Genomic DNA, 65,769 nt, shown 5'->3' on the forward strand with positions numbered 1-65,769 from the left:
AAAGCTCCTCTGTCTTCTCTTCGTGCGCTGGGAGGCCGGGACCCACACAGGCCAATGGTCCGGGGCTTGTCCCACCCCACATACCTCGCAGCTGCCACCCTCAGGAGACCCCTGATACTGCTGAATCCCTAAAAGAAGCTCCACCCCAGCTCTTAGCAGACAGGGCAGGATCCACAGGGACCCAATGACACAGAACAAAACCAGCCCCCTCCGCAGGAGCCTCTGTAGTTTTCTGAGCAGCGGAGGGATCTAAGCCCAACCTGGAGCGGGCGGAGGCATAGGAATCCCCTTCCAAGGACCCCTTGAGGCTAAGTGAGCTCCGCCCCAGGGCGCCTGTACCACTTGCTACCTTTGAGGCCAGGGCCAGGACAAGAGGAGCTCAACAGCTGCCCAGGGAGATGGGGAGTGAGCAGACTGTTCCGTCGGGGGAGCCTTCCCAGGTCTGCCTGTGGACATCTCTACTGCCTCCCCACAAGCCTGGGCAGGCCAGCTCTGCGCCCCAGCCCTTTCCACTTCCTGGACCTCCCTAAGCTGAGGACCTAGACATCCTCACTGCAGCCCCAGGGGGTTCCACGCCCTAGGACCTGGGCATCTGAAGGGATGCTTCACTTCACCCCAGTTCTGCCCCTCCTGGTCCTCCTACCCAGGGACACTCAATCCAGGGCCACCCTCTGCTCCAGGGCCACACCTGGGCTTCAGCATCCATGCCTGTCCCTCAGTCCAGACTTTGAGGGCTCAAATCCTTCAGGAGAGGCAGTGCCGGCTTTCCTGACTACAGTCCCTGGCACTAACCCTGAGTTCTCAGTTCTGGTAAGGGAGGCAGACATGGAACACACCAGCACACAGAGAAAGTGCTGAGGGCACAGGGCAGTCCTGGGGTCTTCCTGGAGGCAGAGCCACTTAACAAGAATGGCCAGATGGGGGTGCATGTGGGTGCCTACACACACCAGCTGGCACACCTGGCTTTCCTCCCTCACACCTGCTGGAGGTTGGGAATAGCCTGCTGGAAGGCTCAGCCTGGGCTGCCCCACCAGAGGTGGAGTGTGGAAGAAGTTGCCTCGCTGTGGGGTGGGGCATCTGGTGGTAGAAGAAGCAGATGAGCCGGGTGCGGTGGCTCAAGCCTGTAATCCCAGCACTTTGGGAGGCCGAGATGGGTGGATCACGAGATCAGGAGATCGAGACCATCCTGGCTAACACCGTGAAACCCCGTCTCTACTAAAAATACAAAAAACTAGCCGGGCGAGGTGGCGGGCGCCTATAGTCCCAGCTACTCGGGAGGCTGAGGCAGGAGAATGGCGTAAACCCGGGAGGCGGAGCTTGCAGTGAGCTGAGATCCGGCCACTGCACTCCAGCCTGGGCGATAGAGAGAGACTCAGTCTCAAAAAAAAAAAAAAAAAAAAAAAAAAAAAGAAGCAGATGAGAAGGAGAGGTTTGGCTTTAGCAAGAGACACCACAGCCTCCTTGCCCTGCTCTGGCCATGTGGGTCCCTAGCCCAGCTGACCCCAGCAGCAGGCAGAATGGCCTTAGAGACAGCCTGGGCCTGAGACAGGCCTCACGTGCCACCTGCAGATGGTGAGAAGCTGACCAGTGTGACCGACGGCCGGGGGGTCCATGCTGCGCCATCCACACAGAGGGCTGAGGACTCCAGTGAGAGCCGTGAAGAGGAGCAGGCGGTGAGCAGGGCCTTGGGGAGAATGCGTGTGCACGAGATGAGACCCCAAAGCCCCGAAGCCACTTGTGCGTTGGTGTCTTGAGAATCTGTCCCTTCTGGAGGACACAGCAGGGGGGCATGAGACACAGGACATGTGGGTGGGGAGCACGGCATGGCTTGTCAGTGTGAGCTGCAGCACCAGGCATCCTGTCTGGAGCTCTGTGTCTGGGGGCTGCAGCAGGTGCATGTATGCACCAGCTGGTCAGTATGTGGGGTGGCCGGGCATCTGCTTGGGCGAGAGTGACCAGAGGGTCTGAGTGTATGTGCCGGGGCCGTGGGTCAGGGTTTGCATGGCTGTGGGCTCGCAGACATTTAGGGCTGCGTGGCTACATGTTGGAAGGGGTCTTTGTGAAGGTCTGTCTAGGTGTGTGTGACCTCCTCCCTGCCCTTCCAGCCCTGACCCCGCTGCCTTTTCTCCTGCAGCTTGAAGGTCGGGATCTAGATATGCTGTTTCCTGCGGGGGCTGGGAAGCTGCCACTGAACTTCACCCATCAGACACCTCCATGGCGGGAGGAGGTGAGCTGGCTCGGCCTGTAATGGGCTGGGAGGCAGGGCGGGGCTGGGGGGACGGCGGGCCGTGCAGAAGGTAAGACCCCCCCATCCCAGTACAAGGGGCAGGTGAACCTGCACGTGTTTGAGGACTGGTGTGGGGGCGCCGTGGGCCACCTGAGGAGGAACCTGCACTTCCCGCTGTTCCCTCATGTGAGTGCCAGGGTTGGGGGGGGGGCAGGGCAGGGCACGCAGGGGGCTTCGACAGCAACAGTCACTGCCCCTCAGACTCGCACCACCGTGAAGAAGTTGGCCGTGTCCCCCAAGTGGAAGAACTATGGACTCCGTATTTTTGGTTTCATCCACCCAGCGAGGGACGGTACGGGGGTGAGGGTGCCCTGGGGGAGGGGTGTCGTGAGGCTCCACCCCCCTGAGCCTAGTCTTGTGGACTAGGAGACGTCCAGTTTTCTGTGGCCTCAGACGACAACTCGGAGTTCTGGCTGAGTCTGGACGAGAGCCCCGCCGCTGCTCAGCTTGTGGCCTTCGTGGGCAAGGTACCCCCACCCCAGCCCTGGTGTCTTCCCAGGCCTCCTGCAGCTCAGTCACCTGTCCCCACCAGCCTCTTGGGAATGAGGACCCGATGGCTTTGGTGTCCCCAGGGAGAGAGTGAACCCCCCCCCCCACTGCCCCTGCTCTATCACCCCCCAGACTGGCTCCGAGTGGACAGCGCCTGGAGAATTCACTAAGTTCAGCTCCCAGGTGTCCAAGCCCAGGCGGTGAGTGACTGTGGGGTGCATGTGCATGCACTTGTGTATTCGCGGGAGGGGGCTACGTGCTGTTTCCTTACCCTGTGCACACTTGCACACACTCTGCACAAGCACCCGCCCAGCCCAGCTGCCATCCTCCTGAGGGCCAGCCCTGAGGGCTGTGGGCACCACCTGCCCCCTTCCCTGGCTCCACTGTGCATGGCGGGGCCCAACCCTTGCTCCTCGTGTCCCCAGGCTCATGGCCTCCCGGAGGTACTATTTTGAGTTGCTGCACAAGCAGGACGACCGCGGCTCGGACCACGTGGAAGTGGGTGTGAGTGCCCCCCCCCCCGGGGGGTTTCTGGAGACTCCACTTCCACTGCCTCCCTTCAGGACAACTGCAGTGGGGTCCCCGTCCCAAAGCTGACAAAGCAGTCAGGGCCATGGGCCTGAGGTCAGGAGGGTCTGCTCTGCCCTCTTTCGGGGCTCGGTGACGCTTCACTAGGAGTCGCCTTTGAGTAGAGTCTTGAGAGAATGGAGACATTCAGTAGGGAGATGTGGGGGGCAGATAATCTGGGGTGGGGCGTATGGTGGGTGAATTCTAGACCACGACTGCAGCGAAGGAACAGACTCAGCAGAGGAAGCGGGTCTTCGAGACTAGGAAGGGTCTGGTGGCCAGATCAGGCGGAGCCTGAGCACCATTCTGGACAGATAGGGCTTTGTCCTGAGAATGAGGCCATGGGATTTGCATTCCAGGAAAAACCCCTGGCCACAGAGTGGAGAGAGCCTGGGGAAGGGTTTTACTGTGGCCTTTGGTCCTCGAACCTAGGGAGGTGGCTGTGGGGATGGATGGGGGAAGCGGAAAGGGGTTACACAGCAAGGCAGAGGGCCTGGAGCCTGGTGGGTGTTGCGGGCTGCTCCATGGTGCCTGTGTCTGGTGTGTGGAGGGTGCGTTTTACCCCAGCTCAGCTGGGCAGAGGGCCCAGGCTGGAGACAGGGGTTTGAAGTGGTCTGTGGAGGCCCCAGGATGAGGTGGGAACAGAAGGGCCTGAGACAACCCCTGGAACCCCAACTTGGTGGTGGGGGGTAGAGTGGAGGGGCATCCAGCCTGGCCCTTAGGGGGCCAGCAGTGACCTCACTGGGAATGGGCAGGGTTGGAAGTCATAACCTGAGGCGGGCCTCAGGGAGGGAGGGAGGAGGGGAGGGGGGCCTCAGGGAGGGAAGGACGAAAGGAGGGGGGCCTCAGGGAGGGAGGGAGGAAGGGAGGGAGTAGGAAAGGTGAGGAAGGGAGCATGGGGAGGTCTGGCCCTGCTCCCAGGGCCCTCAGCTTTCTGGGCTTCCTTCCCCAGCTTCCCTGCTGCCCCTTCTTGGAACCCCCGGACCCCTCTACCATCTCCCCTCCTGCATCCTTTCAGGGATTGGTCCTCCTAGTCCCCCCGCCCTGAGCCAGGGTAGACCCTTTCTTCCCTGGACCCAGCCACGGCCCTGCCCCTGACACCCACCCTCTCTGCCCTGCAGTGGCGAGCTTTCCTGCCCTGGCCTGAAGTTCGAGGTCATCAGCTCTGCTCACATCTCCCTGTACACAGGTGCGCGGGCGCCTCTGGGGATGTGGGGCTCCTTGGGATGGGCTCTGGGTGTGAGCGGGAAGAATGGAGGAGTCTGAGCACTCCTGGAACCCCTCTTCCCCCAGATGAGTCAGCCCTGAAGATGGACCACGTGGCCCACGTCCCCCCAGTCTCCAGCCAGCCACGTGGGGGGGCGTCTGCCGCAGGAGGACACCAGCGCAGACATGCTGCGGCCAGATCCCAGGGATACCTTTTTCCTCAGTGAGAGGGGGCCCGCGCGGGGGCGAGGGCGGGGGTGCCTGCCCCAGCCGCCCTATGACCGCACCTCCTGCAGCTCCGCGCATGGAATCCTCGAGCCTGGAGAACGTGCTGGAGCCCTGTGCCTACGCCCCCACCTACGTGGTCAAGGACTTCCCCATCGCCAGATACCAGGGACTGCAATTTGTGAGTGCGGCTGTTACCCCGTCTCCCGTCGGGGACTCCGCGGAGCCTTCTCCAGCCCCTTGGGAGGCCACCCCGGGAGGTCCCCGCCCTGAGCCCTGAGGCCCGCCTGCTCCCGCCCCCCAGGTGTACCTGTCCTTCGTTTATCCCAACGACTACACCCGCCTCACCCACATGGAGACGGACAACAAGTGCTTCTACCGCGAGTCTCCGCTGTACCTGGAGAGGTGGGCTCGCAGCCCGGCTGGAAAATGCGGGGCGGGGCGGGCAGGGCGGGACTCGGCTCTGATGCTTCCGCTCCGCCCCAGGTTTGGGTTCTATAAGTACATGAAGATGGACAAGGAGGAGGGGTACGAGGATGAAGAAGAGGAGGTTGCAGCGCCGAGCCTTCCTCTTCCTCAACCCGGACGGTGAGTGTCCGCAGCGCCCCCAGCCCTTACCCACCTGCGCAGGGAGCTTCTGACCCGCGTTTCCCGCAGACTTCCTGGACGACGAGGACGAGGGGGAGCTGCTCGACAGCCTGGAGCCCACAGAGGCGGCCCCGTCCAGGAGCAGCCCCCCGTCCCCCGCCCCAGCGGCCCACGCAGAGCCCGGAGCCACCCCTGCTCCGCCAACCCCTCCCCGCCCCCGGGACGAGGGGACCCCCAGGCACTCCCGGGCCCTGAGCTGGGCCTCCCGGGCCGCCCGCCCCTTGCCGCTCTTCTTGGGCCGAGCTCCGCCCCCGCGCCCTGCAGCGGAGCAGCAGCCCCCAAAGGTGTACGTGACCAGGGTGCGGCCGGGACAGCGGGCATCCCCCGGGCCCCAGCGCCGCGCGCGCCCTGGCCGCCCTTTCCCGGCGTCTTCCTGCACCCCAGGCCTCTGCCCAGAGTGCAGCTGCGGGCGCCCCCACGCCCACCCCGGCCCCAGGGCCGCAGGACCGGCGGCCCCCAGGCCACACAGCCGAGGCCCCCAGCCAGGGCGCAGACCACCCAAGGAGGCCAGGAGGGCCAGGCGCGCACGCTGGGACCTGCGGTGCCCACAGTGGACTCAAACTTGTCCTCCGAAGCGCGGCCCGTGACCTCCTTCCTGAGCTTGTCCCAGGTGTCCGGGCCGCAGCTGCCCGGGGAGGGCGAAGAGGAGGAGGAAGGGGAGGACGATGGGGCCCCGGGCGACGAGGCTGCGTCCGAGGACAGCGAGGAGGCCGCGGGCCCGGCGCTCGGACGCTGGCGTGAGGACGCCATCGACTGGCAGCGCACGTTCAGCGTGGGCGCCGTGGACTTCGAGCTGCTGCGCTCGGACTGGAACGACCTGCGGTGCAACGTTTCGGGGAACCTTCAGCTGCCGGAGGCGGAGGCCGTGGACGTGGCGGCTCAGTACATGGAGCGGCTCAACGCGCGCCACGGCGGGTATGGGGCCGGCTCAACGCGCGCCAGGGCGATTGTGGGACGGGGACAGCCGGGGAGAGGAGGTCCTGGCCTTGGTGGGCCCCTCAGACCTCCCCCAGGGCTCAGTGGTGTACCGGCCTGGGCTGAGGCACCGCCCCCCCACCCAGGGAAACCCCGGCTTCTCCCCTTCCTTCCCCGTGTCCTGACTGCCCAGGGCACTTGTCCAGCCTCAGGACAAGTGAGGAGCCCCACCCAGGCTGGCGCCCCATCCTTGCCCCTGCGAACCCCACTTCTGTCATCCTGGACCTGGGCCCAGGGAGGAGTCCAGGCTACATAGGTCAGCGTCAGTCCCATCCAGTTGCTGGGGAGACAGCCCCATTCAGGAGCCAGGCTGAGACACTTAGGGCAAAGCTCAGGACCCCTGGACCCCTCCTCCTCTCCCCTCGCAGTGCCCCTGGGTGTTTCCAGGTGCTGAGGGCCTGACTGCAGAGGAGGGTGCAGGGCTTCTGCCCCATTGGCCCCTCTGGTCTCCCCGAGGCCCCAGGAATCTAGTGCTGTCTGCCCTCCCTGCAGGCTGGTGGGCGGGAGTGGGGAGTCTAATTTGGCCTCCAGGAGGCCTGTGGAGTCCTAAGAAGAGGCAGCATCTGTTGTGCCCAGCCTTGAAGTCGAGTTAGGAGCTGCGCAGTGATGACAGGCAGGGGCAGGGTCAGAGGATGGAGGCAGAGCTGGGACTGTTTCTCCTGTGCCTGATAGAAGGTTGTGAGCAGGGCAGGAATTCCACCGGTTTGGGTATAGATAGGTGTGCCGCTGCCTGGAAGGGAAGGGATGGTGGTGGTGGTGACTGACAGCCTGGAGCCCTGGGGGCTGGGTGCTGGATTCAAGGTGGCTCAGAGGGCACGCCTGCCCCTGGCTCTAAGCTTCCTGAGAGCAGCTCGTCATGCCATGGGGGTCTCATGGGATGGTCATTGTTGTGGTCCCACCTTTGCCCACTTGGGTGTGGCTCAAGGAGCAACAGTGTAGAGAGACCAAGAGCATTTGGGGCAGGAGGTCCCTGACACTCAGGGCTTTGGGGTGGGGAAGGACAGGAGTTGGAGGGAGGCCTCGGACCCCTCGGCACCCAGGTGGGCGTCCCCCGGTGAAGGGCACAGACTGCCAAGGGAGGATGTGAGGCCGACTGAAGAGAAAGCGTCGTCTAGGGCAGGGTCCTATTTTCTCCAGATGAGGAGAGCAGAGTGGAGGGAAACTGAGGTTCTCGGCTGGGCAGAATGAGGAGGAAGGGGCCGGGAACAGGCTCCCAGCATTGAAGCCTCCTCCACTTGGGGGTCAGGACAGGCCCGGAGCTGCTGCCTGGGGAAAAGGGGTTCTGTGAAGGCACAGGGGGCGGGGTGGGGGCTTCTCAGAAGAGGTGACTGAGGGCCTGGAAGAGGAGTGGCTGGGAGGGCTGGGGCAAACATCCCAGGCAGGGGACTCCTCAGGACAAAGGAGAGGAGATGGTGGCTGTGCCTGAGGAGGAGTCTGCTACCCCAGTAGGAGGGGAAGATTGAAGGCCACAAATTCGAAACTGCTTAACGTCCTAAAATGCCACAGAAGCTGTTTGAACCTTGTCCCATGGGCGGTGGCTAACTCCTGAAGGTTTCTGAGCAAGGGGGTAACAGGACAGCCGGACATGTCATAAATGTCACCTGGGACGTGCGTGGTGGCCAGGAGGCCTGCGAGGGGGTGAGGATGGGCCTGGGCTCGCTGGTGTGCCCCCAGTCCTGCCCCGACCCTGGATGGGGTGGCTGGAAGGTGGACCTGCCTGCTGGGCCTGCCTGGAGGGGCAGGAGCTCTGCCGCGGAGCCCGCAGCCTCCCGCAACTCCAAGTCAGCTGAGTTTCTGTAGCCAGGGCGGCCCAGGGTTGCGGGTGGGGTGCAGGCTGGAAGCCTTCCTACCGGCTGACCACCCAGCTTTGCAGGCGCTTCGCGCTTCTGCGCATCGTGAACGTGGAGAAGCGCCGGGACTCGGCGCGAGGGAGTCGCTTCCTGCTGGAGCTGGAGCTGCAGGAGCGCGGGGGAGGCCGCCTGCGACTCTCCGAGTACGTCTTCCTGCGGCTGCCAGGAGCCCACGTGGGGGATGCAGACAGAGAAAGTCCCGAGCCCGCTCCCGCGGCCTCTGTGCGCCCCGATGGCCGCCCCGAGCTCTGCCGGCCACTGCGCCTGGCCTGGCGCCAGGACGTGATGGTGCACTTCATCGTGCCAGGTGCGCAGGGCGGGCTCGGGGTCTCCGGGAGACCTCGTGGGAGGAACGTGGACCCTAATGACTAGGAAAGGGTGTGGGTGTCCGGGATGAGGTTCTTCGGAGCTGGGAGGCCCCAGCATAGAGTCAGGGTCGGCTCAGCCCCCCATTTCTCCTCCAGTGAAAAACCAGGCGCGGTGGGTGGCGCAGTTCCTGGCGGACATGGCTGCGCTGCACGCGCGCACCGGGGACTCGCGTTTCAGCGTCGTCCTGGTGGATTTCGAGAGCGAGGATATGGACGTGGAGCGAGCCCTGCGCACCGCGCGCCTGCCCCGGTAACGGCCCCTACTTCCACTTGGGCGGACCCAGCGCACCTTTCCTCCCCGGGAGGTGGGTTTTCCTGACCCCACCCCAGAGATCGTGCCTGTGACTCCTCCTCCCCAGGTACCAGTACCTGAGACGAACCGGGAACTTCGAGCGCTCCGCCGGGCTGCAGGCGGGAGTGGACGCGGTGGAGGTCCGAGGGCCAGATGGGGGTCGGGGAGCAAAACGGGGCGTATCCGGGGAGGAGCGGAGGGCGGGGCTCAGACCTCCCGCATCCCCCAGGACGCCAGCAGCATCGTGTTCCTCTGCGACCTGCACATCCACTTCCCACCCAACATCCTGGACGGCATCCGCAAGCACTGCGTGGAGGGCAGGCTGGCCTTCGCGCCCGTGGTCATGCGTCTGAGCTGCGGGAGCTCGCCCCGGGACCCCCACGGTGAGGCCCCAAGCGCCCCACCCTGTGATGGCAAGGTTCCCACTAACCACCACGGTAATGTCCAGGAACCCGGGGCCTCTCAATCCCCAGGGGAGGCCTGGGAGTCCATCAGTGCTCCCCGTAGAGCTCAGAGCCCCAGTCTCCTGGCACCAGCACACCCAGGGCCATGCGGGGCCCCGGGGACCTCCTGCAGTATCCTGCGTTTATGCACCGCAGCTCCAGGGTCATTACCGGGCACCGCCAGAAGCCCCATGGTGATGGGACTCTGCCCCTGAGGCCCTCCCAAGGTCTCCTAGCGGCCCTTTGCAGGGGAGGCCTTGCAAGACCTGGTCTGAAGGGCAACACTCCTCACTCCCGCCCCAGGTTACTGGGAGGTGAACGGCTTTGGCCTTTTTGGGATCTACAAGTCGGACTTTGACCGGGTCGGAGGCATGAACACGGAAGAGTTCCGAGACCAGTGGGGGGGTGAAGACTGGGAGCTCCTGGACAGGTGACCACCTCCCACTCCCCTGACCCCTGCGTCCTCCTCCTCAGAATGAGGAAAATGGCGCCCACATGCTGAGAGAACTCTACCCTTCCCCATCTTCCCAGTATCCTGTAGGCCCAGAGAGACCCCCTCCACCCACATCACTCCTGAGATCCTGTCCCACCCCCAGGGTCCTGCAAGCTCAGGGACATCCCTGAACCAGTTCTGCCCCCTGATCCTGTAGGCCTTGGGTGGCCCTGAGTCCCCAACCTCCCACTAGGGCCCTGGAGGCGCGAGGCAGCCCTGACACCCCCAGTCCCTGGACCAGGGTCCTGATCACCTGTCTCTGCCCCCGGCCCCGGGGTCCCGACCTCCTCTCTCTCTGCCTCCGGTCCCAGGTCCTGATCACCTCTCTGCCCCCAGCCCCGGGGTCCCGACCTCCTCTCTCTCTGCCCCTGGCCCCGGGGGTCCCAACCTCCTCTCTGCCCCCTGCCCCGGGTCCTGACCACCTCTCTCTCTTTCCCCCGCCCCGAGTCCTGATCACGTCTCCTCTCTCTGCCCCCAGGGTCCTGCAGGCAGGGCTGGAGGTGGAGCGACTCCGGCTGCGGAACTTCTACCACCACTACCACTCCAAGAGGGGCATGTGGAGCGTCCGCAGCAGGAAGGGCTCTCACATGGGGGCGTCCTGAGGACGCAGCCCCTCCCAGCCCCGGTGGGAGTCCAGAGGCAGCTGCTGGGGGCTGGGCTTTGAGCTTGGTCCCGAGGGACCCGGCAGGGCTGGTCAGAGGGGCACAGCCACCACCTGTGCCTGTCCCTCTCAGGCCCACTGGGCCCCGGCGTCGTGCCCCTCCCTGGAGAGGCAGCCTTCACAGCGGGTCAGGGCCTGGCCTTGGTCCCCACTCTGCGATGATTTCTGTGAAATTTTGCTGTAGCGATGACATTGTTTTCAGGATTTCCAAGAGTTCTGTCTGTTCTGTTTTTTATTCAGAATGAAATGAAATATTTTTTTTAGTTCTGACTTGTTCTCTGTGCCTGTTCTCTTGAGAGGTGGAGTCCTCACCACTGGGGGACCCTGAGCACGACCTCTTGACTTCCAGCTGCAGCCCTTCCAGACCCCAGCTTCTCCCACCCCCAAGACCACTTCCCCCTTCCTACTTGTGAGGTTCGGTGCCCAGCCCTGTGGGGAGGGGGCTTCCGACTTCTTTCTCCCGCCCTGTGTCTATGGGGTCTGTGCCCGCTGATAACAGACATAGATAGCACAGGGCCCTCCCACACTGGGGCGAGGAATGAGCAGTCACCGTGCCACAGTGCCCCCATTCTGCAAACAGAATCGGGTGTCAGTCCCACCCCAGCCTCCTCTAGGGTGGAGGAGCTGTCTGCACCCAGGTGGGGCATGTCTTGTGCTGGGGCTGGGGGTGATCAGGCAAAACTTGGGGTTGCCAGAAACAAAAACCCAACTCAAGCCAGTGAAGCCATAATCAGGGGGCCTGTATGACTTTGGTACCTCCAAGGTCAGGGTCAGCAGGGCACCAGAGAAGGACTGACTCAGAGGCTGGTCGAAGCCCACTCCTGCCTTGTCTCCTCTCTGCCCGTGGGTCCAGCTCGGTCCTGGCCTGGGCTGGGTCACAGGAGGAAGGCTGTACTCTGCCAGGCACCGAGTGACTGTGTAAGTTCCTTATGGCTGCTGTAGCGAATTGGCACAAGTGTAGTGGCTTAAAAAATTTATAATCTTACAGTTCTGGAGATAAAAAGTCCTAAAATTAAGCCTGGCACAGTGGCTCACGCCTGTAATCCCAGCACTTTGGGAGGCCGAAGCGGCCGGATCCCCAGACACAGTGGTGTGTACCTGTAGTCCCAGGTACTTGGAAAGTTGAGGCAGGAGGATCACCTGAGCCTGGGAGGTCAGGGCTGTGATGAGCTGTGATTGCACCACTGCACTCCAGTCTGGGTAACAGGGCAAGGCCCTGTCTCGGGAAAAAAAAAAAAAAAAAAAAAAAAAAAAAAAAAAAAAAAAGGCCAAAATTAAGGTGTCAGCAGGGCTGGTTCCTTCTGGAGACTTAGGTGTGAGTCTGTGTCCATGCCTTCTCCAGCTTCTCCAGGCCACCTGGATTTCAGCAGCTCGGCCTCTTCCTCTCTCTCACTCTCTCTCATCTCCTCCTGTGACTCTGACCCTGCTGCCTTCTCTTATAAGGCTCCCTGTGACTACACTGGGCCCTCCCAGCAAACCCACAGTAACCATCACATCCCTCACTAGGTCACATCTGCAAAGCCCTTTGCCATGAAGGTAACAGTCACAGGTTCTGGGACTAGGACAGGCACATCTTGAGCGGGCACTCTTCTTTCGACCGCCTCGTTCACACTGGGTGGAATGGCTCATACGCCCAGCAGCCAGAATTGTCCTCTGAAGATGTGTCCTGAGGTCACCGCTCACCATGCACACAGGGCAGCTGGGAGGTGGAGCCGAAGGAGGAACCAGGTGGACCAGCCATTGACCAGAGCGGCATCCAGTCACCTGGTGTGGGTTTCACAGGCCCCGCTGGTCCACAGGGGAGAAGTGCCCGCAGGGCAGGGGACATGGCTGGTCACACACACCCGGAAGCCATGCGATGACCAGCTGTCCTGCCCACTGATCCCTGTGTATCTAGTTCAGATGGAATTGTCCCCACTCACAGATATTTCGCAGCAAGAGAAGAACTAGCCTTGGATTTAATGATCCATGCTACCCCAAGAAAATGAGAAAAGGAGAGAAGAAGCGTAAACCACAGGCGGGAGAAGCCCGCACATCAGAAAGAGAATTAACGTTGGAAAACAAGTCAAAATTCCTTGTAATCTGGACGATTCACACCATTGTTTAATCCATTTGGCAATGATTCATTGCACACTCACTACACGTCACGCACTGAGGAAAAGGCAGGGAACGGAACAGACAAAAACCACTGCCCCCAAGGATCTTACATTCTAACACGGGGGCGGGGCACGACAACACCATCAGCAAAACATCTGGCACACCGGCTGGCAGCAAGGGCAGCGGAGGGAAAGAAAGCCCGGGAAGGCAACAGCCCATGTGCGTGTGACTGCATTTCTGAGCAGGGTGCTCAGAAAGACCAGGTCTGAGAAGGTGAGGGTGGCCGAGGACACAGGCAGGGGAGGGCAGAGTTCAGCGGCGGCCTTTGAAGAAATTTCTTAAAAATCAATGATAAAGCCGGGCATAGTGGCTCAAACCTGTAATCTCAGCACTTTGAAAGGCTGAGGCAGGAATGATGGCAGCAGTGGCCCATCTAGAATGGCCGCTGCCAAGATGCTGGCCGCAGCGGGGAGGCATGGCTGGGCCTCCCATTCCATGGGGCAGGGAGGAGCCCCGCCCTCCCAGGCACTGGGTTCATTTGCGTGCACCTCAACATTCCTGTGCTCTTTGGGGCCCAAGAAGCCCCCCCACAACTCACTGTAGGCTCGGAAGTACCTGCTCCTGCCCCCACTGCGGAGTCTGGTGCTCCCAGTAGCTGGAGCCAGGGCCCACAATCCGCTCCCAGAGGCGTCCCCCTGGCATGGTTGCGAGTCGGGTGAGGGGGGTGCCCCAGGCTGCCCCTGAGTGTCGGAACTTCAGGGAGAACTCGCAGTGACATCGCCTCCCTGTGCCCCGGATGCCGGCCCGGGTACTGTGAGGGCCTAAAGCCTTCACCCTAGGCTGCAAGGAGATGGACAGTGCAGCAGGATGGCTGCAGGAGCACCAGTGGCAGCAGTAGGTCCCCTGTGCCCCATGTCCCCAAGGCTGCCTACTGTGCCATCTCCACCCTCGCATGGCTGGGCAAGACCCACTCCCAGGCCTGGAGCCCCCACAGCCGCCTCAACCTCGCTTCCTGCCGTGTCCTGGGAGCCCATGAGCACCCGGCTGAAGGCACAGCCAGGATTCATGGAACCAGCCCTGGAAGCATTGGGTTTATTTGTGCAGGGTGGGAGCACTGCAGGTGCAGCCACAGCCATCCAGGTTGCAGCTGTGGGCCCAGGCCTCCTGCTGGTCTTGGGGACCAGGGAAGACCCACTAACACCACAGACTTGGGGGTGTTCCTGCTCCTGGCACCCACTCGGATCTTGGAGTGGGGTTGGGACCAAGCCTGGGTGCTGGTGCAGCCCAGCCAGGTGTGCACCCTCAGAGCAGTGCTGACACACCAGTCCCCCGCCATCTCAGCCCCTCCAGACTTTGGGCACCAATGAGTGTGGGAGGGAGGCCAAGATGGGGCTGGGGGCAGCTCAGTGCTGGCCTGTGGGCACCCCTTGGCACAGCGGCCTGGGCACCATGGGCAGCAGTGGGAGGCAGACAGGCTCCTGGGAGGCAAGAGACAAGTCCCTGGTGAGGCTCCACCTTCAAGCCAGGGTGGGCCTGAAGGCTGGGGGCCAGGCTGACTCTCCCGAGGACCAGAATGGGGACTTGTGGTGCCTTTTCCGGGCCCACCCATGGCTGCCCATGAACCAGTAGGCATGAATTTCCTCCCCTCTGAGGCCCATAAAAGCCCCAGGTTCAGCCAGAGTGGAGAAGAGGACAGAGGGATGACAGGATGACCAGCTGCAGAAAGGAGCTACCCTCTCTAGGGCCTCCTCTCTGCTGAGAGCTGCAAGCATTGGGTTGACCAACTGCAGAGAGGAGCTACCCTCTCTGCTGAGAGCTGAACACTCGTTGGGATGACCTGCCCGCAGAGAGGAGCCACTTACTCCCAGCCTCCCCTCTGCTGAGAGCCTCTGAGATGTTCTAATACTCAATAAAGCTCCTTTTTGTCTTGCTCACCCTCCACTTGTCTATGTACCTCATTCTTCCTGGACACAGGACAAGAACTTGGGCAAAGGTGCTCCCAGCCACAGAGGTTTCTGGTCAGAATAGCAACACCCCAAATGTCCCATAGCATTTTGGGGGCTCGTCTGGGATCTGTGGAAGGGTGAGCAAAAGTGGATCTTCTCTTTCTGTCCTTTCTTTGTGGTTCCTAAACTCCACAACAGCTAAAATGAAAGAAAAATACCAGGCCTCTGTCAATCAGTTAAAAGTGACGACTAGTCTCCAAGTGCCAGACTCAACACATGGGGGCCAGGCTTGCTGGGGAGGACACTGTTAAGCTCCCATCACCCTCAGGTGTTGGGAATGTTGGCTGTGTTCCAACCCAGTTTTCCTTCATGGAAATCTAGCTGTCACGTGGGACCAGAAGGAGGTCCTAGAGCAACTGGGGGTATCTGGCTGAGGTTACCCCTTGGTGTTATCCAAAGGCCCCTGGACTGACTCCAGTCCCAAGCCTCCCATGAAGGTGTTGGCACGAGGACCTCCACTCTTTCCTATCGTTCTTTTCTTTCTTTCTTTTGTGACTGTCATGGTTCCTATCTCTTCTTTATGTACGATGTTAAATGTTAAGGATGTTGTTGCAAACCAGAAATATTACTGGGTAGAATGAGCATTTGGCTAAGTCATCAAAACTATAAAGTGGAAGGTTAAGAATAGCACAGATGAAGCCAAGTGTGCCTCGGTATCTGTATATAAATTTGTGGCAAAAATGTTCTTGTCATTTCCTTGGTCGCCAACTTGGTGCCAAACACCTTGAGACCCAGAAGAGAAGCATGGTCTCAGGAAGGAAGCTTTTCTGTAAACGTGAGACCCAGAAGAGAAGCATGGTCTTGGGAGGAAGCTTTTCTGTAAATGTGAGGGCCAGTGGTCTGAGGCCTTGTGTGTGCAGGCTTTCTTTGCTCTGCAGGGTAACTTGGACCTTTACCTCTGTTGTAGGATTGATCCAGCCCTCCTAGTGGCTGTCTCAGGAGAGGCTGCAAGAGGCAATCCCAGGGAAACAGAGAAGCAAACCCCAGAGGCACCTCCAGTGGAGGAATCAAACCCTCCACTCCTCCCTATCCAGGTTCTCTCTCGATCTTTCCCCAGGCTAGAAATCCTCACTTTAGGCAGTTCCCAGTCAAATTAAGGGAGATCTTGGCAAGTTTTTAGATGGCCCTGACAGATAAATAGAGTCTTTCCAGAACTTAACCCAAGTATTTGAGCTCTCCTGGAAGGATGTCATGTTACTTCTGAATCAAACCCTGACCACTTCTGAAAAGCAGACCACCCCGTAACTGGCAGAGCATTTGGGGGATGAGCTGTATATCTTACATAGTGCCAGGGAAGAGGAAACGCTTTATCCAATTGGAAAAATAGCAGTACCATTGGAGGACCCTAAATGAGACTCCACTGATAAAATGGAAAAATGGAGGATGAAACACTTTCAGATGTGATACTGGAGGGCTTGTGAGGGACTGGGGCTGGGCCTCTCAATTGCACTGGGCTGGAGGGCTTGTGAGGGAATGGGACTGGGCCTCTCGACTGCACCGGGCTGTCCGTGGTAGAGTAGGGATTGGCCCCACTGCCTTCCCGGGGGATGGCAGCGGCCTTGGTGAAGGGTGCCTCTCTGTCTCCTGATTCAGTCAATGAACAGCTGGTCCTAGGGGATAAGGGGATGAGTTTATTGCACAGGCAGCCCCTGATGTCAGGGGACATATAATAGGGAAGCAACAGCGGGAATGGGTTATGGGACCAGATGGTACTTTGGGGGCATCCTGGGAGGGGCAACCTCGGTTTTTTGCAGTGGGGACTGGGAGGAAGTCCAGGAAAGAAAGGGAAGACAGAGGCTCTAATAGCCACCCTGTGGGCTCATGGACCCCAGAATCCCTGGATACACCTGTGACGGCTGCAAATGTGTTGGGCCAGGGCCCTTCAGGAGCATTTCCAGATCGTGCAGGGAGGAGGGCCCTTCAGGAGGGTTTCCAGACAGTGCAGGGAGGCCACCTTGGCCCTGTCCAGTTTGCCTTGGGGACCACTGGAGGACAGACTGTCCCTGGAGACGTGGGTTGCCAGACCTAGGGCCGGTCTCCCAAATGGTACAGCAGGACTGATGGGTTCCCAGGCTCCTCTCCCCAGCTCCAGTCGTCCAGACCACTGCTGTCATTCAGGAGCCCCAGGGATTCTGGGGGATTCAGGAGCCCCAGGGATTTTGGAGGAGGATGGACCACCTCCCGGACTCCAGAGCAGGCCTTTCAGTTCTCCTCTCCAATCTGGGCCCCCCTCCCCATCTCTTGGCACAACTGTGAGTGGCATCTCAGGCCTCCTTCCTCCACCATGTCAGGTATCAACATAGTCTTGTGAATACGGGGAGCTTTTCTATGGAGGGTTTAACGTTTTTTCTTTTCAAAAGGCACCTTCTTAGGCCAGGCCCCCAGTTCCTGGGACTTCCTTCCTCCCCCTTGTTTGAGGAGGACCTGGCCCCACAGCTCCACCTGTTTATAACAGAAAAGCAGCAGAGAAGCTGCCGCCACCTGTTAGTAGCTGCAATTTGGTGAGGGACACTTGGGACTAATTTAATGGGTCCCTACACTCTCCTGAGGCCAGACTCCAGGAGAGCCCCCGGGAGATGCCCCACCCGTCTCGGACATATGCGCCCTTTCCCAGAGCGGTGCCGGGGCAAAGGAAGAGCCCGGGACTCATCCGATGAATGAGTGGATGGACGGATGGACAGACTGACCAACAGGGCGGCAGCGGATGGGGTGTGTGCAGATGAAAGGTGTCCCCCCAAGAGCCTACTGGGGCTGTACCCCTCAGCTACCTTCCATGCCAAGGACCAAGGCCAGAGACCTCAGAGCTGCCCACCCACAGGCCCGGGGCAGGGGCAGGGGCCACACTCCGTAGGGTGAGGGGTGGTGCCCATAGGCAGCAGGGTAGGCTCCGTGGAGGGGCTGGGCCCTGGGCTGGACTTGGCTGGAGCCCAGGTCGGAAGGTTTGCAAGCGTGGGCGCCAACAGGAAGCGCCAGGACGCTTGCCTCTGGGTGAGCTGTGCCCCCACACTGGGTCCATCAACCACCAAGGGGCCCCCCTAATGCACTCCCCACCCCACCGCTGCAGGCGGTGGGACCTGAGGCAGCCTCCCAAGCCTCTCTGTGCACCAGCACACTCCTGAATTCGGTTTTGACTATTATTTTGCTTCCAATGTCCTCACACCTTTCTCCCCAGACCCTCCCCCTTCTGCTCCTTAAGACTCCCACCCCATCCAGGCAGGCTCTGCCCTGTAGGTTTGTGCCTGTGCCCTCCCACAACTCCAGGCATGCACTTGGCAGCTCCGCCCCCGACCTGGGCCCAGCCCACCTTCTCTGTGAGTGCCTCCCATGCCCCCCACGCTAAGCCCACTGCACCCCGAAGCCCTCCTGCGCCCTCTCCCACCTCCTCTTGGGAGGTGATTGACAGGCCACCTGCCACCTGGGATCCATCTAAGAGCAGTGCTCACTCACCCTTGGAGGCCCTCATGTTCCGGGTTCTCAACCCGATTGTGCACCCAGAGCGACCTGAGGCTACATGTAGATTCCAGGCCCCACAGACAACCGCCTCCTCCAGGAAGCCCACCACCTCCTCCAGGAAGCCCACCGCCAAGCCCTCGTCCAGTGCTCCTGTGCCAGGAACTGGTTCCAGGGAGAGTGAGACACTCGGGGCTGGTCACAGGGGTCAGATAAGACTCCTCCGAGCCTGGGGCTGGAAGCTGCAGTGGTGGTCTAGCAGGCATCGCCAACCCTCTGGCCTGGCTGCAGTGAGGGAAGGTGCACCCCAGATTCCTGGCTTTGCCAAAACTGTGCCTGGCGGGGACCACGCATCCTCAGGGAGGCGCCGCAGCTCTGGGGGGACACCCGCAGCCCTCTCTGCCAAGGGGAGGAGGGAAGGTCGGCAGAGCTGGCCCTGAGGGCCCTGCAGGCCACCGGGCACCGGCGTTCCCATCACAGCTCCAGCCGCACGGAGCCCTCCACTGAGCCCTTCGGCCTGACCGGGCTGCAGAGGCCCTCCAGGCTGGCTTCCCCTGTCACGCGGCCCCGCCTGGCCTCTGCAGGGCCCCAGGTGGGCCTGGGGTGGACCTGGATGCAGGGCGGGGCCCAGTCCATGCCAGGCACATACCTCCAGGCCCGCTCTGTGCCGCACAAACTTGTCTCCCAGGATTTTTCCACACGAAACCCGTCTCCCAGGGAATCAGCCAGTCTGATGAGCTGGGCGTTCCCACCCCGCCCTCCGGGGCCCCCACAGTCCTGTCCCACCGCAGAGGCTGCCCCGCACGCGCTGGGCCAGGGATGGAGCCCAGGACACCTCAGCTGTCAGCAGTGGCCTCTGGGATGAGCTGGGAGGCTGGCGGGATCCGGACCACGGGCAGGGTAGGTCTCCCACCCCTGCCCCACCACCCCGACCCCACCTGGTGGCCTAGCCCAGGCCTCACCTGTCCTTTCAGTGGGCCCTCCCCTCCCCCTTTAACCCCCAATGCTGATTTCCGACTCCCACCTCTAGCTTCCTCCCCCTCAGCACTGACCTCACCCTTAATGCTGCTTCCTAACCCTGGCTCCACCCTCACTGCGGGGCAAGGGTATGCCCTAGAGAAGAGCCCAGAGCCCGGGTCCAGGGTCCAGGGAGAAGCAGCGGCTGTCAGATGAGCTCGTGAGAACCCAGGAGTTGTCACAGATGTTCAGCTCCCACCCCCAACCCTCCTAGGCTTATCCCCACCCCCCCATCCACCAGGGTCCTGTCCCGGAGGCCAGAGGGTCTCAGAACCTGCCTGCTGGCTCCCCTGGCTGTGGTGCTCGAAGGAGACCTTCTGGGCACAAGCCCTGCTTGGTCTGGGCCTCCCTCGCCACCCCACCCCCACCCTCGCTCCCTCTCCATCCCAGCCACTGCTCTCCCAGACCCCCTGGTTCTTCCCCACACACCGCTCCTGCCCCAGCCTGGCATGCGCTGACAGGAGTGCAGGCCCCTCTGAGTCAACCCCCTGGGGCAGCCCCGCCCCCCTGCATCCTGACTCATGTGCTGGGAACGGCCTCTCACCCCAGGGCCTGGGGGGCAGGAGCAGTGGTGGCCAGGGTCCCAGAAGCCAGAGAGGGTCAAGTCAGCCCTTTGGAGGCCTCTGTGGGGGGTGAGGGGGTCCTGAGGGTGAGTTCCATGGTCTGCAGGCCTCAGGGCAGGGCCGGTCCATCCACATGCTTCCTGGTGGGGAGGGGGCTCTCTGAGTTCCAAGCACCAGGGCCTCCATGGAGTCCGGTTGTACCCTAAAGCTCCGTCCCTCCATCCTGTGTCCTGACCCCTGGCACTGACCCCTGGCCCCCCACAGTGTCTCCTGCCAACCCCTTCCTAGGCCTCACCCCCGCCTCACCAGCAAGGCTGGGCTACGTGGAGGCTGTCTGGTCCTGGGAAGTACCCCGGGCCCTAGACCCCCCAGGGAGTGGGACACCCTCCCCTTCATGCTGGGGGTGGCAGGACATAGCCCCCCTCAGGCCCTCTGCCCTTCCCTGACACTCAGGACACAGAGGGCCCCTCTGTCCCAGCCCCACGACAAAGGGCCCAGTCCGGCCTTTACAGGCTGAGAACAAGAAGCACCCAGGCCCCCGTGGCCCTGTCGTGGGATGGGAGAAAAGGAGGCAGGAGGCCAGGCTGGGACCTGGGGCCATGCAGGGCCTGTTCTTCCGCCCAAATTCCACCTTAAGCAGGCGGCGGCCCCTCCCTCCCACCTGGCCAGGTGTCCCCGCCCCCAGCTGTGCTCAGGGCTGGGCAGGCGTCTGTCTCCAGGCGGCTCTGGGTGAGGCTGGCGGGGCGGGGACTTCAGGGAGAGGGCCTGGAGGGACAGGACGTGAAGATAGTTGAGTTTGGAGGCGGCCGCCAGGCCCAGGCCCGGTGGACCTGCCGCCATGCAGGATGGTAACTTCCTGCTGTCGGCCCTGCAGCCTGAGGCCGGTGTGTGCTCCCTGGCGCTGCCCTCTGACCTGCAGCTGGACCGCCGGGGCGCGGAGGGGCCGGAGGCCGAGCGGCTGCGGGCAGCCCGCGTCCAGGAGCAGGTCCGCGCCCGCCTCTTGCAGCTGGGACAGCAGCCGCGGCACAACGGGGCCGCTGAGCCTGAGCCTGAGGCCGAGACTGCCAGAGGTAGGCCAAGGCACAAGGCAGGTGCCGGGCGGAGGGGACCGCGGCGGGGACGATGGTGGCGGAGAGAGGTGTCTGCGGGCGGAGGTGGTAGGGCGAGGGCAGAGGCCGCAGTGAGGCTGGCTCCTGACTCACCAGGCCTCACACTGAGTCACGCACCCCGCCCCAGCGGGCGTGGGGAGAAGCCATGGGTGGGGCTCCCCATCCAAGCAGGGACCCCCGGGTCCTCCAGAGACAGAGCCTGGCCGGGCCCCACCTGTGTCCTCAGCCTAGAGCCTCCCCTGTGGGGGATGACAGGGAAGGCTGGCACATGGCAGGCGGGCCAGGCACCTCAATCGGCAAACCCGGAACACGCACGCGACTGCCCCAGAAGCACAGGCTAACGCGAGGTCTCAGGGACACACAGACACCCACGCTTCTCCCACACCTCATGGGAATGAGCAGAACAGAAAAGCGGGGAGAGGTGTGGGGGGGGCTGGGAAGTCCTGGAGGAAAGCCAGGCCTGTCTGGACCAGGGGCTCCCTGAGGAATTAGAGGGGAGGGCCCCGCTGGAGTGACCCAGATTTCTCCGTGGGAACAGCAGGTGGAGGAGCACCCCTCGGTGCCAGCCAGACCCACCTGTGGTGGAATCCTGGCCCCACTCATGCGAGTGCATGTGCATGCGTGTGAGTGTGAGTGACAGGAGCACACAGATGCTATGGGTTGAGGGCAGTGGTTCTAGAATGTCATTTCCTCCTTAGCCAGCTACAGCAACAGGGATTAAGGTCAGACAGTAAGAGGAACCTCCCAGAATGCCAGGGACCCAGATGCCAGTTCATCATGGTGTTTAGAGGGGACCCCCAGGAATGGTCTCCAGCTAGTGGCTGGGGGGAAGTGAAGGTCGCCCAGTGGAGGGGCCGGCCCGGCAGCGTGGACTGTGGGGTCCTCCCTCCAGGGGCCTCAGCCTTGCTGGTGACCAAGTCGGGTGCCCAGGGGTCATGGGGTGGAGGACAGTGAGGGAAGGGTTAATTACCACTCTGGCTACCCTGCCAATTAGAGGGGGGTGGATTATAATTGCGGGGTGGGGGTGAGGTCCCCAGGCTGGGGCGTGCCCCCACTCCGGGCTGGGCCTCACGAGCGTCAGAGAGGTAATAGCCCCGGCCCAGAAGCCCCATTAACCAGGGTGAGTCTGGGGCCCCTGCTGTGGGGGTGTCCCCAACAGAGCATCCAGCTCTGGGCAGAGTTGTGGGAGGGCCACGGCCCCCTTCCCTGTATCCCACACTGAGCCCCTCAGCCAGGTCGCTCTGCTGGGCCTTCTCATGCCCCCACCATCAGCCCGTCCTCTCTGCACCCACCCACGAGTCCATCCCTCTCCCCACTCACCATCCACCTGTGGGACCCTCTGTTGTCGCCGGCTCTCCCACCCCTTCGTCCGTCCTTCCAACAGTCACAGCAGCCCTCCCATCCTCCTCCTGCCTGTCTCTCCATCCACCCTCCGCCCTCCACCCGCTGCCCACCCGCCTGTCTGTCCACTCACTGTGGAGTCGGGCTGACGAAGCTGCCCTTGGCGTGTGTGTGGCTGGATGGGGTGGGTGTGGCCCCTGCCTCGGGCTCTGCTGGGTGGGAGAGAGCACTGCAACAGGGCATACTGGTCCAGGGAGACAGTGTCACTCTCCTGTGACTGGGCACAGAGGAGATTTGGGCACAGCAGGGGCTCAAAAGGAGTCAGTGTGAGTCGGGGCAGGCCAGGCTGGCTTCCTGGAGGAGGAGGCTGGGCGCTGTACCATGGCAGGGATTGGAGAACTGATGTCAGAGTCCCTGGCACATTCCTCCAGGCGACCAGGAGGTCAGTGGGTGAGCGCATCTGCCTTCTTGGGCAGAGGAGGCACAGCTGGGGGGTGGGCTGTGGAAGGTGGACCACCAGGGCTGACACGTGAGGAGACCCGGCCATGGCAGGAATGGGGAGGCCCTGGCCCCAAAGCCCCTGGCCTCCCTGCCCTGGATTGAAGGCTGCTCCTGGGGTCGCGAATAGCGTTGGAGTGGTGGGGAGGGGGCAGGAGGCCGGGGCTTTGCTGTGTGGCAGAGCTGGGCTACCACCATCCCTCTCCACAGGCACATCCAGGGGGCAGTACCACACCCTGCAGTCTGGCTTCAGCTCTCGCTCTCAGGGCCTGAGTGGGGACAAGACCTCGGTGAGCAATGGGCCCAGCCCGAGGGGGACGATCGGAGCTCTGCAGTTCGGAGAAGGGGAGGCTCTGCGGCAGGGCTGGACACAGGTGAGCCCAGGCACGTCCTCACCGCCCCCTCTCGACCCACAGGGCTTCCGGCCCATCGCCAAGCCAGCATACAGCCCGGCCTCCTGGTCCTCCCGCTCCGCTGTAGACCTGAGCTGCAGTCGGAGGCTGAGTTCTGCCCACAACGGGGGCAGCGCCTTTGGGGCTGCTGGGTACGGGGGTGCCCAGCCCACCCCTCCCATGCCCGCCAGGCCTGTGTCCTTCCACGAGCGCAGTGGGGTTGGCAGCCGGGCCGACTATGACACGCTGTCCCTGCGCTCGCTGCGGCTGGGGGCCGGGGGCCTGGACGACCGCTACAGCGTGGTGTCTGAGCAGCTGGAGCCTGCGGCCACCTCCACCTACAGGGCCTTTGCCTACGAGCGCCAGGCCAGCTCCAGCTCGAGCCGCGCAGGGGGGCTGGACTGGCCCGAGGCCACTGAGGTTTCCCCGAGCCGGACCATCCGTGCCCCTGCCATGCGGACCCTGCAGCGATTCCAGAGCAGCCACCGGAGCCGTGGGGTAGGTGGGGCAGCGCCGGGAGCCGTCCTGGAGCCTGTGGCCCGAGCGCCATCTGTGCGCAGCCTCAGCCTGGCTGACTCGGGCCACCTGCCGGACGTGCGTGGGTTCAACAGCTACTGTGGCCACCGAACCCTGCAGAGACTCAGCAGCGGGTGAGCGTCTGGGCCTGGCACAGGGAGGGGGCTTCTGCCACGGGCCCAGCCTGAACCCAAAGTTAGCCTGACCCTTGATCCCTGGCTCCACAGTTTTGATGACATTGACCTGCCCTCAGCAGTCAAGTACCTCATGGCTTCAGACCCCAACCTGCAGGTGCTGGGAGCGGCCTACATCCAGCACAAGTGCTACAGCGATGCAGCGGCCAAGAAGCAGGTGATCACCTGACCACCCACTCACTGCCCCTGGTGACCTCCCTCAGGGCCCCACCACCTCCCACTGACCTCTGCTCACTGACCACCCTTCATGGTCCCCAAGCTGACCAGGCAGACCCCACCGTGTCCAGAGCCCCCTCAGCAGAGGAAGAGCAGGAGGGTACAATTTGGATACACGTGCATCACCTGCATACATCTGCATACACCTGCGTTACCTCTGTACGCCCGCAAACACCACCTCCATACACCCACATACACCTGCATCACCTCCGTACACCCAAAACACCTGCGTCACCTCCATACACCCGTATACATCTGCATCACCTCCATACACCCGTATACACCTGCGTCACCTCCGTACACCTGTATACACCTGTGTCACCTCCATACACCTGTATACACCTGCATCACCTCTGTACACCTGTAGACACCTGCATCCCCTGCATATCTACATCAACGCACCTGGACCCATCTGCACACACGTGCATAGTCTGTATCCATCCACATACATCTGTGCACCCCCATATGCCTGTGCCCGCAGGCCCGCAGCCTTCAGGCTGTGCCTAGGCTGGTGAAGCTCTTCAACCACGCCAACCAGGAAGTGCAGCGCCACGCCACAGGTGCCATGCGCAACCTCATCTACGACAATGCCGACAACAAGCTGGCCCTGGTGGAGGAGAACGGCATCTTCGAGCTGCTGCGGACACTGCGGGAGCAGGACGATGAGCTTCGCAAAAACGTCACAGGTGCTGCCTGTCCCCTCCTCCACCTGTCCTTCCTCCACCTACCCCCTCCTCCACCTGCCTCCTTCCACCTGCCGCCCTCTGCCCCCCTCCACCTGTCCCCCCTCTGCCTTCCCCTCTCCCCCTGCCCCCTTTCACTTGCCCCCCATCTGCCCCTCTCCTCCACCTGCCCCCTTCTGCCTATCCCCCCTCTGCCTTCCCCCCTCCACCTGTCCCCCGCTCCCCCCATGTCTTTCCTCCTCCACCTACCCCCCTGCCTGTCCCCTACTTCTCCTGTTCTCCCTCTGTGTCCCCCCATCCTGGTCCCCCTCCTCCACCTGCCCCCTTTTCTGCCTGTCCCCCTCCTCCTGCCCCTCCTCTGCCTGTCCCTCCTCTGCCTGTCCTCTCCTCTGCCTGTCCCCCTCCTCCTGTCCCTCCTCTGCCTGTCCCTCCTCTGCCTGTCCCCCTCCTCCTGTCCCCCTCCTCCTGCCCCTCCTCTGCCTGTCCCCCTTTTCTGCCTGTCCCCCTCCTCCTGTCCCTCCTCTGCCTGTCCCCCTCCTCCTGTCCACCTCCTCCTGCCCCTCCTCTGCCTGTCCCCCTTTTCTGCCTGTCCCCCTCCTCCTGTCCCTCCTCTGCCTGTCCCCCTCCTCCTGTCCCTCCTCTGCCTGCCCCTCCTCTGCCTGTCCCCCTTTTCTGCCTGTCCCCCTCCTCCTGTCCCTCCTCTGCCTGTCCCCCTCCTCCTGTCCCTCCTCTGCCTGTCCCTCCTCTGCCTGTCCCTCCTCTGCCTGTCCCTCCTCTGCCTGTCCCCCTCCTCCTGCCCCTCCTCTGCCTGTCCCCCTCCTCCTGTCCCTCCTCTGCCTGTCCCCCTCCTCCTGCCCCTCCTCTGCCTGTCCCCCTCCTCCTGTCCCTCCTCTGCCTGTCCCCCTCCTCCTGTCCCTCCTCTGCCTGTCCCTCCTCTGCCTGTCCCTCCTCTGCCTGTCCCTCCTCTGCCTGTCCCCCTCCTCCTGTCCCTCCTCTGCCTGTCCCTCCTCTGCCTGTCCCCCTCCTCCTGCCCCTCCTCTGCCTGTCCTCTCTCCTCTGTTCTGATCTCTCCACCCCATTTGGTTCCCTTCTGTCCCTTTGTCCCTTTTGCTGGCCATGTTTCTACTTGGGCCTCCACTGCCCGCCTCTTTCCTGGACCCCTGGCCACTTTATCCTGCGGCTTTGTCTCCTTGGAGCCACCTCCCCCGCCAGGCCTGCTCACCACCCCCCCACATTTTGTCCCCTTTTGCTTGGTCCCAGCTCTATCACCCCAAATGCCACCCCAGGGTCTCCCCAGCAGGGCTCGTGGGTGAGGCACAGAACACCAGGCCAGCCCCTGGGGAGAGGCAGGACCTCCTCACTCCATGCCCAGAAAAGTGGAGGGGGTTGGAGGGCAGACGCTGAGAGCAGCCTCCCCCGTCGTCCAGGGATCCTGTGGAACCTCTCATCCAGTGACCACCTGAAGGACCGCCTGGCCAGAGACACGCTGGAGCAGCTCACTGACCTGGTGTTGAGCCCCCTGTCAGGGGCTGGGGGTCCCCCCCTCATCCAGCAGAACGCCTCCGAGGCGGAGATTTTCTACAACGCCACCGGCTTCCTCAGGTGCGCCAGCCTCGGGCAGTGGGGTGGGGACTGCGGGCAGGTCATTGTGGGGACTCTGCCTGGCCTGGCGTTCACAGCCCCACACACTGCACACCCCGCACTGGGGGATGAGTGTGGGAGGGCCCAGGATGGGATGGGGCAGGGCCTGGGATGGGGGTCCCTGGGGGCCTCTGATCCGCCTCGGTCCCCAGGAACCTCAGCTCAGCCTCTCAGGCCACTCGCCAGAAGATGCGGGAGTGCCACGGGCTGGTGGACGCCCTGGTCACCTACATCAACCACGCTCTGGACGTGGGCAAATGCGAGGACAAGGTGAGGGGCGCGGTGCGGAGGGGGGGCCGTGCACCCCGGGCGGCCGCCCTGACCCGCGCCCCTGCCCGCAGAGCGTGGAGAACGCGGTGTGCGTGCTGCGGAACCTGTCCTACCGCCTGTACGACGAGATGCCGCCGTCCGCGCTGCAGCGGCTGGAGGGTCGCGGCCGCAGGGACCTGGCGGGGGCGCCGCCGGGAGAGGTGGTGGGCTGCTTCACGCCGCAGAGCCGCAGGCTGCGCGAGGTGGGCACCAGCCTGGGCGGGGCGTGGGGGTGTGTGGCGACCCCTGGCCCCACTGACCGCGCCCCGCTGACCCCGGCCCGGCTCACTCCAGCCCCGCTGACCCCGGGCCCGCTCACCTTGCCCCACTCACCCTGCCCCGCTGACTCCTCCCCGCCCGGCGCAGCTGCCCCTCGCCGCCGATGCGCTCACCTTCGCGGAGGTGTCCAAGGACCCCAAGGGCCTCGAGTGGCTGTGGAGCCCCCAGATCGTGGGGCTGTACAACCGGCTGCTGCAGCGCTGCGAGCTCAACCGGCACACGACAGAGGCCGCCGCCGGGGCGCTGCAGAACATTACGGCAGGCGACCGCAGGGTGGGGCACCCAACCCAGACCCGAGGGGCTCCCAGGGGTTCATGCTGTGGGGGGGAGGGCGGGGGGGGAGGGGAGGAGGCAGGGGACGCCCGGGGCCCACGGAGCCTCCGAGGTCAGTGTCCCAGTGGGGCAGGCCTTGGGCCCTGGGAGGACTGGAAGTTCTGCCCTGGGTTTGAAGGGAGGCACCTGATCCAGGCTGTGGATGATGTCCCCGGCTGGGGGGCAAAGGCAGAAGCAGAGGCCCCCCTGAGGGTAGCAGGAGGATGCAGCGACCCCATTGTCGCAGGACCACCCCAGGTGAGGGTCTGAGGCCTCTGGTCAAGGCTCACACCCTCACTCCCCACAGTGGGCAGGGGTGCTGAGCCGCCTGGCCCTGGAGCAGGAGCGTATCCTGAACCCCCTGCTAGACCGCGTCCGGACCGCAGACCACCACCAGCTGCGCTCACTGACCGGCCTCATCCGAAACCTGTCTCGGAATGCTAGAAACAAGGATGAGATGTGTGAGTCGGGCAGACTCTCCTTCCCGCCCTGCTGGGCCCACACGTCAATTTTGTCTTTACATGTAGGCTTCAGGCCACTGGAGTCAGTCCAGCTCCCTGGGGGAGGCAGGGGACCCCAGGTGCCCAGGTGGCCGGGAGTAGGGGTGTAGACTGACCCCCAGCCTCCCGCAGCCACGAAGGTGGTGAGCCACCTGATCGAGAAGCTGCCGGGCAGTGTGGGTGAGAAATCACCCCCAGCCGAGGTGCTGGTCAACATCATAGCTGTGCTCAACAACCTGGTGGTGGCCAGCCCCATTGCCGCCCGAGACCTGCTGTACTTTGACGGGCTCCGAAAGCTCATCTTCATCAAGAAGAAGCGGGACAGGTAGGGGCCGACCCAGGCATTCAGCAGCCTGGCCAGGGTTCCTCCCAGCCCACCCTGCTTTCTGGCTGTGTGTCCCCTCCTGACTCCCCTCCACCCTCAGCCCCGACAGTGAGAAGTCCTCCCGGGCAGCGTCCAGCCTCCTGGCCAACCTGTGGCAGTACAACAAGCTCCACCGTGACTTCCGGGCAGTACGTTTCCCGAGCCCAGAGCAAGCAGGGACCTGGGTGCAGGGCATGGGATGCTGGGGAAGGCTCAGGGAAACCCACATGGAGCAGTGAAGAGGCCAGTGGGAGAATGGAGACCGGAGACCAGAGACCCAGAGAGGAAGGGTCCGGGCCATACCCCGCACACTGCAGAGGGACAGAGGGCAGAGGGTTGCACGGGCAGACATGCACCCTGACCTTGAGCCTCTCTCCACTGTAGAAGGGGTATCGGAAGGAGGACTTCCTGGGCCCGTAGGTGAAGCCTCCTGGAGAAGGAGAAGATGACGTGGCCCAGCGTCCGAGGGACAGACTCAGCTCCGGGCTGCTGGGCAGCCCAGCCTGGAGGAGAAGGCTGATGACCGAGGGGCCCCTCGCTAGGACCCCTGTGTGCACCTTTGAGAGTCCTGGGCCACCAGGAAGGGCAGGGGCTTATAGCTGGGGACTTGGCTTCCGCAGGGCAGGGGGTGGGGCAGGGCTCGAGGCTGCTCTGGGATATGGGGTGGTGATCCAGTCACATTGGCAGAGGTGGGGCTGGCCGTAGCCTGGCAGTAACTTGGGATAGCCAGCACTGGGAATAAAGATGGCCATGAACAGTCACTGCCCTGTGTCCTTCCATGGCTGGCCCGACCCTGTGGCTGGCAGCATGATCTTGGGACCTGAGGTGTCCCCAGGCACCCCCCTGCCCCTGAGGACACCCACCCCCTGGGCTCACACACAAGCCTCCCAAGGTCAGAGGATGCAGGACACAGAGAGCCCAGCAGAGGGACAGCTGACACCTCAGGGCTGAGAGGGGACAGGGTGGATGGCAGGTGCACCACAGACACAGATGGAGCAGAGCTGGGGGCCTCAAGAGCAGAGGGTGACCGGAGTGGGAAGAGGGGGGCTGCTGCATGGGCTATGCTCATGTGGCAAAAGAACCCAACTCCCTCTCCGCCCACCTTGGGCCTGGAGTTGCCTGGACCAGGGGCTCTCACACTGGCTGCCTGAGGTTTGGGGGCGAGTAGGCTCTCGGACACCTCCATCCATCTCACCCAGTGCCAGGCCATTTATTTGTGAAGTTACTGTGGATATTCTTAAAACAGAAATCTTCTGTGAAGCTCAGAACTTGCGGTCTCTAAGGGACCTGCTCCATCCAGAATCTGCCTGCATGGGAAGGGTCTAGGAACAGTCACGTCACCAGGCAGGGAGGCCCAAGGAGACTACTATAAGCACGGGACATGCCTGAGCTGGCTTAGGAAGGGGGATGGAGAGAGGGCAGATTTGGTGATTTGTGGGGTGGGGCTGAGAGAGGGAGGGGTGGAGGGCTGAGAGAGCCACAGAGGGAAGCCGAACTGAAACCTTCTGCCGCATGGGAGGAGACTGAGGCCCAGGCAGAATCCAAAAGGACTTTATTTTCTGGCACTGGCAGGTACCCCTGAGGCCACAGCCTTTTCCCCAGGGTCCCAGGGCTGCTGGCAGGGGTTGTGGTCCTGCTGAGCAGAGGAGAGATCCCCCAGCCCTGGCCCCCGCTGTCCCTATGATCCTGCACTCTGGGGTGGGAGCTACATATCATCCTTGGACACCAGGCAGTAGAAGTCTGTGCGGGCACTGTAGTTTCGCGAGCCGAGGTCCGAGACGTCCACTTCACTGCTCCGGCCTTCTCCCAGCGAGACCCCACTCGTGTGCGGTGGAGCTGATGGCTCTCCAAAGACAGGCCCTCGGACACCTGGGATGGGGAGACCGATACGCCTGAGGTGGCCACCCACAGCCTTGGCCCAGACCCACTGCCAGGGGCTGCCCCTGCTCATCCCCTGCTGTGATGGCCTGTGAGGCCCAGGAAGTTCCCAGGCAGACCGAGGGCCAAGCACCTCCCGGGCAGAGAGGCTGTGCAGGGGCCCTCGGTGCCAGGAAGAGTCCTCAACACCTGGGGCCCCCTCCAGGCCCTCTGCCCTGTGCCTCTCCCCACTCCGCCCTGTGCTGAGCTGCTCCAGTCGGAGAGTGGGGCTGGGCGGGCATACCTAGGTCTCCCTCAGGGTCCGGGTCCACCTCTGAGTCCAGGGCCCGGCCCTCCGGGACTCGGCCTCGAAGAATCAGCATGGGGTCCTTGTCGTCCTGGAGCTGCGTCTGAGGGTCTCCTTCCACCGGCCTGTAATGCACCTTCCGCGGCAGCGCCAGCTGTAGTTCTTTCCAAAACTCGGAAGAAGGAGTCTGGGGGCCAGGTTGGGGCGGTTTGCAGGTGTGAACACCACGGAAGCCCCTGGCGTTCTGGCCCCCAAGAGCACACCTGCGGCTGCCCGTGGGTTCCACGTCCTGCAACAGCTATTCCGTGGCTCCGGGGCCCTCAAGGGCCGCTCCCCGCATCGGGGTCCCAGGCAGCGGAACCTCCCCCCAGGGCCCATTCAGAAAGGGTCCCCGCCCATCTCTAAACCGCCGCTCGCCCCGGCCCCTCCCACGCCTGCGCCGCACCACGGAGCCGGGCCTCCAGAGCAGCAAGGTCACCAGGTGGCGGTGTTGGCGCAGCAGGCGGAGCGCCGGGTGCGCGGGGTCGCGCCTCTGGCCCTCGAAGGTGATGAAGATGGGTCTGCGGGTGAGCTCCAGCAGCCGGCACAGGCCCTCCCTGCGGGGCGGGACCGTCAGGGGGGTGGGTGCTAAGCTGGGTCCCACCCAACCCCGCGCGGGACCCACCGGAAGCTGTGGCTGCACCAGGCCCGGCTCAGGAAGGCGTCCGAAAGCACCACGATGAGGCGGCGGCAGCGGCTCAGGTTCACCAGGAGGTCGGCGGAGGGCTCTGCGGGAGGGCGGGCGTCGGCGGCGCGGGACGGGGGCGGGGCCCCGATCGGTGGGGCGGAGCTCGGTGGTGGGGGCGGGGCTCGGGGTGGGCGGGGAATGGGGCGGAGCTCGGTGGTGGGGGCGGGGCTCCGGGTGGGATGGGGAATGGGGCAGAGCTCGGTGGTGGGGGCGGGGCTTCGGGTGGGATGGGAGTGGGGCGGGGCCTCTGGGGGCGGGGCCCGATTGTGGGGTCGGGACCTCTGGGGTAGGGCCCAGTGGGGCGGGCCCTCCGGGTGGGCGGGGCCCGGGATACCAGCGCGCGGCAGGAGGTCGCGGTCGTCCAGGAAGAGCTTGTAGCCCCGACGCCGCTCCAGCTGCGGCTTCAGGATGAAGTTCACGAACTTGCGGTCCTCTGGGCAGTCGCTGTAGGAGACGTAGGCGTCGTAGAGCTTCCCGTCTGCGGATGGCGGCCAGTCATCCCGGTGGCTCCTGAGGCGTTACTCCAGCCCTCCGGGTCCCCAACACCCCTAACCATCTCCCACGTACACAGAGGCAGACCCGCCCCGGACTTTAACCCCAGCCGGGCCGCACAGAGCCCCCTGGGGCTAACTCCTCCCCTCCCCCACGCCTCCAAAGCCGAGCTCAGCAGCGCAATCTCAGGGAGACGGTGGCGACCCCTCCTCGCGTCCACGCGGGCCCCACGCACCGTTCATCTCCACCTCCCCATACGCGTCCTGGTACCAGAGCAGCACGTTGAGACGGCACTTGATGTAGAGCAGGGCAGCCAGCAGCAGGGCCAGCAGGACCAGGAGGGAGGCCAGCACCGCAGCCACGTGGCTTGTAGGGCCTGCGGATGGGCTGCCTGAGCCGCTGCCCCTCCAGCAGCCCCCAAGCCTCGAGGTCCCTGGGCCTCACTAGGTCTAGGTCCCCTCCTACCCTTCACCTGGGGAACCACCATCACCAGCTCTCTGAAGAGTGACAGAGGAGGAGCTGACGTTCTGGATGGAGCAGGTGAAGGCCCCGTAGACCTCAGCGCTGGTCATGTTTACCCCCAGGACGCTGGACACAAGCACCTCTGACAAGTTGGCCTTGACCCTGGGGATACCAAGCCAGGGTCAGGGTCGGCCGTGGATACCAGTGGACACCCCAGAACCCCACCTGTCTGGGTTCACCCAGGGAGGCTGCAGAATTGGGCCTCCTGGGTGGTTCTTGGGCCTTAAGCCAAGAGAAGTGACCTGAACCCGGAGGGGGTGCAGATTTGTTTCAGAACAGCCATCCCAGTCCTGGGTCTAGGGCCTGGAGGTCCTCTGATCACAGGCTTGGCCAGATGGTCGGCGTTCATTCGGGCCCTAGACTTTGCTGACACCCATAGCCCTGGGCAGTTACAAGGTGTATGTCTACAGGGGCCATGCGGACCCGAGGGTCTGTCCCTGACATCACTGACCCTCTGTCTGGGTCCACAGAGGCACTCTGCTCATGTCATGTCTGGCCAGGGGTTTACAGACCCAGGCATAGGTCAGGGGGACCACTGCCCTTGGCGTGTCTGAGAGGTCACTCTGACCCTGGATATCCGGGCCTCTTACCAGGAGTACTCGTGGAGGCTGTAGTGGTCCCCATTTCCCAATGGAAGCCCATCTTTCAGCCACTGGACTGAAGGCAGGGAGCAGTGGGGCCCAGAGACTACCCAAGCTGTGCAGTTCAGAGCCACTGAGCTGCCCAAGGCAGGCCTCAGCACCTGGTCTTCAGACGGGGAGAGGAAGTCAGGGGCCCTATCACAAACACCTGAAGAGAGAGGACACAGTGGGTCAGCTGTGCTAGGGTGCCTGGCCCTGCCACTTCCACAGTGGTCCATGGTGCAGGAAGAAATAAGGCCTCTGTGTGGCTTGGCAGTCACATCATGTCTGCCCATGAGTCCATTGGGGACAGGCTTAGCACTTGGCACGTCTTCCTCCAGAAGTGGCCAGGCTTTGTGTGTTCCACCTACCCTGTGCTGAGGGAGCAGAGAGCAGTGGCCAGTCACAGATGAGCTGCCCTAGGCCCACACTCAAGCCCCATCTGGCTGCTTGTCCACTGAGGACGTGAGTCCAGCCCCCCATTTCCCAGATGCACTTGTTGCCCACCCCTGGTGACACCGTGATGCCTGTCTCAGAGGAGGGGCCGGGCACCGTACCCCTCAGCCTGGCCTGCCTCTGCTGGGTGATCTGCAGAGAGTGTAGGCGCCAGTGGGTTTGGGGACCCAGATGCCCAGTGTGCCAGCACCTTCCACCTGGATGGGCAGAGCTGGGAGCCTGGAGCAGCTGGCCTCATTCTTGCCTCAGGGGTCTTGGGGCCCTCTGCTCCTGGCCACAGGCAAGCCCTCCCCACCACCTGAGGCCTGAACTTGTTCATCTTTACATCAGGGTGATGAGCCCTAGCAGGAAGTGAGACTGCCATCTTCTAAGTAGGGTATGGTCTCCTACCAGCTCACATCTGCCACACCCCTGCTGTGGGCCCCAGCAGTGCCCACTCCTAGTATTCCTGGGCTTTACTGACCTCATAAGCCTGGTCTGAGGCAAGAGATGGTACAGGGCTCATCCTCACCACTCGCCCTGGTTTCAGGGCCAAGGGCCCAGGGGGAGGGGTGAGCAGGGGCCTTTGTACCCTGGCATGTATCCAGGCAGAGCGCCTGGGATAAGAGAAGAATGCACAACATGAAGCTAGCCTGAGGGGCAGGCGGTGGGAGTGGGAACTCAAGCCCATCCCTCTCTGACCTGCCTACCTGGCATGGCTCTGAGCCAGGGCCTCCTCGGGGCAGGCTGGGCTCCAGGGTCACCCCTGGCTCCACTGGGCTCCTCGGCCGAGCAGACTGATCCAAGAGCTGGGCAGGACTCCTCTCTGTCCTTGCAGTCAGCTGGACAGGGCACCTGGACGGGTCAGAGGCTGCCGCCATCCCCAGGGAACAAGTCAAACAGGAACAGGATGAGTTAACCAGTAACTGCCGGCCACAGACAGCACTGGCCCTGACCAGATGCCACCTTGAGCAGCCGCATGGATGCTGGCAGAGTTCTCAGAAGCCAGCAGGGTGTCTCTTTGAGCCCCTTACATGTGGCCAGAATGGGCACCACCTCATGCAGCCCAGGGCCACAGGGAGGAGCCATCAAGTCCAGGACCACCTCCACCAGCTCTGGGGCCACCATGACGACCCCAGGGTGCAGTGGACGTACACCAGGGGGGACCCTGTCTCCTGAGATGGCAGTTGGCCTCACTCCTGGCTGTCCCCTTCAATGGAGCTGCCACTGCAGGGGGTGCTGCAGTGCCAGAGACACAGCCTGGCCTTGGGGCAGGGGTGTGAGTGATATGCCCTATACCATGGTTGGGGGGGCCCATCTCTGACCATGTCTGGATGCAGCCAGGGGGTGGGTGCCCAGCTCTGACCCATGTCTGGAGACAGCCAGGGGGTGGGTGCCCAACTCTGGCCACGTCTGGATACAGCCAGGGGGTTGGTACCCAGCTCTGACCCACATCTGAATACAGCCGGGTGGGGGTGCCCAGCTCTGGCCATGTCTGAATGCAGTCAGGGGGTGAGTGCGCAGCTCTGACCCACATCTGGATACAGCCGGTGGGGGGGGGTGCCCAGCTCTGACCCACGTCTGGATACAGTCAGGAGTGCACATGAGCACAGACACCTCGAAACACCTCCAGAAACACCTCGGGAACCCTCAGCGTAGCCTCGCCTGCGGTTGTGAGGCCGGAGGGTGAACGGGGACCAGTGGGGATATAGGTCCCGGGTCCTGTGCTCTTTCCCAGCCTGTAGCAGCAGCCACACACACCTCAAGTCTCCCAAAGCTCCTCAGTGAGGTAGCTGCAGGCAGGAGCCCAGAGCCTCTTCCTTGGCAGCCCAGGGCCCTGGGGGCCTCTCCTCACTGGGTACCACTGACTTATCCAACAGGCACTGACTGTCTACTCCTCTCCCTGCTGCAGGGACACAGTGGAAGTGGGGATGTGGGGATCAAGCCTAAGGTTCTGCACCCCAGCTCCCTCAGGATTCCTCCCCTGCTAAGGCCCCAGAGGTGGTAGCAGGGACAGTCCTCCTAGCCTGCCACCTATTCCCTCTGCATGGATGAAGCACCGTCAGAGGCCCAGGTTTGGCTGTTTGGCAGTTTCCTCCGGAACCAATACGGCATGGGGTGCACTCCCATGGGGGATGGCAAGGGGGTCCCTGAAGAAGCCCTTGCGGTGGAGGACAGTCCAAGGAAAGTCTTTGACCCAGGGGAACCACCCACTGAGGGTCCTTAAAACACACACTTCCCAGGCCACCAACTCCTCACAGCAAGCGAGGGAGGACACACCCCCAGCCCAGCAGAACCCCCGGCATCTCCTGCAGTGCCTCCATGACTGCCCCAAGCTCAGACCTCAAAGTCCTCCCTTCAAAAGCAGCCTCAGAGCCTTCTGGGAGTCAAGGGCAGACTGCCAGGATATGAGCACAGCAAGAAAGTAGGTGCCCTCCCCTGCACCCTCTCCCCTGCCCACCTTCCCCTGCACCCTCTCCTCTGCCTGCGTCCCCCTTCACCTTCTCTTCTCCCCACCCTTCCCTGTACCCTCTCCTCTGCCTACCCTCCCCTGCACCCCCTCCCCTGCCCACCTTCCCCTGCACCCTCTCCTCTGCCTGCGTCCCCCTTCACCTTCTCTCCTCCCCACCTTTCCCTGCACCCTCTCCTCTGCCTGCCTCCCCATGCACCTTCTCCTCTGCCTACCCTCCCCTGCACCCCCTCCCCTGCCCACCTTCCCCTGCACCCTCTCCTCTGCCTGCCTCCCCATGCACCTTCTCTCCTCCCCACCTTTCCCTGTACCCTCTCCCCTGCCCACCTTCCCCTGCACCCTCTCCTCTGCCTGCCTCCCTCTGCACCTTCTCTCCTCCCCACCTTTCCCTGTATCCTCTCCTCTGCCTGCCTTCCCCTGCACCCTCTCCCCTGCACCCTCTCCTCTGCCTGCCTCCCCCTGCACCTTCTCTCCTCCCCACCTTTCCCTGTATCCTCTCCTCTGCCTACCTTCCCCTGCACCCTCTCTTCTGCCTACCCTCCCCTGCACCCCCTCCCCTGCCCACCTTCCCCTGCACCCTCTCCTCTGCCTGCCTCCCCATGCACCTTCTCTCCTCCCCACCTTTCCCTGTACCCTCTCCCCTGCCCACCTTCCCCTGCACCCTCTCCTCTGCCTGCCTCCCTCTGCACCTTCTCTCCTCCCCACCTTTCCCTGTATCCTCTCCTCTGCCTGCCTTCCCCTGCACCCTCTCCCCTGCACCCTCTCCTCTGCCTGCCTCCCCCTGCACCTTCTCTCCTCCCCACCTTTCCCTGTATCCTCTCCTCTGCCTACCTTCCCCTGCACCCTCTCCTCTGCCTACCTTCCCCTGCACCCTCTCCCCTCCCCACCTTTCCCTACACCCTCTCCCCTCCCCACCTTTCCCTGCACCCTCTCCTCTGTACACCTTCCCCTGCACCCTCTCCTCTGCCTACCTTCCCCTGCACCCTCTCCTCTGCCTACCTTCCCCTACACCCTCTCCCCTCCCCACCTTTCCCTGCACCCTCTCCTCTGCACACCTTCCCCTGCACCCTCTCCTCTGCCTACCTTCTCCTGCACCCTCCCCTGCACACCTTTCCTTGCACCCCCTCCCCTCCCTACCTTCCCCTGCACCCACTCCTCTGCCTCCCCTCCCCTGCACACATCACATACACACAGCCCTCTGCCCAAGCACACCTGCACTGAGCTTCAGTCTCAGCCCGTGTGCACGCTTGCACCTCCTACACAGCACACTTCCTACCACACACACCTCCCATTACCACTGCACACAACTTAGGCTGCAGACCTCTCACACACCTTCTGAGTATATACAACACCCATTGCAATGCTTGTCACAGAGCCCGGGACCACAAGCACCCCACAGCATACACACTGCACCTCACACCCACCCTTGGCCGCTGATGCCCCACTCACAGCCTCCTGCTCTCCCTCACTCTCTCTCACACACATACGCACATGCATGCATGGGTCCTGTGCACCGCGGGCCTCCTCTCAGCCAGGCCCTGACACAGACTCACTCAGAGCAGCAGGGAAGGTACAGAGTCACCTGGTTCCCGTTCTTTCCTCCGGGGGGCAAATGTTGGTCATTGATGTGCCTTTGGGAGCAAACTCTCCCCTCCACTGGGTCCCAGGGAGTGTCCACAGCACCAAGGCTGCTCTGGGTGCATCACCAAGTGCGGTGGGGACCTGGCTTGTGTTTATGTGTATTTTAATCAGAACTTTCCCTGTAGCTTCCTGGCCTTGCAGTCACATCCTCTCCTAAACCTAAACCCCACCCAGGCACCCACCCCTTCCCTAGGCGGGCGGGAGGACGGGCAGTTGGTGGTTCTCACCCCGCCTGCCCCGGCTCTTCCTGTAGCTCTGAGTCAAGCGGCTCCTTCCTCTGGGGCCCGCCCCAACCCACCCAGGCACAGCACTTTCCTCTGTGCTGTGTGTGTGTCTGTGTCTGTGTGTTGTGTGTGTTTGTGTGTGGTGTGTGTGGGGGGGGTGTGTGTGTGGTGTGTGTGTGTTGTGTGTGTGGTGTGTGGGTGTGTGTGTGGTGTGTGTGTGTGTTGTGGGGTGGGGGGGTGCCCAAAGGGGCAAGTTCCAGGGGTAATGGGTGGGGGGTCTTCCAGCCAGAAAACCCCAGCCAGGGCCATCCTGCGCACACACAAGGAGGACTGGGAACTGTGCAGCAAGCCTCCCAGATGCCACTAGGACTCATACTCAGGAGCCAAGGGGCCAGCCGGTTTGCTCTCTGGTGTGTCTCTGACCTCTGACCCCGGGGAACAGGGGCCTTCAGAAACTCCCAGTCAACAATGGGGCTTTGGCAGAGCTCTTCAGCCCTCTCCTGGTCCCTCTTCCAGGCATGGCCCCCCCATGGGTGAGCAGTTGCAAGGGGCTATGGCATCTTGTGGACCTTCCCTTCAGGCTGGGGTGGGAGGGCAGCACCCCCTTTTCCAGATAAGGAGCAAACACAGGTGGCTGAGGATCCTGGCTCAAAGCAGGTGAGGGGCAGACGGCATCTCCTGTTGTCACCACACTGACACCCCCCAGGTTGACCTGGGACTCCGGACCCAGTGACCAGTGCCTCGTACTGCCCACAGAATCAGACAAGGGTCTCCTTTGGCCCCTGACCCCGCCCTCAGCCACATGGGGGCAGGGCTTCATCATGAAGGGGCTGCCCTCCAGCCTCCTGGCCCTGGCTAAGCAGCCTCACAGCAGTAGGCTTTCTCCACCTACTTACCTAACTGAGTCCCAGCCCTGCTAGGACCCTCCTGTGACCGGGCACTCAGCCTTGGGTGATGGTGGGCCTTGGGCTCAGGATCGTAAAGAGCTGGAGGGGACAACATCCCTTCCCCCACAGAGCCTGGTACCAGCCCCTCCTTGAAGTGGGCCCTTGGAAGCCCCTCAAGAAGATTCTCCCCACACTGCAGGTCAGGAAGCAGGCACAGCAGAGCCCAGGGCACCCCAGCAGGAAGCGGGAGCAGGGCCTCCAGCATAGGCCCCGGGGTCAGCCGCCAACTCTGAAGCCCGGGCTGGGCGGCTGCTCTGTGCACCCGGTCTCCGCGTCACCATCTCTCAGGGCTGGCTTGAGGTGACTGGGCACCTCCTCCTTCCCTCTCTCTGCTAAAGTCCTCCACCCCCGAGCCCCCAAGTCCACCGTCCAGGGTGAGCATGAGAACCCACAAAGTCTCCGAACCTCGCCCGCACAGCTCTTTCGAGGCGCCCAGAATCTCAGTCCAAGCCTGGCCCTGGTCGCCTCGCACTGCCCACCGCACTCTGCTGGGCACCCTGAGGTCCTTAGAAAGCGCCAGCTCCTCCCGCCCTCAGACCCAGCCAGCGCCCTCGGTGCGCGGCCGGTGCTCAGCACCCAGCAGCCTGCGAGCGACTCCCGCTCAGCTCGGACGCACCGCCCCTCCGCTCCCCGCGCACGCTGGGCCCCCCGCGCCGGTCCTGAAGCAGGAACGTGGGCAACAGGCCGAGGGGCTCCGTTTCGCTCCCCTACCTCGTGCCCACATGCGCCCTGGGCACCCTCCAGGTGCGGAGGGCGGAGGACAGGGATGCGCGTGGGGGGCGGGCATCGGGGTGCGGATCGGGGCGCTCGGCCCGGGCAGAGGCGCGCGGATGGCGGAAGCTCCACCCGGCGCCCGGCGAGCTCGGGCCCCAGCCTGACTCTTGGTCCGCCCTCGGCGCCTCAGGAAGCCTCGAGCTGGGATCCAGGCTTGGGGGACCGTGGTGGGATCCCCGCGAGCCTCGGCGCTCCTCGCCACGCTCTGTTCTGCGCCGAGGGTCACCAAAAAGCCGCTGACCACGTCCGGCAGAGAAAAGGGCGGCCCCCGCCCCCTTCGCCCACTTTCCTCCCTTCCCCCAGGCCTGGAAAGGGCCAGGACGCGGGCGAGCTCGGGCTTCCGGGCCACGCGGGAACCTCCCGGGCTCCGAGCCACTTCCTGAGAGACCGCGCCCAGGGACCAGCAGCGCCCCGGGCCCCCGATTCCAGGCCTGCAGCGGCTCTGGGAGGACAGCGACCTCCACTCACTTTCGCGGGTCTGATCGCGACCGCCACTCACCTGCTGCCAGGACCTGGGGCTCGCGCGGGGCGGGGGCGGGGGCAGCTCACCTGAGCCAGGTGCGCAGCGGCAACAGCCCCGGCGGCGGCAGCAGGTGCGGCCCCGCCCCGCAGTCAGGGCGGGGGCGGACCCCAGCGTCCCGCTCTGCGCCCGAGGCTGGCGCTGGAGGCTGCGCTGCTGCCCGGGAGCCGCTGCCAGCGGCCAAACCCGCCCAGCCAGCCTGCAGAGCCCCGGAGCCCCAGAGCCTTGGGGACTCTTTGGAGCGTCCACCGCCCTCAGGGTTCTGTGCGCCCGCCCCTACCTCTTCCCTTTCCTCCAGGAAGCTTGTCTTGACCCCCACTACACCCCCAAGTGACCCCGATGTCTTCTCTTGCTACTCTCAACACCCCAGGTGCAGGGAGGAGAGAACTCCCATAGGCGCCCCTCCCTTGGAAGCCCATGGAAAACCGGAGAAGGGACAGGGGGCCTGCGGCAGCCTCACCTGGTTCCAAACCTTCCACACTCTGGGTCTCAGTTTCCCATCTAGCCCTGAGAGCAGATATAATCCACCCGGGACCCAGCCAGGCCAGGAAAGCAAGACAGACAGGTTTAATTTTATTACAGAAACTGCTGCTGGCTGAAGGGAACAGGCCAGCGAGGTGGGCTCAGGCTACCCCCAACAGCCAGGATGGGGGCATGGCCGGATCTGGCGCCCAGAAGTCAGAGGGAGGCCCAGGAAACTTGCGCAAGTTTTCCTGCCTTGTGGCTGCCTGAGGAGCCCCCACTCCCAGTTCTGTGGGTGCCCGGGGTCACCCAGAGTTCAAGTCAGGTCTGTGCCAAGCCTGAGAGCCCCCACAAAGACGAGCAGGCGGAACAGGCGGGCGGCGCCCAGATGCCCTGAACATACAGGGGACTCCTGCGGCCCCCCATGCGCATGGCCTTTTTACAGCACCCCTCAACACGCATAGCGGTGGGCTGGTGGGAGGTGCTGGTGGTGGCACCGTCTCAGCTCCTGGTGGCCTCTAGACGGGCTCTGGCCCTACACATCTGTGCTCCTGGCACTGAAGATGGAGGCTGGGTTGGGATGGGTGGGCATCGGGGGCCGAGAGCCTGCCCCCACCCCGCCCAGCCTCTGCCTTCCATGCCACATCTTCTCACGCAGCCTCTGGTACTTCACCTCCAGAACCTTGTTCTTCACTGACTGAGGGACGTCGGGCACGAACCAGGCGGCAATGAGCTTGATGCACAAAGCCACATGCTAGGGGCAGCACAGGAGAGGTCCAGCAGAATCAGGGCCAGCAGGCATTTGGGGGTTCCAGGCCGGGGAGAAGGGCTGGAGAGAGAACTGCCCAAACCCACTCCAAGGCCTCTCCCGGTTCTGGCTCACCTCAAAGAGGATGACGAAGGCCAGGCGGATGGCCAGGAGGAACCAGAACTGCTCGGAGAAGTTGTAATCGGGGGGATTGCGGTAGTCCCTGTATCTGGGGTAAGGAAGTACCTGAGGTCAGGGGTCAGGAGTTCAGAGGGCATTCTTGGGGGATGGGGAGTTCCAAACCTGCACAGAGTCACGTTTTCTGAGCCCTCAATCCTATCCGGGTCCTGGAAGTCCTTGGTGTGGAAGACCGACAGGCTGTGGTTGACGTAGCCCTTGAGGCAGCTGGGGAGAGGGGAGAAGAGTGTGGGGTGGGGTGTCTTCCAGGGCGGCCCCTTCAGGCCCCAGGGTGCTTCTAGCTTGTGTTATGGAGCAAACAGTGAGGTGGGGGCCACACCACAGACTGCCTCCAGTGGGATGGGGCTCCCAGGCCAAGCACATCTTCACATCCAGGGGCTTGGGGGTGCTGTGGGGACTCTGGACATCACCAGCCACTTTCCCTGCCAGGGACTGACCCTGGGGACCCAGTCTGGTTTGGTGGTTCCTCCAGGTCAGAGAGCTGGATAAATCAGAAGAGGACACGCAGAACCTCACATCGGGAGGGAGCCGTTCTGGCAGGGCCTGCCCAGGAGGCAGCAAGGTCTGGGAACTTCACCCTCAACTGCAGTCCTGGCCAGTTATCCCTGACCTCCAGCGCAGGGCCTGCAGTCAGTGGGCACAGGGCAGGGGCCACCCCCAGGACCCAGCCTCATTAAAGCCCCAGGGGGTATTGACAGATGCAGCCATTCCCAGGAGGGACAGTCTGGGTTTCCCCAGGGCTTGGCTGTCGTGGGGCCAGTTTCTCCTTGGGGTCTCCAGACACTGTAAGGCCTTACTCGACGGTAGAGTTGGCTTCTTTCAGGCATGGGCTGTAGCGGTACTTGTAGACCACTCGGGGGATGAACTCAGATGTGAAGGCAATGATCATCCCGTTGGCAATGACCGCCAGCACACCAATGGTCTCCAGCACCTGCAGCCAGGTCCCTGCACCAGAGCAGTGGACAAGCAGTCTGACTTGTCTCCCTCGGCTGGTTCTGCCCCCCACCCCCGGCCAACGAGGGGCCTGCCATGTCTCTGTGCATGGTGTCCCATTGCAGCCCTAGGGCCACAGTATTCATGAGGAAGTCCCCAGCCACGGCAGAGCATGGCCTCAGCGCTCCTGCATCCCTCACCCTGATGTGGACAGGGAGAGACCCAGGACCCTCATCCTTCCATCTTCCTGAACTTCTCCCCCAAGCCACTCCACCTCGTGGGTTCCCACCCCAGGGTAAGACCTTGTAACCTGGGCCCCAAGACTGGGGGCCTCCCTAACACCTCTCTCCCTTTCCCCACATCCAGCGCCCCAGCCCCTGTGGCTCCCCTGCTGCCTGTCCGTCTCAGCGTGGCCAGAATTGGGACAGATGCTGGCTGCTCTGTTCCTGCCCTAGCCACTGGCAGAACCTGGGTCCCGCTTGGGGACGTCAAGCCCCTCCGTGAGATCCTGAAGGTTTGTGAGAGGGGCCTACAAAGCGCCCCGCCCCGCCCACTCGGGACCCTCCCACCCAGGCTCAACCTGCATCCCAGGCCAAGGCCGTTGGAGGAGGGCTGGGGGCTGTGTGCGGTGTGAGATCACAGAGATTATTTCCAGCTGAGCCGGCGTGGCCAGCGGGAAGCCCACAGGCCTGAGGCCGCCCGGTTCCCACCCATCCTGCACCCGCGGGGCCTGACCGATGTCCTTGGCCTTGCGCGGCACCAGGCGCCGCTGCAGCCAGACCATCTTGATGGCGTCGAGGCGGATCTCCACGAGGTTGCTGAAGAGCGCGAGCAGCGGCGCCAGCGGGAAGGCGGCCACGAAGATGGTGGTGAAGCCGTACTGGATCACTGCGGGGTGGGGGTCAGGCTCGCCGGCGCCCCACGCTCATGGCCGTGGACCCCCGCCCCGCATTAGTCTCTGCGAACCCCCGCCCCGCAGCGCCCACGCACTCATCTCCATGAACTCGTCGAACAGGCTGAAGATGTTGACAGAGTTCAGAAGGTAGTTGCGCCGCCAGTCCCTGAGCTCGGGGTCCCGGGGCAGGTGCCGGGCCTCGGAGGCCCGCAGAGAGCGGAACTTGTGGGTCACCCACCTGCGGGGAGAGCTGCGTGGCGGGGAGGGCACAGGGGCGGAGGGGCCTGGGGCTCCCGGGGCTGGGCGGGGTTGGCACTCACGGGACCAGGTACTCCCCGCAGTTGCTGAGTGTCTGCTTCAGGCCCATGATGATGGCCATCTGCACGAACAGGTCCATCATGCAGCCGCTGGCGTGGCACTGCGGGGCCAGAGAGGAGGGGTCAGGGAGGGGTCCTGGGGGAGGGTCGGGGGGCAGGTCCACCATGCAGCTGCTGACGTGGGGCTGTGGGGCCAGACGGGGGAGGGGATCAGGGAGGGGTCCTGGGGGACGGTCAGGGGAGCAGTGGCTCAGGGACAGGGCCTGAAGCCTGGGGGTGACTGACCTCTTCCAGCTTCCACAAGCCTGCCAGGCGCGTGGACTTCCCAGGGTGGCCGTTGATCCTGGGGGGGAAGGGGAGGTCTGGGGCACTGCAGGCCTGCCTCTGACAGGGTGGGTGCAGCAGGACAGAAGCAGGGAGGAAAGAACAGGCAGGGCAGGCCCTGCAGGTGAGCGGGGCACAAGTGCTCACATCCAGGCGAACCACACCCACACGTGGACGCGCACACACACACACACACAGGAGGCCACAGGCTCCCAAACTGCACCTGCACGTGGGCACGCACACACACACACAGGCGAGGCCACAGGCTCCCAGACGAACCGCACCCGCATGTGGGCGCGCACGCACACACACATACACACACACAGGCGAGGCCACAGGCTCTGACACGTGCTCCAGACAGTATCTGTTACAGGTGGCCTCAGTTTCTCCCCATGGAAACGGCACATTGGGTTGTTTTGTGTTTAAAATCACTTGCTTTCCATAATATGAGAAATATATGAACTATCTCAAACCAAAAGTCAGACTCATAGTCAGTGGTGAAATCCGAAAGCATTCCTATTGTAGCTCACGACACCTGGTATTTAACACGGTTCTGGAATTCCTTGCAAATCAGCAAGAGAAATATAAAGTATAAATAGTATACATTTGCAAAGGAAATAATGGCTCTTTTTAGAAAACATGATTATTACCTGGAAAATCAAAATAAAACAACTGAAAGGCTGGGTGGATAAATCAATTGGGTGCTCAGGTGGATACAAAGTGAGCATCCAGCAGAACTGGCTTGTCTGTGTGGGAAAAAGCTGCAGGGAAATGTGGCATGAGAAAGCATCGGTCGCCCGCAGACACCAGCACAAGTTATACCATAACGAGACTGAAACTCACAAGGCATGTGTGGTGCCTAAAGGAAGAAAACTATAAAACTACTAAGGAGCATGAAAGACTTGCGTGGAGAACTTTGTTCTTCCATAAGAAAACGCAGGATGTGTTTGTAGTCAGAGCAAGGGGCTGCAAAGACGTCCACATGCTCATTCTTGGAGCCTGTGACCACGTTCTTACCTGGCAAAGGAATTTTATCTCACACGGCAGATGGTATTAAGGCTGTGAATCAGCTGGCTTTAAGATGGGGAGATTGGGCCGGGCGCGGTGGCTCAAGCCTGTAATCCCAGCACTTTGGGAGGCCGAGACGGGCGGGATCACGAGGTCAGGAGATCGAGACCATCCTGGCTAACACGGTGAAACCCCGTCTCTACTAAAAAATACAAAAAACTAGCCGGACGAGGTGGTGGGCGCCTGTAGTCTCAGCTACTCCGGAGGCTGAGGCAGAAGAATAGCGTGAACCCGGGAGGCGGAGCTTGCAGTGAGCTGAGATCCGGCCACTGCACTCCAGCCTGGGCGACAGAGCGAGACTCCGTCTCAAAAAAAAAAAAAAAAAAAAAAAAAGATGGGGAGATTATCTCGGGTTATCTGGTTTTCCTGGTGTAATCACAAGGGTCCCTCCATGGGGACAGGGAGCAGCTGGGAGCTGGCCTGACTCAAAAGGACTCAGGACCCAGAAGGACTCAGGAGTCAGGAGGACTCAGGACCCAGGAGGACTCAGGACCCGCGCCCGGCCACCAATATTTTTTTAAAGGCACATTTAAAAAATGAAAAGACTTTGCCCGTTGGCTCAGGATGGAACGTTTCGCACACTGTGGGTGACTTTGTTGCTGACACGGCCTTTCTGGAGGCCTCTTTAGCAGGATCTATGTTCATGTAAACGCACACTCCCAATTCACAATTAAACTGGCGACTGCAGGCACGGAGGCTCACACCTGTCATCTCAGCACGTGGGGAGGCCGAGGCAGGAGGATTGCTTGAACCCAGGAGTTCGAGACCAGCCTGGGCAACATGACAAAACCCCGTCTCTACAAAAAATAGAAAAAATTAGCCAGGCATGGTGGCACATGCCTGTAGTCCCAGCTATTCAGGAGGCTGAGGCAGGGGGATCGCTTGAACCAGGAGTTTGAGGCTGTAGTGAGCCGTGATTGTACCACTGTACTCCAGCCTGGGGCAATGGATCAAGATACTGTCTCAAAGAGTAAATAAATAAAATAAAATGACAGGCTGCTGACACCCACTATCAGGTATCTCCTTATAGGTAGAAGGGAATTGGAGAGGCCTTCAGTCCACTCAAGACATCAGGCTTTCAGGCGAGATACTCAGGAAGCAATCCAGCCCTGCCGGGAGCCCCAGGAAGCCTCAGGACTTGGTTACCCTGGTGGCTTGGGGGCACTGATTCGGAGAATGCAGCCCCAGCTGGAAGGTCCCTGGGCCTCCTACCTGACCACAAAGCCCCCTCAGGAGGACTAGAAGCTCACTAGGGGTTTGAACAACCAAGGACTCAGCACACAGGGTTGGACCAATTGACACTGAGGCCCCACAGTGTCCTCCCCAACCCCAGCCCCAGGCCCAGCACGTAGACAGCGTCCTTCTGCCTGCAGACAGGAGACCAGGGTTCACCCCCAGGAACCTCCAGAGTGAGAGGTCCACCAGGAGATACATGGCCCACAGCAAGCCATGGTGCACGCCTTTCCCAAGACGGATGGAGGTGAAGAACCAACATCTACGGGGCCAGGCGCGGTGGCTCACACCTGTCATCCCAGCACTTGGGGAGGCCAAGGCAGGTGGGTCACCTGAGGTCAGGAGCTCAGGACCAGCCTGGCCAACACGGTGAAACTCCATCTCTACAAAAAGTACAAAAATTAGCCAGACATGGTGGTGGGCGCCTGTGGTCCCAGCTACTCAGGAGGCTGAGGCAGGAGAATCGCTTGAACCCAGGAATCAGAGGTTGCAGTGAGCCAAGATCGTGCCACTGCACTCCAGCCTGGGTGACAGAGTGAGACTCCATCTCAAAAAAAAAAAAAAAAAAAAAAAAAAGTAAAGCGGCAGCCAGCATCCCTCTCACCTCACCTTCCTACAGCTTTCCTCTCATCTCACCTTCCTAATTAGTGAAGTGAGCCTTTCTGGCTCCATCAATCAATATGCACCTTTTTTTGGCCAGGTGCAGTGGCTCACACCTGAAATCCTAATACCTGAGACTGAGGTGGGAGGATCGCTTGAGCCCAGGAATTCCAGACCAGCCTGGGTAACACGATGAGACCCCATTTCCACAAAAATTATTAAAATTAGCTGGGTGTGGTGGTGCACGCCTGTAATCCCAGCTACTCATGAGACCCAGGAGGTCAAGACTACAATACAGTGAGCCAACATTGTGCCACTGGACACCAGCCTGGCGGCAGCGAGACCCTGTCTCTCTCATGTATATGAGGCTGTGTGGACAGGCAGACCCAGGAAGATACCGAGTGTATTTTCAGCATTAAGAGCAGGTGCCATTATTCCCAGGACAAAGCTATTTCTGCCAGTGCTGTTACGTGCCTGCAGATGCATGAAGAAGCCTGGGAGGCCACCAGACTGTCTTGATGCCACCTCAGGGCCTGGAATTCAGGAGCTGGGCTCACTGCAGGCTTCGTTCACGTCTCTAGGTTGGATTTCCACTTGCTCTCAGCAGAAATTATTTTTAAAATTGAAAGAATGGATATTGCCACTTTAAAGGTGGTGGAACAAGCCCTCGTGAGTTGGGTTGGAGGCAGCCTGGCGCTGGCCCTACCTGCCCAGGATGAAGGCGATGTAGATGAGAGACGAGAAATGGGTGAAGAACTGCAGCGTGAAGAAGCGGATGGTGAACTTGCTCTCTCGCTCCGAGAAGGTCCTGGGCATCTCTGGAACGGAACGGGCCCTTACCTCTCTCCCTGCTCATGGGAGAGTCCCTGGGGCAGCAGGAAGGGCCCCCTCCCCTGCTCTCTGACCATAGCTCCAAGGCCCAGCCCTGAGTCCTCCCGCCGGGTCCCCCAAGAGGGCCTGGGGTCGTCCTCTCACCGAAGTCACAAAGCTTCAGGGCCACGCGCTTGTTGATCTGCGGAGGAGGGCACCGAATAGGCTCACTGGGGCCACGGCAGACTCCCCAGCTCGGATCTGCCCCGCTCCCGGCCCCACCTTGGTCATGATGCTGATGGTCACGTAGTGCACCAGGGCTCCGGTCACTACCACTGCCGTGGTCACCTGATCCTCCAGGAAGAGCAGGGCTGAGCTGCTGAAGAGTGCAGAGGCCAGGACGCGGTAGACCACCAGGATGTGGGCCATGCCGATCATGAGGCAGATCTGCGGGACGGCTGTGGTGGGCGGGGACCAGGGCGGGTGCGCAGCCCGGGTCTCCAGCCCCACCGCAGTGTCCCCCCAGTACCATGATCAGGGACAGGATGAGGATGACAGTGCTGCGCAGGTAGGAGTGCTGGTATGGCTGGAGCTTGTAGTCAGGGCAGTTAATGAGCTCAAGTGCCATTTCCTCCTGGGGAGAGCACCGGGCAAGCCTCAGACACGGGACATGCCTCACAGGTGGACAGACGGGACACACGCCCCACACGTGGGGACACGGGCACAGGGACACGCCTCACAGGTGGACAGACGGGACACACGCCCCACACGTGGGGACACGGGCACAGGGACACGCCTCACAGGTGGACAGACGGGACACACGCCCCACACGTGGGGAGACGGACACAGGGACACGCCTCACAGGTGGACAGACGGGACACACGCCCCACACGTGGAGAGACGGACACAGGGACACGCCTCACAGGTGGACAGACGGGACACACGCCCCACACGTGGGGACACGGGCACAGGGACACGCTTCACAGGTGGACAGACGGGACACACGCCCCACACGTGGGGAGACGGACACAGGGACACGCCTCACAGGTGGACAGACGGGACACACGCCCCACACGTGGGGAGACGGACACAGGGACACGCCTCACAGGGGGACAGACGGGACACACGCCCCACACGTGGGGAGACAGACACGGGACACATGCCTCAAACACGACAGACATGTGTAGGCCGTGCAGGGCACCAGGCGCCCACAGCCTGTGCCCAGGTCCACCTCAGCTGTGCTGCCAGCTCCACCTCACCTGGTCTTCATCCCACATGTACAGGTCCCAGTGCAGGACCACGCAGGCACGCTGCCGCTTCCAGATCTCCAGGAACACCGTGGCTGCGGCGGGGGCAAGGAGGGGCATCACTGCGCTTCGCCGGGTGGACCTTGGAGCTCAGGCTGGCACTTCCCCCGGCCCCGCAGAGACGTCCCTGCAGCAACTCACCCCAGAGAGCCATGAAGATGGCGAACACCACCGTGCCGTCATTGTCAAAGAGGTGGGTGAGCTGGGGGGGTGATGGGTGGGCCGGAGAGGAGACGGGTAAGCTGGGGAGGTGGCGGGTGAGCCGGGGAGGGGGGTGGTTGGGCTGGGGCTGGGCCTCCCCGTCAGCCCTGTGGGGAAACTGAGCAGCTCTGCAGGGCTCCAGGCCTTGGCCTCCCCACCTCCGGGTGGGTGCACTGTGCCCATCTTCCGCAGGCCCTGGGGTGGACCCAGAGGTGACAAACCTTGGCGAAAGTGCAGGTTTCCGAGAGCCGCTGGTACCTGCGGCTGTGGTCGCCGAGGGGACACATGAGAATGTCGTGGGCCTCACAGATCTCCTTGCTGAAGGGGCAGGGATGAGGCTGGGGCCAGCTCCTCCTGGCAGCAGGGCCCACCCCGGACCCCCACGCCCCACCACTGCTGCAGCCCACCTGATCTGGCTGGCATCAAACAGCGAGAATCCGCTCAGAAAGACCAAGAGGCCTGTCAGGGCAGCCGGCACCAGCATGTAGTTGTACCAGCCCAGCCAGGCGAAGTACAGGGCCACCTTTTCCCCAAAGTAGTTCCTGCAGGCAGCAGCAGTCAATGCCTGCTCCGCTGGGCACGTGGCTGTCAGGGGTGCTGGGGGAGGGACGGGGGTGGGAGGGGTGGTGGGGGTGGGACGAGGGTGGGGGGAGGCAGCAGTTGGGGAGGGACAGGGGTGGGGGAGGCGAGTCTCTCCTTTGGTGGCATCAGTGAGTCTGAATGGGGAGCACATCTGTGGGCATGGGGACATCTGTGGGGGTGTGGGCAGTGTGGGCGCATCTTCTGGGTGGTGTGTGGGGGCGTCTACAGGGGTGAGGGCAGCCGTGGTGGTGTGGAGGCATCCACAGGGGGTGGCAATTTCCGGGTGGTGTGTGTGGGTTAGTCTGCGGGGGTGTGGGGGCTCCCGTGGGTATCTGGGGGCGTCCGTGGGGTTCCTGTGATCTCTTTGGGCAGCGTTACCTGATCTCGTCAACGGGCTGCTTGCGGAACATGTGTCTCCAGCCGGCCCACGTCTTCTTCAGGTAACCCTCCCCCTGGCTCGGGTGACAGGGAATGAGAGCCGCCATCCCAGGGTCCCACCCCGAGGCCCTCTCCCGGCTGCCCACTCCTCACCTTGTGCAGGGGGAACCTGGCCTCGAAGACCCCATCCTTCACCAGATCCTCAAAGGTCTCTGTGGGTCACAGGGGCTCAGGAGTCAGGGGCAGTGAGGTGCTGGGAGGAGGCTGCCCACGGCGCCCCGTCGGTGTCCCAGCCCTGCCCTCACCGCCAGCCGAGGTCTTGGTCTTCATGACAACGAAGTCCACGATTCGGATTCTGAGATTCAGGAGCCAGAGCAGGGTGGGCGCATGTGACCACGGTGGACCCTGCCTCCAGGTCTCGACCTGCCCTCTGGTCTGGCCAGGCCCAGGCCCCTCCCTGTCCTGGCGGAGCCCCCAGCCTGCCAGCCCTGACCGGAACCCAGAATCCACAACCCACCCGGGAGCTCCCCCTGCACCCTCCTTAAAGTGCTCCCGGGCCTGACCTGCCCCACGGCGTCCAGGATAAGGCTGGGCTGGGGGCTTCCTCTCCTCCCAGCCCGGTCCCTCCCAGAATCCCAGACCACAGCCTCCACCTCCAACCACACCTCCCACCTGCGGGCCGCTTGTGTCCAGAGCACACCCCAGCCTTTATCCGCACACACCCTCCTTATACCCTGGGAGCTGTTCTGTTCTGTCTGTGCAGAGACTGGGGCTCAGGAAAGGGAATGTCCCGAGGCCACACAGCCACGAAGCAGCACAACCAGGTGTCCGACGGCAGAGCCGGGCTCCGAGCCTCCCCCTGTGCCTAGGACATGGCTCCTGGACACCCCAGGGCACATCGCAGTTATGCGCCCCCTCAAGCCACCTCCCCTCCTTTGATGCCCCCTCACGACCCCCCAAGACCCACAGCTCTCTGTTCACGGATGTTCACGGATGCCCTCCACTGCCCCCTCCACTGCCTCGTGACCACTGCCAGGAATGTCCACAAAGCAGGCTCTGGCTGAGCCCTGCGGGGCCTGGATGGGGCTGGGGAGGTGATGGGGGCGTGGAGGGCCAGGCTTGGAGGCTCCCTCCTGGGCTGGAGGACTGGGGAGAAGCAGGGCCTGAGGGAGGGAGGAGGCTGTCCCGGCCAGGCCTCTGGGTCTGTGCCTGGGAGGCCAGGGACAGTGTCCAGGAAGGGGCATCAGACCTGGAGAGGAGGGGTCTTCAAGAGACACTGGCCTTGGTCCAGGAGGGGCATTGGGCCTCTGCAAATCCCGCCCACACCCTAAGGCTGGCTCTGACTCTGTCCCCAGGAACGCAGGCAGCCACACGGGGCCCTCAGAACGCTCTGAGAGGTGAGAACCACCATGATCCTTTATTGGGATGGGGAAGATGAGGCTCACACAGCCAGTGGGTCTCACACCTGTGGCCCCTGCCCTGAGACCACGCAGCTGTCCTGCCTTGGCGATGCCCGGAGCCTGGCACTGTCTCCTTCCCAGTCTGGACCAAGCACACGGGTGGCAAGGGGTCCTCCTGGCCATGGCTCTGGGTGCAGCCTCTCACCTCATGGCAACCGGGACGGCGGTCAGCGCAGCCAGCTCGGCGTTGGGGGTAGGCCCCTCGGGCTCCAGGAGGAGAGTGCGGTACAGGTCAAAGATGCTGTTGTCAGCACGGATCCCAAAGAACACCCGTTTCTGGTCCTGTATCCTCTGGGGGTGGGGGGCACACGGGACCCTCTATTCTACCTCTGAACCTTCCCTACCTCTGCAGCCCTGGCCCAGAGCCAGGGAGCCTCCTCGCTTCTCACGCCCCTGCTTCTCCCCAGTCCTCCAGCCCAGGAGACAGCCTCCAAGCCTGGCCCTCTGTGCTCCCGTGACCAGCCCCACGCCCCATGCCCCTCGCTGGGCACCAGCCCACCTTGGTGTGGAAGCCCTTTCTCTCGAGCTCCTGAAGGAACTGCTGCTGCCGCACCTGCCAGGGGTCTCTCTGGGTGCGAGGATGGGCCACGAGGACATAGTCCCACTGCTCAGAGGCCTCGGCCTGCAGGGAGGAGGCACCAGGCCAGGTGCAGGTGAAGGGGCAGGACAGGGCCAGGCGGGGCCGGGGAGGGGCCCACGGACACCCACCTCACAGGTGCCGATCTCCATCAGCGGGAAGCTGTCCCCTTCGGGCTCCACCTGGATCCGGAGGCTCTCTTTGCCCTGGAGGTTTGGGGGCAGAGAAAGGAATAGGAGGATGTGATTGGGGGCAAGATGCCCCTCATTGGCGGGTCCCTGCGTCAGACCACGTAGTCACACACTGTCCTTCCCCACAGCAAGAACAGCAAAGAGTCCCGAGGAGATGGCTGTAGGCAGGTGACAGGCCAGAGGGCCAGGACCTGCTGCAAACAACCGACAAGACTGTGGAGACGGAAGCACGTGAGGGTTCCTGCAAATGCAAAAGGGAAGATGCAGCCCACAGAGGCCGGCGGGATTGTATGGAAGAGGAGCATGGTGAGCAGCCGACAAGGGAGGCGACAGGAACGCCAGAACAGCCAGGGAAACGCAGGTCAGAGGACCAGGAGACGCTGATGTGCGGGAGAAGCCACAGGCACCCCTGCACGCTCCCGGTGCTGTGCGTATCAGAGCAAGGGTTTGGAAACCTGTTAGACTGTGTTTAAAATTGAACACTCCCAGCCCCTGGCCCAGCCCGTCCAACCCTGGAGGTGCAGACAAGGGCACTCACAGCGGCCCCGTTTCACATGAGGTCCCGGGGGCTGGGCAGACGGATGGACACCATGCCATCCTCACACAGGGAGGGTCCTGCAGCAGGCGAGGTGAGTGCCTGCAGGGCACAGTGCACGGGCTCCCGCGGGGTGACTGCCACAGGCACATCCCAGCAGACACAGGGACACGAGAGTCTGGGGCCAGAACCTTCCGGAGGAGGGGAATTTGCAGGGCCTCAGAGCGTCCCCCTGATATTTGTTAATTACTGAGGCAGTCTCCATGCTGCCTCTGGCTGCGTCACACCCGGTCCCTGCACCTGAGTCCTTCCCTCTCCCAGCTGCATCCTCGCCAAGCTCAAGACCTGCCTCCTCCGGAAAGTCTCACTTGAATGCTTGAGCCTGTTGGCCCTTGAGGGCTGTCAGGTAAAATAGAGGCCACCCAGTCACGCTTGATTTCCAGATAAACAACAGAAGGATATAGTATAGATAGGGTAGGGTAGGGTCGGGTAGGATAGGATAGGATAGGATAGATAGATGCCCCAGTGATTGCATGGGACACGTCTACACTAAAAATGTTGTTTATCTGACATTCAGTTTGACCGGGTGTCTGTTTCTTTTTTTCTTTCTTTCTGCTTTTCCTTTTTTTTTTTTTTTTTTTTTTGAGACCGAGTTTTCCTCTTGTTGCCCAGGCTGGAGTGCAGTGGTATGATCTCGGCTCACCGCAACCTCCGCCTCCCGGGTTCAAGCGATTCTCCTGCTTCAACCTCCCGAGTAGCTGGGATTACAGGTACCCACCACTGCACCTGGCTAATTTTGTATTTTTAGTAGAGACAGGGTTTCTCCATGTTGGCCAGGCTGGTCTCGAACTTCCGACCCCAGGTGATCCACCCACCTTGGCCTCCCAATGTGCTGGGATTACAGGCATGGGCCACCGCGCCCGGCACTGTTTCTTATTTTGTTTCGCTAAGTCTGTAACCCTAGTCAAGGTCTACCCTCCAGCCCCCACCCCACACACACACACCAGGAGCTACTGGTTCCAGGACAGGTCTCCCCATTCTCTCTATGGTCTCAACCACAGAAGCCAGGAAATGCATCCAACCAACCCCAGAATGGGAGGCTCTCAGGCAGGGGATTGGTCCACAGCTAGTATCAGTCCTCGGCCAGTCAGGAACTGGGCCGCAGAGCAGGAGATGAGCAGGGAGTGAGCAGGGGGTGAGCAGGGGGTGAGCAGGGGGTGAGCAGGGGGTGAACGTTCCCATTCCCGCCTGGGCTCTGCCTCCCGTCAGATCACCGGCGGTATCAGACTCTCTGCTGTGAGCTGCACATGCAGGGATCTCAGCTGCTCCTTATGAGAATCCAGTGCCTGATGATCTGAGGTGAGACAGTTTCATCCCAAAACCATCCCACCACACCCACAGCTGTGGAAAAACTGTCTTCTGTGAAACCGGTCCCTGGTGCCGAAAAGTTTGGGGAGTGCTGCTCTGAGGCCTCCAACGCCCGGGTCACGGGGAGACGGGCTCTGCAGACACCATCTCAGCGCCCAGCGCCACACTGCAGCCTCCCTGGGGCTCTGAGGCCTCCGACGCCCCGGTCACGGGGAGACGGGCTCCGCAGACACCATCTCAGCGCCCAGCGCCACACTGTAGCCTCCCTGGGTGGGGAGGTTCTTGCCCCAGTTGGCCCACGGGGCTCACCTGGCCCTTCTGTCCCGTCCTAGACCAGCAGTTCTTCCTGCCTCAATCAACCCTTCCTCTGACTCCCTGCCTGGCCTTCCCAACAGCCCACGGACAGACACCTGCACTCAGGTGTGGCCACACTGAAACTTCTCCCCCGTCCTGGGTCAGAGGAGAAACCTCCATCCTCGGACAGATATGCAGGGAAGGGCGTGGCACCTGCCCAGGCGGGAGAGGCACCTCTGTCTCAGTGCAGAGGGCAGCCTCGCCCTAGGGGACTGGTGGCCCAGGGAACGTGGGCGTCACGGCTCTGGCTCTGTGGCTTGCCTCCGCAGGAGCCCGGGAAGTGTGTCAGAGGGGTTTGTGGGGGAATGGCCCCTCACCTGCCTGGCTTCAGACCCAGGATGAGGGTCCCTCCTCTGGCCAGAACCCCAGCTCCTCTGGCAGACGCTGAAATTAGAGACCCCCTCCCATCAGTCTGGGCCCAAAGCTGAAAGCAGGCAGGATAAGCCCAGACCCCTGAGAAGGAAGGGACGAGGCAGGGACCCCAGACCAAGCAGGACTTTCAGAGAAGCCTGGGAGAAGGGACTGTCCTTGGGGATCACTCTCAAAGGTCGGGGTGGGAAGCCATCCTTCACCCCAGAAATGAGGCACAGAAACCTCTTCCCCACCAAAGACATCGTGCAGCCCTGGGGTGATGACCCCACGCCTCTGGAAGCAGCCGAATCAGCCTACCCCGGGGAGTGGGGTGTGGAGCCCTCATCACTGACGTGGGCTGACAGGGAGCCCTCCACCCGGGGCAGAGCTACACGCACACCTGGGGCAGCCCCTGGCTGCCCTTAGCTGCTCCCTTACACCAGGCAGAAGCACTAGGGCTGCCAGGTGGAGCGCCCCCAACAGGCCAGACAGGTGGAGCCCCCCAGCACACACAGCCAGACAAGCTTCAGGCTCTGAGACTCTGCTGCGGAACTCTGGGCCCACCGGCCTCCAGGACCTGCCGTCCATCTGTCCATCCGTCTCCAGGGCCAGTGTTTACGGAGCCACACCCACCGGCCCATCCCCGGGGCCACAGCCACCAGCCTCCAGGACTGGGCCATCCATCTGTCCTTCCATCTCCAGGGCCTGTGTTTTTTTTTTTTTTTTTTTTTGAGACGGAGTCTGGCTCGGTCGCCCAGGCTGGAGTGCAGTGGCCGGATCTCAGCTCACTGCAAGCTCCGCCTCCCAGGTTCACGCCATTCTCCTGCCTCCGCCTCCCAAGTAGCTGGGACTACAGGCACCCGCCTCGTCGCCTGGCTAGTTTTTTGTATTCTTTAGTAGAGACGGGGTTTCACCGTGTTAGCCAGGATGGTCTCGATCTCCTGACCTTGTGATCCGCCCATCTCGGCCTCCCAAAGTGCTGGGATTACAGGCTTGAGCCACCGCGCCCAGCCGGGCCTGTGTTTATGGAGCCACGGGAGCCTGGCTTCTCCACACCGCCCTTGGGGTCTTCACAGGTGGGAGCTGGACCACCTGAAGTCACCTCCACTTCCACCCAAGCAGACTGTTCGGTTTATCCACAGTGAGAGGTTTATCCACAGTGAGATGTCTGGGACCCCCATGTCCCCAGTCCATGGGCCGCACCTCCGGGAAGCTGTGTGTGGACCCACAGGCTCCCAGCTCCCAAGGCAGGGACAGGGGCTGGCCCTACACACTCAGTCTTGGGACCTCTGAAGCTTCAGCCAGCCTTGCCGTCTGCAAACCCAGAGAGGGAGGCCAGCTCCGGGTGGACAGCCGGCCAGGCCCTGGCTCTGACACCACTGAAACGCCCCAGGCCTCAGTTTCCTCATCTGTACAACAGGGTGCCCTCACCCTGGCCCCCAGAGTCACCTCAGCGGTATGCAGACACAGGAAGAAGGTGGACAGAACCACACACCGTCCTCCCCCGTCCTTCCTGCCCCACAGCCCTCGCAGGCGACACACCCAGTAATCCAGGGCCCCAAGGAGTTGGTGGGGGACCCCTGGCACCCCCATTGTGGGCATAGGCCAGCATCCAGTGGGCAAGCCCCCGGCTCCCAATGAGGACGCTTCTAGAGACACTGTAGCCCGCAGGAGACCCTCCCTCCCAAGGGCTGGAGTGTGAGGACGGAGCTGGGGCTCCTGCCCATCCTTCCTCTTCCCAGTCCAGCCTCCAGGTTGGGGTCAGGCAGAGGAGATGGCTGTGTAGATATGACCCCACCCTGCTCTTGAGAGGCCTGGCCAGGGGGTCCTGTGACGCACATCCCCCCAGGTGCGCATGGGAAGGTGTTTGGGCCTCATCTTCTCCTGAGGTCACGTCAAGCCTCTTGGCCAGAGCCCCGAGCCCTCTGGGAATCTGGCCCTTGAGAACTTCAGTTTCGTCATCCACGGAGGGTCCCCTCCTGCCCCCACCACAGTCCCAAGCACACAGAGGCCCACCTTGTGAGCCAGAGTGCCCAGCCTCTGCCCAGCCTACGCATCCTCTGAGCAAACCTTCCCCACCTGGCTCTGCTCCTTGGAGGCCCTGAAGCCAGTCGTCTGCCCACCCAGCTGCCCAGTCTGTCATCTGTCAGTTCACCCATCCATGTGCCCGTCCATCCCCAGACACTGATGGAGTGACCTGCATGCAGCCCTCTCAGGCAGTGCATGGTGTTCGTGGACGCAGGGGCAGGGGCCCACTTGGTAGGTGAGGAGGCATGGAGCTTGGCATTGTAGGGTAAGAGGTTGGCAGAAGGTGAGAAAATGGGAGCAGAATTCCTGGGAGAAAGAACATGTGTGGGCAGGCCCTGAGAATCAGGGTGCAGTTGGTATCTGGGACTCAGCACTCAGCACCTCCAAGGAGGACTTGGTAGCTACTACTCCAGGTGACTCAGCACTCAGCACCTATGGAAACTGAGTCCAGGGACTCAGTCCTTGGTACTTCAGCTTTGCAGAAGCATAAAGGACAAGGAGGGAGCTGCCAGAAGGGGAGGCTGGAGGTTGGCAGAAGCCAATCAGGGAAGGCTGCTTGGCCAACTGGAGAGCTTGGACTTCAGGAGGGGGCAGTGGGGAGCCATGGAAGGGGTTAGAGCAGAGGAAAGGCACGCTCAGATCCAGCCTGGAGCTGGGACTACCAAGTCCTCCCCGTGTCTGCAACTGTCCTTTTTGATCACCACGGGAGTTTGGACCTGCTCCGTTTCCGACCCACTGGTTCACCCCTCCTTAGGCAACTTGGTGGTCCTCCGCTCCTGGGAGGTCACCATATTGATGCTGAACTCAGTGCAGACACCCAATCAGTCTAACACACTACAGCCCAGAACTCCTAGGCTTGAGCAATCCTCCTGCCTCAGCTTCCCAAGTGGGACTGCAGGCATGTGCCACCAGGCCCGGGTTCAAGCAGTCATCCTGCCTCAGTCTCCGGAGTAGCTGGGACTGCAGGCACATGCCACCATGCCCAGGTTTGAGCAGTCCTCCTGCCTCAGCCTCCAGAGTAGCTGGGACTGCAGGCACACGCCACCAGGCCTGGCTACAACTGTCCTTTTTGAAGGACTGATGCTCTCACTTCTGGCAAACCAGGTGCTGCCTCTCCCAACCCAATCCCTGGCCAGCCCCAAGTCTCTCCTCCACCCCCAGCATGGGAGGAAGGGGCTGGCAGTGGGGACCCTGAGCTCAGGCCAAGGGGCACCAGGTGCTGGGCTGAGCAGCCAGGGTGCCAGAGCTGGATGTGGAGGGCGGAGGAGAGCCCTGGGCGGAGGTGAAGCAAGAGGCTTCCTGCGCAGCTCACGGGTGGGGGCCCTGGCAGGCCGAGAGGGAGTCTGGTTTCACTCTGCACCTCACCACTGCCTCCTCCCTGGGCCGACCAGGTGCTGACCCGCCCAGGTGTTGACCCTGGCCCCAGGTGACCTCTGACCCGTCCAGGTGTTGGCCCTGGCCCCAGGTGACCTCGTCACTGGCAGAGGGGAGAAAGGATGTCTTCCTGTGTGTTCTCCTGCACCGCGCCGCCTTCTGCTCTGCACCCCCACCCCCAGAATCGGAATCCACCTGCAGCCATCTGCCCCCACCTGTGCCTGGGAAGGGCTCCTTGGGGAGCAGAGAGCCCACAGCCCGCCGGCCACTCTGCAGCTCCCAACTCTGGGGCAGCCCACCTGGAGCCCACGGCCCCTCCCCCTTAGGAGCCAGCTGCAAGGTCTGGGGTCCTCACCAGCAGCCCCAGCCCCAGTGGACATGCCCTCTCCATCTCATATTGAGGACTCTGGTAAAGGCTCCCGGCCCCACACACTTGCCAAGAGCCCGGCCCTGGTGTCCTCAGAATCCCGAGCTGGAGGGAGGAACGCTGCCCTCCAGCACCTCCAACCCCCAGCGTGTCCCAGGGGTCCAGGAGGCAGCTTAGCTGAGCCGGGCTGTCACCCTCACCATACCTGGCAGCCTGCAGGGACACAGGTGCCTTCCTGGTGGGGCTGGCAGCCGGTGGCTGGAGCCAGGTGGCCCAGGTGTGGGCGTGGCTGGGGGCCATGCAGGTGTGGACCCTTTTGAGCGCAGAACTCACCTGCATGCTGCCTGCGGCTGGAGTTCCGGCTGGGGTTTGGTGGCCAGGAGAGCGGCTGCCAGTGGCGGGCGCTCCTACCTGACTTCCGCGTGGGGTTCGCCCCTCCCTCCTCCTCCTCCAGCGTCCCACAGCCTCTGCGCCTGGGTGTAGTAGGGGAGGAGCTGGCGTCCGGGCCAGGAGAGTCCCCCAGCCCCTGGGGCCTGCGACACCTTCCTGGAGCCCAGATGGGGTCAGGGGCCGGAGAGGCAGGAGGGGAATTCCTAGGCTAGAGTTCCTGAGAAGGGGGTTTCCACTGCGAGATGGAGCTCATGACACCTGGTCCTGGGGGAAGCAGGATGGCACAGAGCCCCTGACAGAGCTGGCACCAACACCCCCACTTGCCTTGCCTCTCTCACCCCTGCTCACACATCCCCATGTTCCCTCCAAAAGCATCCCACCCCAGGCCACGGCCTCCCCAGCCCAGGCCACTGCCTCCCCCTCCCAGACCACGGCCTCCCCACCCCACAGGTCCAGTGTTGATTCCCTTAGAGGAGACACTGGGGCCAGGAGGACTAAGGACGAGACAGACTCCCAAAGAAACTGTCCGAAACCGAGTCTCTACTTTCTGGGCCCCAGCTGGAGTCCTTGGAGTCTTGGGGACATGTGGCTGGCCCCAGGCTGTGTAGACAATGGAGGAGGAGTCCCCCACCCCACATCCCCAGGCCCTAAGCACGTTCTGTGCAGCCTGGGCTGAGGGCGGCAGCTGGGCAGTCTCTGGGTGTCCTGAGAGTGACCGTCCAGTGGAGTGCCCCGAGGATGGAGGGGATGCAGGGAATGGGGGCCCAGGCTGCGCGCTGGCAGGCATTGCCTGCAGTGTGTGTGGCGAGGAGTCCGCTTCTGAAAGCCGCTGGGAAGCTGGGGAAGCAGGGCCAGGGCTCTGCAGGCAGACGCTGTCACACCGAACAGCACCAGGCCCCCTGGGGCCAGAGCACCCCCCGGCAAGCCCAGCAGCCCTCTGCTGTGGTTCAGGCCCAGGGCTGACAGTTGGCTCTGGTTTCCCCAAGGGATAACATGGCCCCACCCATATTTCTCCTTGGGGCACCTCCTGACAGGCTGGGACAGCAGCAGAGACCACAGCTTTACCACTTTGGCAAAGACAAGCGAGTGAAGTGGTGGCCGAGGACCTGTGAACTCAGATGGAGCAAATCCAGATGGGACACATTAAGATTTGTGTGCAGAATGGTGGTGGCTTCGACAAGCTGTGTATTTCTCCTGTAAGTGAAATCTGGAGTTGGCCGGGCACGGTGGCTCACACCTGTAATCCCAGCACTTTGGGAGGCCGAGGCGGGTGGATCACCTGAGGTCAGGAGTTCGAGGCCAGCCTGGCCAACATGGTGAGACCCCCGTCTCTACTAAAAATACAAAAATTAGCCAGGTATGGTGGTGTACGCCTGTAGTCCCAGCTACTCGGGAGGCTGAGGCAGGAGAATCGCTTGAACCTGGGAGGCGGAGGTTGCGGGGAGCCGAGATCACACCACTGCACTCCAGCCTGGGTGACGGAGTAAGACTGCCTTTAAAACAAAACAAAAATCTGGAGTTGGCTAGTCCTGGACTAGCATGGCCGCACTATAGTCATCAGAGACCCAAAATGCCTTTAGCTTGTTGCTGTGCCGCCTTAAACATACGGTCCCAGCACCTGGTCCAAAATGGCTGCTGAAGCTCCGGTCACCTCATCCACGTTCCAACCAGTGGGAAGAGGAAAGGGTGAAGGAGGCGCCCCCACCTGTCACATGGTCAGTCACATGACCACACTCTATGGCAAGGAAGCCTGGGGCATGTGAGCTCTTTTCCCAGGGAAGAAAGCAGGGTAAGCGGGAGAGGGACCATCCAGCAGTCTCACCAGAGAGTCACAGCTGCCAAGTTCGATCTAGTTCAGAAACAGAATCTGCAAGGCTTGTCGAGCATGGGAGGAACTTACACGCAAGATCCACGTGCCCAGCTCCTGCACTGTCCGTGACGGGTGTCGCTCCCCAGTCCCCAACTCAGCCTGCCCAGGACTCTCTGTGCTCACGTTGTCATTGTGCTAAAGCAATCTGCTGGCAGGTCATGTGAGTTACTCAGGCGTCACTTCAAGTGTCCACACAGCTGCTGTGCTCTTTTTCAGTGACTTTTTCAGCATTCCAAGTTTCATTGCAGAAACTATTCCTCCTCCCCCCACACCTTCCGTGGGCATCACCTGAGAAATCCTTAGTCACTTCCAGAGTCCTGGCTACAAAGCCAGCTCGTCCAGCCTCAGGGGAGAGAGCTCACTGAGGTGGCTGCGCTGGCCGCGGGCCTCACCCGTTGTGGAAGTTCCCTCACATTCAGTGAAGGGTGGAGAGGGAGGGGGACCCCACCCAGTCCTATCTGGACAGAAAACCAGTACAGCCCTTTCAGAAGGCAATTCAACTATAATACTTATTAAGAGCCTTAAAATTGTTTAGACTTTGGTCCATTAATCTAACTTTTGTAAAGTGTTCTAGAAAAATGCAAAATAATGAAAGTATGTATATATGTCATTTGCAGCAAAAATTGTAAACCACTAATGTTCAACAATAGGAAAATATCAGCGAAAACGTGGTATTCATATTTATGTGCTGATTAAGCAGACATTAGAAGTTATACTTTCAAAGAGTTTTTGAGAACATAGGAAAATGCTTATGTTATACTGTTAAATAAAAAAACATAGATTACAAACGTGTAAAAAATTTTGTAGATTAAAATAGATGTATTTATGATTATTATTATTATTATTTTTTTTTTTTGAGACGGAGTCTCGCTCTGTCACCCGGGCTGGAGTGCAGTGGCCGGATCTCAGCTCACTGCAAGCTCCGCCTCCCGGGTTCACGCCATTCTCCTGCCTCAGCCTCCCGAGTAGTTGGGACTACAGGCGCCGCCACCTCGCCCGGCTAGTTTTTTGTATCTTTAGTAGAGACGGGGTTTCACCGTGTTAGCCAGGATGGTCTCGATCTCCTGACCTTGTGATCCGCCCGTCTCGGCCTCCCAAAGTGCTGGGATTACAGGCTTGAGCCACCGCACCTGGCATGATTATTATTTTTTATTTTTTGAGGCGAAGTCTTGCTTTGTTGCCCAGGCTGGAGTGCAGTGGCGCGATCTCGGCTCACCACAACCTCCGTCTCCCGGGTTCAAGGGATTCTCCTGTCTCAGCCTCCTGAGTAACTGGGATTATAGGCATGTACCACCACACCCAGCTAATTTTGTATTTTTTGCAGGGATGGGGTTTCACCATGTTGGCCAGGCTGGTCTCAAACTCCTGGCCTCAGGTGATCCGCCTGCCTCGGCCTCCCAAAGTGCTGGGATAACAGGCATGAGCCACTGCACTTGGCAGAGATTAAATTTTTCTTTTTAATATTCTTTTACTTTAAGTTCTGGGATACATGTGCAAAACGTGCAGGTTTGTTACACAGGTAAACGTGTGCCATGGTGGTTCGATGCTCCTATCACAAACATGTATAAAATGTTTATTTAAACTAAGCTAAGGGGCATTAAAATATGGGAAGAGGCCAGGCGCGGTGGCTCAAGCCTGTAATCCCAGCATTCTGGGAGGCCGAGACGGGCAGATCACAAGGTCAGGAGATCGAGACCATCCTGGCTAACCCGGTGAAACCCCAGTCTCTACTAAAAAATACAAAAAAAAAAAAAAAAAAAAAATTAGCCGGGTGAGGTGGCAAGCGCCTGTAGTCCCAGCTACTTGGGAGGCTGAGGCAGGAGAATGGCATAAACCCGGGAGGCGGAGCTTGCAGTGAGCTGAGATCTGGCCACTGCACTCCAGCCTGGGTGACAGAGCGAGACTCCGTCTCAAAAAAAAAAAAAATATGGGACGAGTAGATTGATATTTGATATTTACATTTGCTTAACAATGTCAATGAAGGATGGTGTATTATGCTTTTATTCATTATGTTTGTTTTCAAATTTTCTAACACAAACACGTAACACTTTAATAAACTGTCTTATTAAATTTGCTTTATTTCCACATTCAAGTCTATTACTTTAAACTTTCTTTCCCCCACACTCAGCCTGACTCTTGCCTTCCGGGTTTGAATGCAGCTCCTAAGAGGCAAGAGTTTGACCTGGACGTCCTGGCAGTTGGCCCTGCCCTGCGTTGCCAGAGAACTTTGGTCGAAGGCCCTGCAGGCCTCCTGCTTTTCCTCTGTGGACCCTGGACCCTGCTCCTCTGTCCTTCCTCCTCCCACTTCAGAAGACCCTGTCCACCAGACCTCCTCCCCCTAAAGCCCGACATGCAGCAGAGCCCACTCCTCCATCCCTGAAGCCTCCTTTTAACTGGGGGATATGGCAGCCACCCGTGGAGAGGTCCGGATGACAAAGCCGGCGAGGGCCAGGGAGCGCCCAGGTGAAATCCCTCGGGCAGGTGTGAGCACCAGTTGTCATTACCTTTGCTCTGGGCCCCTCAGAGACCTGTCCTTCCCCACCCCACAGCCTCCTGGGTGTGGCCACAGACACTAATACCTCGTCCAGAGCACTGCTTAGAGGCAGCCCCTCTTGGTCAGCAGGAGTCGGTGCCTCTGAGAACCTGCCCCTATATTCTCTCCGGGCTGGTCTCAAGCATCCTGCTGGCTCCAGCCTCTTGGCTGACAGTGCTTGGCAGGTGACCGCCAGCCTCAGGCTCCTGTAGGGGAGACCCTCTCCCAGATGGGCCTCTGCCCTTGAGGTCCACCTGAAGCCGTCCTTGCCTGCCACACCAGGCTGGCATTGGGGTCGGGACCCAAACCCCTCATGTCTTCACTGCAGGGACAACTGGGTCTCCCTGCTGCCTCCCCAACACCTCCGGGCCTTAAATTTCCACCAGTTCCAGCTTCTTGACTTGGGGAGCAGTCCTGCTGTCCACGCTCCCTCCAGCAAGCCGGAGAAAACGCCCAGGCACAGGTGTGCGCGTGGCACAGTAAGTTTTCTGTCATCCACTCACCTTTACGGATTTACCGCACCAGGGGAAATATTATAACAGGCATTGTTACTTTAGAAATTCCTGGGCTTCCTCTCCCTTCCTTGCAAGGGCATTTTTAGAAAGCATTTCGCCAACATTCACTATTTACTACCATAAATGTGACTCTGGCCAGCTCTGTCCCTGGGTAAGGCCGGAATTGACCATTTTCTTAAAAGTTCCAGCGCCCTAAGGCTTCTGGTGGGCATCTCCGCAGCTGAAGAAGGCTTCTGTCCCGTGCACCCTTCCCTAGGCAGGGGACCCCCAGTTCTGCTGCTCTGGCATTTCAAAGAACCAAGTCCTCCAAGCTGCTCCACTGCCTCCTAACACCAGCCACGGTGCTCCCTGAGCCACAAACCTCCAGCCTCAGCCCTGCCTCTCAGGTCCATGTCTTGCAATGGACTCTGCCAGTCCACGCATGCCTGGGTGGGGGGTGGGTGCACTTATGCAGCTGGGGTGAAGACAGGGACAGGGTAATGTGAGACTCAGATATGAGGCACCAGGTGCAAAACTGCAGGTAGAGAGCTCTCTGTAGATTGTAGGGGTTCAGGGTAGAGGCTCTGGGGTCTGGAAAGAGGTGGGTGTAGCTGTCACCAACCTTTCTCTGCCTTAGCTTTTTTTTGTCTCTAAGCGACAGTCAAAAATAGAACCTAAGGGGTGTGTTAAGATCATAATAGTTGCCCGGGCGCGGTGGCTCAGGCCTGTAATCCCAGCATTTTGGGATGCCAAGGCGGGCGGATCACCCTGAGGTCAGGAGTTCAAGACCAGCGTGGCCAACTTGGTGAAACCCCGTCTCTACTAAAAATACAAAAATTAGCCCGGCATGGTGGTGGGTGCGCCTTTAATCCCAGCTACTCCGGAGGCTGAGGCAGGAGAATCACTTGAACCCGAGAGGTGGAGGTTGCAGTGAGCCGAGATAGTGCCATTGCACTCCAGCCTGGGTGACAGAATGAGACTCTGTTTTAAAAAAATAAATAAAAAGATCACAATAGTTAGCATTTACAAAGCGTTGGGAATTCTACTTGGCACTTGGCCAGAGCTCCGTAGTGATGGGCAGTGACGCTCCGTAGTGACGCGCAGCGTGGGCTGCGCGCCCGGGGCCGCGCGGTCGGGCAGCGCCCCGCCTTCCAGATCACGCTACTCCGGTACCAAGGCCCCGCCCACAAGCCTCATCCTCGGCCCCGCCCCTCACGCGCCCCGGCCCCGCCCCCTGAACCGACTGGCCAGAGCGTCATTGCGAGGCCGCCTCGCGCGCATCGTCCTTGGGGCCAGGGACCCCAGTGGGGCCGGTACATCTCCCCGCCCCAGCCTCTGCACCCTGGAGGGACGGCAGGAGGGCTCTCTGCAGTTTGAGGGAACACTCATACGCAGGAAATGACCCCAACACCACCGAGAGGGCGCCTGGAATGTGAGCGCCACCGGCTGGGATGGGAAGAGGTCTGGGAGGGGACCTGAAGGATGGTTCACAGGGCACCAGGCCTGTCGAGTGATTGCTGGAAAGATGGCATGGGCGGGAGCTGGCTGCTCTGGCCACTCAGCCGACCCCAGCTGGACGGGGCCAGGGCCTGGGGCAGGGGGCCAGGCCTGGGGAGGCCCAACAGCACGCCTCTTGGGGCCAGCGCGTCCCGCACTGCCCAGCCTTGTGTGTCAGGAGCTGGGGTGAAGGTCCTGTCACAGGCCCCATCCCTGCTGGGCGTGGCTGTGCAGAAGCCCCGCAAATATGTTTACGTATTTAGTATGTGAGTTATATTTCAATAAAGTTGGTATGAGATATACTTCACATACCATGCAGTTCACCCATTCAAGTCGTTTCGAGAGAACAGTTCAGTGGTTTTTAGGACATTCACAGATAGGAGCCGAGGTCAATTTTACAGCATTTTCATCGCCCCAAAAGAAACCTGCTACCCTTTGTAGTCGCTCCTTATTACCCCTTCCCCAGCCCCCGGTGAAAACTCATCTAATTTCTGTCTTCATGGATTTGCATTTCCTGGACATTTCATACAAATAGATCACAAAAGGCGTAGTCTCCTGTGACGGGCTTCTTTCACCTAGCATAGTATTTCTTTTTCTTTTTTTTTTTTTTTTTTTTTTTTTTTGAGACGGAGTCTCCCTCTGTCGCCCAGGCTGGAGTGCAGTGGCACAATCTCGGCTCACTGCAAGCTCCGCCTCCTGGGTTCAAGGGATTCTCCCACCTAAGCCTCCCGAGTAGCTGGGATTACAAGCACCCGCCACAACGCCCGGCTAATTTTTGTATTTTTGCGCCACAACGC

The 65,769-nt window shown here is 61.6% G+C and overlaps 4 protein-coding genes across 6 annotated transcripts; 2 read left to right on the plus strand and 2 right to left on the minus strand.

Moving 5' to 3' along the window:
* Positions 1–1,569: 1,569 nt before the first annotated feature.
* On the plus strand, positions 1,570–10,774 carry B4GALNT4 (beta-1,4-N-acetyl-galactosaminyltransferase 4; the record flags this gene model as incomplete). The annotated part of the gene is given in 23 exon segments (XM_030917731.1): positions 1,570–1,673; positions 2,135–2,227; positions 2,318–2,413; positions 2,489–2,579; positions 2,654–2,754; positions 2,909–2,976; positions 3,202–3,280; positions 4,465–4,479; positions 4,481–4,532; positions 4,637–4,674; positions 4,676–4,772; positions 4,846–4,955; positions 5,079–5,179; positions 5,261–5,327; positions 5,329–5,362; positions 5,432–5,740; positions 5,743–6,337; positions 8,271–8,554; positions 8,712–8,865; positions 8,975–9,047; positions 9,137–9,290; positions 9,654–9,780; positions 10,322–10,774. Coding segments are annotated over 23 exon segments (2,966 nt in total), but the record flags the coding sequence as incomplete, so codon positions are not given.
* An 8,066-nt stretch (positions 10,775–18,840) lies between these two features.
* PKP3 (plakophilin 3) lies at positions 18,841–28,752 on the plus strand. Its single transcript, XM_030918927.1, has 14 exons — positions 18,841–18,957; positions 20,512–20,707; positions 22,796–22,875; positions 23,002–23,627; positions 23,721–23,844; positions 24,385–24,589; positions 26,014–26,188; positions 26,380–26,497; positions 26,569–26,739; positions 26,903–27,088; positions 27,435–27,588; positions 27,760–27,952; positions 28,053–28,140; positions 28,376–28,752. The coding sequence occupies exons 1-14, from the start codon at positions 18,877–18,879 to the stop codon at positions 28,409–28,411; spliced, it is 2,433 nt and encodes an 810-aa protein (XP_030774787.1). The 5' UTR covers positions 18,841–18,876; the 3' UTR covers positions 28,412–28,752.
* A 774-nt stretch (positions 28,753–29,526) lies between these two features.
* SIGIRR (single Ig and TIR domain containing) lies at positions 29,527–38,134 on the minus strand. 3 transcript variants are annotated; one of them, XM_030918441.1, is made up of 10 exons: positions 37,004–38,134; positions 33,662–33,822; positions 32,487–32,685; positions 31,847–31,998; positions 31,610–31,750; positions 31,217–31,360; positions 30,820–30,922; positions 30,601–30,751; positions 30,153–30,342; positions 29,527–29,860 (listed from the first exon to the last, which is right to left on the minus strand). In XM_030918441.1, the coding sequence occupies exons 2-10, from the start codon at positions 33,666–33,668 to the stop codon at positions 29,697–29,699; spliced, it is 1,251 nt and encodes a 416-aa protein (XP_030774301.1). In that variant the 5' UTR covers positions 33,669–33,822; positions 37,004–38,134; the 3' UTR covers positions 29,527–29,696. The 3 variants fall into 3 exon arrangements, with proteins under 3 accessions (XP_030774301.1, XP_030774302.1, XP_030774303.1); XM_030918442.1 differs by having other exon boundaries at positions 31,865–31,998; positions 37,004–38,132; XM_030918443.1 differs by lacking the exon at positions 33,662–33,822 and having other exon boundaries at positions 37,004–38,130.
* A 1,953-nt stretch (positions 38,135–40,087) lies between these two features.
* ANO9 (anoctamin 9) lies at positions 40,088–58,634 on the minus strand. The gene is made up of 23 exons (XM_010356201.2): positions 58,522–58,634; positions 51,752–51,826; positions 51,543–51,665; positions 51,189–51,334; positions 49,889–49,938; positions 49,737–49,795; positions 49,584–49,657; positions 49,031–49,165; positions 48,845–48,941; positions 48,564–48,624; positions 48,375–48,457; positions 47,645–47,749; positions 47,398–47,562; positions 47,281–47,317; positions 47,012–47,123; positions 43,366–43,423; positions 43,084–43,181; positions 42,859–43,001; positions 42,604–42,756; positions 41,733–41,880; positions 41,041–41,142; positions 40,873–40,966; positions 40,088–40,743 (listed from the first exon to the last, which is right to left on the minus strand). The coding sequence occupies exons 1-23, from the start codon at positions 58,525–58,527 to the stop codon at positions 40,525–40,527; spliced, it is 2,343 nt and encodes a 780-aa protein (XP_010354503.2). The 5' UTR covers positions 58,528–58,634; the 3' UTR covers positions 40,088–40,524.
* Between the last annotated feature and the right edge of the window lie 7,135 nt (positions 58,635–65,769).

The sequence above is a fragment of the Rhinopithecus roxellana genome, chromosome 15 (genome assembly GCF_007565055.1).
Source record: "Rhinopithecus roxellana isolate Shanxi Qingling chromosome 15, ASM756505v1, whole genome shotgun sequence".
Classification (NCBI taxonomy): Eukaryota; Metazoa; Chordata; class Mammalia; order Primates; family Cercopithecidae; genus Rhinopithecus; species Rhinopithecus roxellana.

Coding starts and splice junctions, on each gene's coding strand:
- PKP3 (XM_030918927.1), top strand. CDS start 18,877: ATGGAGCCCAGGACACCTCAGCTGTCAGCAGTGGCCTCTGGGATGAGC. Junction 26,498..26,568: donor TGGGCAAATGCGAGGACAAG/GTGAGGGGCGCG, acceptor CCCTGCCCGCAG/AGCGTGGAGAACGCGGTGTG. Junction 28,141..28,375: donor TCCACCGTGACTTCCGGGCA/GTACGTTTCCCG, acceptor TCTCCACTGTAG/AAGGGGTATCGGAAGGAGGA.
- SIGIRR (XM_030918441.1), bottom strand. Junction 31,999..32,486: donor AGCCTCCACGAGTACTCCTG/GTAAGAGGCCCG, acceptor TGGTATCCCCAG/GGTCAAGGCCAACTTGTCAG. Junction 31,751..31,846: donor TGGTGATGGTGGTTCCCCAG/GTGAAGGGTAGG, acceptor GCCCATCCGCAG/GCCCTACAAGCCACGTGGCT.
- ANO9 (XM_010356201.2), bottom strand. Junction 48,458..48,563: donor CATCTTCATGGCTCTCTGGG/GTGAGTTGCTGC, acceptor CCCCCGCCGCAG/CCACGGTGTTCCTGGAGATC. Junction 43,424..47,011: donor ATCGCCTTCATCCTGGGCAG/GTAGGGCCAGCG, acceptor CTTCCCCCCCAG/GATCAACGGCCACCCTGGGA.